This window comes from Wyeomyia smithii, chromosome 2 (genome assembly GCF_029784165.1).
Source record: "Wyeomyia smithii strain HCP4-BCI-WySm-NY-G18 chromosome 2, ASM2978416v1, whole genome shotgun sequence".
Lineage (NCBI taxonomy): Eukaryota > Metazoa > Arthropoda > Insecta > Diptera > Culicidae > Wyeomyia > Wyeomyia smithii.
The window spans coordinates 7,296,228-7,350,116 of NC_073695.1; the positions used below are offsets into that span (position 1 = coordinate 7,296,228).

Sequence of the window (53,889 nt, forward strand, 5' to 3'; positions counted from 1 at the left end):
ATCGCCGAAAACGCCTTCTAAAGGCCAGAAAACGCCAAAAAAGAAAATGATCCCAAATTGAGCTCAGAATCGCCGAAAACGCCTTCTAAAGGCCAGAAAACGCCAAAAAAGAAAATGATCCCAAATTGAGCTCAGAATCACCAAAAACGCCTTCTAAAGGCCAGAAAACGCCAAAAAACAAAATGATCCCAAATTGAGCTCAGAATCGCCAAAAACGCCTTCTAAAGGCCAGAAAAGGCCAAAAAAAAAGATCCCAAATTGAGCTCAGAATCGCCGAAAAGGCCTTCTAAAGGCCAGAAAACGCCAAAAAAGAAAATGATCCCAAATTGAGCTCAGAATCGCCAAAAACGCCTTCTAAAGGCCAGAAAACGCCAAAAAAGAAAATGATCCCAAATTGAGCTCAGAATCGCCGAAAACGCCTTCTAAAGGCCAGAAAACGCCAAAAAAGAAAATGATCCCAAATTGAGCTCAGAATCGCCGAAAACGCCTCCTAAAGGCCAGAAAACGCCAAAAAAGAAAATGATCCCGAATTGAGCTCAGAATCGCCAAAAACGCCTTCTAAAGGCCAGAAAACGCCAAAAAAGAAAATGATCCCAAATTGAGCTCAGAATCGCCGAAAACGCCTTCTAAAGGCCAGAAAACGCCAAAAAAGAAAATGATCCCAAATTGAGCTCAGAATCGCCGAAAACGCCTTCTAAAGGCCAGAAAACGCCAAAAAAGAAAATGATCCCAAATTGAGCTCAGAATCGCCGAAAACGCCTTCTAAAGGCCAGAAAACGCCAAAAAAGAAAATGATCCCAAATTGAGCTCAGAAACGCCAAAAACGCCTTCTAAAAGACAGAAAAGGCCAAAAAAGAAAATGATCCCAAATTGAGCTCAGAATCGCCAAAAACGCCTTCTAAAGGCCAGAAAACGCCAAAAAAGAAAATGATCCCAAATTGAGCTCAGAATCGCTAAAAACGCCTTCTAAAGGCCAGGAAACGCCAAAAAAGAAAATGATCCCAAATTGAGCTCAGAATCGCCAAAAACGCCTTCTAAAGGCCAGAAAACGCCAAAAAAGAAAATGATCCCAAATTGAGCTCAGAATCGCCAAAAACGCCTTCTAAAGGCCAGAAAACGCCAAAAAAGAAAATGATCCCAAATTGAGCTCAGAATCGCCGAAAACGCCTTCTAAAGGCCAGAAAACGCCAAAAAAGAAAATGATCCCAAATTGAGCTCAGAATCGCCGAAAACGCCTCCTAAAGGCCAGAATACGCCAAAAAAGAAAATGATCCCGAATTGAGCTCAGAATCGCCAAAAACGCCTTCTAAAGGCCAGAAAACGCCAAAAAAGAAAATGATCCCAAATTGAGCTCAGAATCGCCGAAAACGCCTTCTAAAGGCCAGAAAACGCCAAAAAAGAAAATGATCCCAAATTGAGCTCAGAATCGCCGAAAACGCCTTCTAAAGGCCAGAAAACGCCAAAAAAGAAAATGATCCCAAATTGAGCTCAGATTCGCCAAAAACGCCTTCTAAAGGCCAGAAAACGCCAAAAAAGAAAATGATCCCAAATTGAGCTCAGAATCGCTAAAAACGCCTTCTAAAGGCCAGAAAAGGCCAAAAAAGAAAATGATCCCAAATTGAGCTCAGAATCGCCAAAAACGCCTTCTAAAGGCCAGAAAACGCCAAAAAAGAAAATGATCCCAAATTGAGCTCAGAATCGCCGAAAACGCCTTCTAAAGGCCAGAAAACGCCAAAATAGGAAATGATCCTAAATTAAGCTCAGAATCGCCAAAAACGCCTTCTAAAGGCCAGAAAACGCCAAAAAAGAAAATGATCCCAAATTGAGCTCAGAATCGCCAAAAACGCCTTCTAAAGGCCAGAAAACGCCAAAAAAGAAAATGATCCCAAATTGAGCTCAGAATCGCCGAAAACGCCTTCTAAAGGCCAGAAAACGCCAAAAAAGAAAATGATCCCAAATTGAGCTCAGAATCGCCGAAAACGCCTTCTAAAGGCCAGAAAACGCCAAAAAAGAAAATGATCCCAAATTGAGCTCAGAATCGCCGAAAAGGCCTCCTAAAGGCCAGAAAACGCCAAAAAAGAAAATGATCCCAAATTGAGCTCAGAATCGCCAAAAACGCCTTCTAATGGCCAGAAAACGCCAAGAAAGAAAATGATCCCAAATTGAGCTCAGAATCGCCGAAAACGCCTTCTAAAGGCCAGAAAACGCCAAAAAAGAAAATGATCCCAAATTGAGCTCAGAATCGCCGAAAACGCCTCCTAAAGGCCAGAAAACGCCAAAAAAGAAAATGATCCCGAATTGAGCTCAGAATCGCCAAAAACGCCTTCTAAAGGCCAGAAAACGCCAAAAAAGAAAATGATCCCAAATTGAGCTCAGAATCGCCGAAAACGCCTTCTAAAGGCCAGAAAACGCCAAAAAACAAAATGATCCCAAATTGAGCTCAGAATCGCCAAAAACGCCTTCTAAAGGCCAGAAAAGGCCAAAAAAAAAGATCCCAAATTAAGCTCAGAATCGCCAAAAACGCCTTCTAAAGGCCAGAAAACGCCAAAAAAGAAAATGATCCCAAATTGAGCTCAGAATCGCCAAAAACGCCTTCTAAAGGCCAGAAAACGCCAAAAAAGAAAATGATCCCAAATTGAGCTCAGAATCGCCGAAAACGCCTTCTAAAGGCCAGAAAACGCCAAAAAAGAAAATGATCCCAAATTGAGCTCAGAATCGCCGAAAACGCCTTCTAAAGGCCAGAAAACGCCAAAAAAGAAAATGATCCCAAATTGAGCTCAGAATCACCAAAAACGCCTTCTAAAGGCCAGAAAACGCCAAAAAACAAAATGATCCCAAATTGAGCTCAGAATCGCCAAAAACGCCTTCTAAAGGCCAGAAAAGGCCAAAAAAAAAGATCCCAAATTGAGCTCAGAATCGCCGAAAAGGCCTTCTAAAGGCCAGAAAACGCCAAAAAAGAAAATGATCCCAAATTGAGCTCAGAATCGCCAAAAACGCCTTCTAAAGGCCAGAAAACGCCAAAAAAGAAAATGATCCCAAATTGAGCTCAGAATCGCCGAAAACGCCTTCTAAAGGCCAGAAAACGCCAAAAAAGAAAATGATCCCAAATTGAGCTCAGAATCGCCGAAAACGCCTCCTAAAGGCCAGAAAACGCCAAAAAAGAAAATGATCCCGAATTGAGCTCAGAATCGCCAAAAACGCCTTCTAAAGGCCAGAAAACGCCAAAAAAGAAAATGATCCCAAATTGAGCTCAGAATCGCCGAAAACGCCTTCTAAAGGCCAGAAAACGCCAAAAAAGAAAATGATCCCAAATTGAGCTCAGAATCGCCGAAAACGCCTTCTAAAGGCCAGAAAACGCCAAAAAAGAAAATGATCCCAAATTGAGCTCAGAATCGCCGAAAACGCCTTCTAAAGGCCAGAAAACGCCAAAAAAGAAAATGATCCCAAATTGAGCTCAGAAACGCCAAAAACGCCTTCTAAAAGACAGAAAAGGCCAAAAAAGAAAATGATCCCAAATTGAGCTCAGAATCGCCAAAAACGCCTTCTAAAGGCCAGAAAACGCCAAAAAAGAAAATGATCCCAAATTGAGCTCAGAATCGCTAAAAACGCCTTCTAAAGGCCAGGAAACGCCAAAAAAGAAAATGATCCCAAATTGAGCTCAGAATCGCCAAAAACGCCTTCTAAAGGCCAGAAAACGCCAAAAAAGAAAATGATCCCAAATTGAGCTCAGAATCGCCGAAAAGGCCTTCTAAAGGCCAGAAAAGGCCAAAAAAGAAAATGATCCCAAATTTAGCTCAGAATCGCTAAAAACGCCTTCTAAAGGCCAGAAAAGGCCAAAAAAGAAAATGATCCCAAATTGAGCTCAGAATCGCCGAAAAGGCCTTCTAAAGGCCAGAAAACGCCAAAAAAGAAAATGATACCAAATTGAGCTCAGAATCGCTAAAAACGCCTTCTAAAGGCCAGAAAAGGCCAAAAAAGAAAATGATCCCAAATTGAGCTCAGAAGGCCAGAAAACGCCAAAATAGAAAATGATCCCAAATTGAGCTCAGAATCGCCGAAAACGCCTTCTAAAGGCCAGAAAACGCCAATATAGAAAATGATCCCAAATTGAGCTCAGAATCGCCGAAAACGCCTTCTAAAGGCCAGAAAACGCCAAAATAGAAAATGATCCCAAATTGAGCTCAGAATCGCTAAAAACGCCTTCTAAAGGCCAGAAAAGGCCAAAAAAGAAAATGATCCCAAATTGAGCTCAGAATCGCCAAAAACGCCTTCTAAAGGCCAGAAAACGCCAAAAAAGAAAATGATCCCAAATTGAGCTCAGAATCGCCGAAAACGCCTTCTAAAGGCCAGAAAACGCCAAAATAGGAAATGATCCTAAATTGAGCTCAGAATCTCCAAAAACGCCTTCTAAAGGCCAGAAAACGCCAAAAAAGAAAATGATCCCAAATTGAGCTCAGAATCGCTAAAAACGCCTTCTAAAGGCCAGAAAAGGCCAAAAAAGAAAATGATCCCAAATTGAGCTCAGAATCGCCGAAAACGCCTTCTAAAGGCCAGAAAACGCCAAAAAAGAAAATGATCCCAAATTGAGCTCAGAATCGCCAAAAACGCCTTCTAAAAGACAGAAAAGGCCAAAAAAGAAAATGATCCCAAATTGAGCTCAGAATCGCCAAAAACGCCTTCTAAAGGCCAGAAAACGCCAAAAAAGAAAATGATCCCAAATTGAGCTCAGAATCGCTAAAAACGCCTTCTAAAGGCCAGAAAAGGCCAAAAAAGAAAATGATCCCAAATTGAGCTCAGAATCGCCCAAAACGCCTTCTAAAGGCCAGAAAACGCCAAAAAAGAAAATGATCCCAAATTGAGCTCAGAATCGCCAAAAACGCCTTCTAAAGGCCAGAAAACGCCAAAAAAGAAAATGATCCCAAATTGAGCTCAGAATCGCCGAAAAGGCCTTCTAAAGGCCAGAAAAGGCCAAAAAAGAAAATGATCCCAAATTGAGCTCAGAATCGCTAAAAACGCCTTCTAAAGGCCAGAAAAGGCCAAAAAAGAAAATGATCCCAAATTGAGCTCAGAATCGCCGAAAAGGCCTTCTAAAGGCCAGAAAACGCCAAAAAAGAAAATGATACCAAATTGAGCTCAGAATCGCTAAAAACGCCTTCTAAAGGCCAGAAAAGGCCAAAAAAGAAAATGATCCCAAATTGAGCTCAGAAGGCCAGAAAACGCCAAAATAGAAAATGATCCCAAATTGAGCTCAGAATCGCCGAAAACGCCTTCTAAAGGCCAGAAAACGCCAATATAGAAAATGATCCCAAATTGAGCTCAGAATCGCCGAAAACGCCTTCTAAAGGCCAGAAAACGCCAAAAAAGAAAATGATCCCAAATTGAGCTCAGAATCGCCGAAAACGCCTTCTAAAGGCCAGAAAACGCCAATATAGAAAATGATCCCAAATTGAGCTCAGAATCGCCAAAAACGCCTTCTAAAGGCCAGAAAACGCCAAAAAAGAAAATGATCCCAAATTGCGCTCAGAATCGCCGAAAAGGCCTTCTAAAGGCCAGAAAACGCCAAAAAAGAAAATGATCCCAAATTGAGCTCAGAATCGCCGAAAACGCCTTCTAAAGGCCAGAAAACGCCAATATAGAAAATGATCCCAAATTGAGCTCAGAATCGCCGAAAACGCCTTCTAAAGGCCAGAAAACGCCAAAATAGAAAATGATCCCAAATTGAGCTCAGAATCACCAAAAACGCCTTCTAAAGGCCAGAAAAGGCCAAAAAAGAAAATGATCCCAAATTGAGCTCAGAATCGCCGAAAACGCCTTCTAAAGGCCAGAAAACGCCAAAAAAGAAAATGATCCCAAATTGAGCTCAGAATCGCCAAAAACGCCTTCTAAAAGACAGAAAACGCCAAAAAAGAAAATGATCCCAAATTGAGCTCAGAATCGCCGAAAAGGCCTTCTAAAGGCCAGAAAAGGCCAAAAAAGAAAATGATCCCAAATTGAGCTCAGAATCGCTAAAAACGCCTTCTAAAGGCCAGAAAAGGCCAAAAAAGAAAATGATCCCAAATTGAGCTCAGAATCGCCGAAAAGGCCTTCTAAAGGCCAGAAAACGCCAAAAAAGAAAATGATCCCAAATTGAGCTCAGAATCGCTAAAAACGCCTTCTAAAGGCCAGAAAAGGCCAAAAAAGAAAATGATCCCAAATTGAGCTCAGAATCGCCGAAAACGCCTTCTAAAGGCCAGAAAACGCCAAAAAAGAAAATGATCCCAAATTGAGCTCAGAATCGCCAAAAACGCCTTCTAAAAGACAGAAAAGGCCAAAAAAGAAAATGATCCCCAATTGAGCTCAGAATCGCCAAAAACGCCTTCTAAAGGCCAGAAAACGCCAAAAAAGAAAATGATCCCAAATTGAGCTCAGAATCGCTAAAAACGCCTTCTAAAGGCCAGAAAAGGCCAAAAAAGAAAATGATCCCAAATTGAGCTCAGAATCGCCAAAAACGCCTTCTTAAGGCCAGAAAACGCCAAAAAAGAAAATGATCCCAAATTGAGCTCAGAATCGCCGAAAAGGCCTTCTAAAGGCCAGAAAACGCCAAAAAAGAAAATGATCCCAAATTGAGCTCAGAATCGCCAAAAACGCCTTCTAAAGGCCAGAAAACGCCAAAAAAGAAAATGATCCCAAATTGAGCTCAGAATCGCCGAAAAGGCCTTCTAAAGGCCAAAAAAGAAAATGATCCCAAATTGAGCTCAGAATCGCCGAAAACGCCTTCTAAAGGCCAGAAAACGCCAAAAAAGAAAATGATCCCAAATTGAGCTCAGAATCGCCAAAAACGCCTTCTAAAAGACAGAAAAGGCCAAAAAAGAAAATGATCCCAAATTGAGCTCAGAATCGCCAAAAACGCCTTCTAAAGGCCAGAAAACGCCAAAAAAGAAAATGATCCCAAATTGAGCTCAGAATCGCTAAAAACGCCTTCTAAAGGCCAGAAAAGGCCAAAAAAGAAAATGATCCCAAATTGAGCTCAGAATCGCCGAAAACGCCTTCTAAAGGCCAGAAAACGCCAAAGAAGAAAATGATCCCAAATTGAGCTCAGAATCGCCAAAAACGCCTTCTAAAAGACAGAAAAGGCCAAAAAAGAAAATGATCCCAAATTGAGCTCAGAATCGCCAAAAACGCCTTCTAAAGGCCAGAAAACGCCAAAAAAGAAAATGATCCCAAATTGAGCTCAGAATCGCTAAAAACGCCTTCTAAAGGCCAGAAAAGGCCAAAAAAGAAAATGATCCCAAATTGAGCTCAGAATCGCCCAAAACGCCTTCTAAAGGCCAGAAAACGCCAAAAAAGAAAATGATCCCAAATTGAGCTCAGAATCGCCGAAAACGCCTTCTAAAGGCCAGAAAACGCCAAAAAAGAAAATGATCCCAAATTGAGCTCAGAATCGCCAAAAACGCCTTCTAAAGGCCAGAAAACGCCAAAAAAGAAAATGATCCCAAATTGAGCTCAGAATCGCCGAAAAGGCCTTCTAAAGGCCAGAAAAGGCCAAAAAAGAAAATGATCCCAAATTGAGCTCAGAATCGCTAAAAACGCCTTCTAAAGGCCAGAAAAGGCCAAAAAAGAAAATGATCCCAAATTGAGCTCAGAATCGCCGAAAAGGCCTTCTAAAGGCCAGAAAACGCCAAAAAAGAAAATGATACCAAATTGAGCTCAGAATCGCTAAAAACGCCTTCTAAAGGCCAGAAAAGGCCAAAAAAGAAAATGATCCCAAATTGAGCTCAGAAGGCCAGAAAACGCCAAAATAGAAAATGATCCCAAATTGAGCTCAGAATCGCCGAAAACGCCTTCTAAAGGCCAGAAAACGCCAATATAGAAAATGATCCCAAATTGAGCTCAGAATCGCCGAAAACGCCTTCTAAAGGCCAGAAAACGCCAAAAAAGAAAATGATCCCAAATTGAGCTCAGAATCGCCGAAAAGGCCTTCTAAAGGCCAGAAAAGGCCAAAAAAGAAAATGATCCCAAATTGAGCTCAGAATCGCCAAAAACGCCTTCTAAAGGCCAGAAAAGGCCAAAATAGAAAATGATCCTAAATTGAGCTCAGAATCGCCAAAAACGCCTTCTAAAGGCCAGAAAACGCCAAAAAAGAAAATGATCCCAAATTGAGCTCAGAATCGCCGAAAACGCCTTCTAAAGGCCAGAAAACGCCAAAATAGAAAATGATCCCAAATTGAGCTCAGAACCGCTAAAAACGCCTTCTAAAGGCTAGAAAACGCCAAAAAAGAAAATGATCCCAAATTGAGCTCAGAATCGCCGAAAACGCCTTCTAAAGGCCAGAAAACGCCAAAAAAGGAAATGATCCCAAATTGAGCTCAGAATCGCCGAAAACGCCTTCTAAAGGCCAGAAAACGCCAAAAAAGAAAATGATCCCAAACTGAGCTCAGAATCGCCAAAAACGCTTTCTAAAGGCCAGAAAACGCCAAAAAAGAAAATGATCCCAAATTGAGCTCAGAATCGCCGAAAACGCCTTCTAAAGGCCAGAAAACGCCAAAAAAGAAAATGATCCCAAATTGAGGTCAGAACCGCTGAAAACGCCTTCTAAAGGCTAGAAAACGCCAAAAAAGAAAATGATCCCAAATTGAGCTCAGAATCGCCGAAAACGCCTTCTAAAGGCCAGAAAACGCCAAAAAAGAAAATGATCCCAAATTGAGCTCAGAATCGCCAAAAACGCCTTCTAAAGGCCAGAAAACGCCAAAAAAGAAAATGATCCCAAATTGAGCTCAGAATCGCCGAAAAGGCCAGAAAACGCTAAAAAAGAAAATGATCCCAAATTGAGCTCAGAATCACCAAAAACGCCTTCTAAAGGCCAGAAAAGGCCAAAAATAGATCCCAAATTTACCTCAGAATTGCCCAAAACGCCTTCTGAAGGCCAGAAAACGCCAAAAAAGAAAATGATCCCAAATTGAGCTCAGAATCGCCGAAAACGCCTTCTGAAGGCCAGAAAACGCCAAAAAACAAAATGATCCCAAATTGAGCTCAGAATCGCCAAAAACGCCTTCTAAAGGCCAGAAAACGCCAAAAAAGAAAATGATCCCAAATTGAGCTCAGAATCGCCAAAAACGCCTTCTAAAAGACAGAAAAGGCCAAAAAAGAAAATGATCCCAAATTGAGCTCAGAATCGCCGAAAACGCCTTCTAAAGGCCAGAAAACGCCAAAGAAGAAAATGATCCCAAATTGAGCTCAGAATCGCCGAAAAGGCCTTCTAAAGGCCAGAAAACTCCAAAAAAGAAAATGATCCCAAATTGAGCTCAGAATCGCCAAAAACGCCTTCTAAAGGCCAGAAAACGCCAAAATAGAAAATTATCTTAAATTGAGCTCAGAATCGCCAAAAACGCCTTCTAAAGGCCAGAAAACGCCAAAAAAGAAAATGATCCCAAATTGAGCTCAGAATCGCCGAAAACGCCTTCTAAAGGCCAGAAAACGCCAAAAAAGAAAATGATCCCAAATTGAGCTCAGAATCGCCGAAAACGCCTTCTAAAGGCCAGAAAACGCCAAAAAACAAAATGATCCCAAATTGAGCTCAGAATCGCCAAAAACGCCTTCTAAAGGCCAGAAAAGGCCAAAAAACAAAATGATCCCAAATTGAGCTCAGAATCGCCAAAAACGCCTTCTAAAGGCCAGAAAACGCCAAAAAAGAAAATGATCCCAAATTGAGCTCAGAATCGCCGAAAACGCCTTCTAAAGGCCAGAAAACGCCAAAATAGAAAATTATCCTAAATTGAGCTCAGAATCGCCAAAAACGCCTTCTAAAGGCCAGAAAAGGCCAAAAAACAAAATGATCCCAAATTGAGCTCAGAATCGCCAAAAACGCCTTCTAAAGCCCAGAAAACGCCAAAAAAGAAAATGATCCCAAATTGAGCTCAGAATCGCCGAAAAGGCCTTCTAAAGGCCAGAAAACGCCAAAAAAGAAAATGATCCCAAATTGAGCTCAGAATCGCCAAAAACGCCTTCTAAAGGCCAGAAAACGCCAAAAAAGAAAATGATCCCAAATTGAGCTCAGAATCGCTAAAAACGCCTTCTAAAGGCCAGAAAAGGCCAAAAAAGAAAATGATCCCAAATTGAGCTCAGAATCGCCGAAAAGGCCTTCTAAAGGCCAGAAAACGCCAAAAAAGAAAATGATCCCAAATTGAGCTCAGAATCGCCAAAAACGCCTTCTAAAGGCCAAAAAAGGCCAAAAAAAAATGATCCCAAATTGAGCTCAGAATTGCCGAGAACGCCTTCTAAAGGCCAGAAAACGCCAAAAAAGAAAATGATCCCAAATTGAGCTCAGAATCGCCAAAAACGCCTTCTAAAAAACAGAAAACGCCAAAAAAGAAAATGATCCCAAATTGAGCTCAGAATCGCCGAAAAGGCCTTCTAAAGGCCAGAAAAGGCCAAAAAAGAAAATGATCCCAAATTGAGCTCAGAATCGCCGAAAAGGCCTTCTAAAGGCCAGAAAAGGCCAAAAAAGAAAATGATCCCAAATTGAGCTCAGAATCGCCAAAAACGCCTTCTAAAGGCCAGAAAAGGCAAAAAAAAATGATCCCAAATGGAGCTCAGAATCGCCAAAAACGCCTTCTAAAGGCCAAAAAAGAAAATGATCCCAAATTGAGCTCAGAATCGCCGAAAACGCCTTCCAAAGGCCAGAAAACGCTAAAAAAGAAACCGATCTCAAATTGAGCTCAGAATCGCCGAAAACGCCTTCTAAAGGCCAGAAAACGCCAAAAAAGAAAATATTCCCAAATTGAGCTCAGAATCGCCAAAAACGCCTTCTAAAGGCCATAAAAGGCCAAAAAAGAAAATGATCCCAAAAGAAAAAGAAGAAAACAATGTACAGCCAAAATTCATCTGCTGCAACAACATCCACCGGTTCGAAACACAAACGCAAGCAGGCTTTGCCCCCCGGTTCGTCGGACCCAGAATCGAATCGGCTGCTGCAAAATAACAAGTTTGCACTGCTGCCGGTAGAAAATGATAACAGCGAGCCCATCGCTAAAAAAGAGCGAGTTCCCCCTTCGGGACATGCTAAAGCTACAAGCGGAGCTTGCCAATTTATCGTTGGAGCCTCTGTTCAAAAAATGTAGCAAAGGCACCAAATTCCTGTGCTCCAACATGGAGGAGTACAACAGAGTGAGCGATCTACTAGCCACGCATCAGGTGCCCTACTACACGCACGACAACCCAGCAACGAAGCCACTGAAAGTGATACTACGAGGTTTGCCAGCTTTGGCTGCATCAACAGTGAAAGACGAGCTTGAGCAAGTTGGCTTTAAAGTGGAAGCGGTTTTCCCGATGAATCGCCGATCCCAAACCGTCGAGGACGACCTCTACCGAGATGAGCTGTTCTTAGTACACTTCACTAAGAGAAGTACGACTCTCGGCGCACTGCGTAACATCAAACATCTGTTCCATACCATCATCCAGTGGGAACCATATCGTCCTCAACACCGTGACGTAACCCAGTGTTCCATCTGTTTGTGGTTCGGCCATGGTACACGAAACTGAAAAATGATTCCGCGTTACAAGTGTGCTGGAGCGCATCCCTCTTCGACCTGCCTTCAACCTGATGACTCCGAGCCTAAGTGCGCGAACTGTGACCAAAACCATCGTGCCACCAGCCGTAGCTGCCCGAAGCGTGCGGAATTTATTCGCATTCGTAAGGCAGCGTCAACAGCCAATCAGAACGGACGTCATCGAAAGCCTCTCCCGGCTCATACACCAGATCAGTTTCCACCGATCCGGACCAGACATGTGGTCCCCGTGTTGGTGCCGCTTCCGCTCCCGAATAGCAGCCAACCGAATCGTAGCACGCCTGCTGCGAAATTTTCCGCGCAGCCCCGTCTCGCCGCCGCTGCTACTCTCTCAAACCAAGGACCCACGCCGACTCCCGGATTGTCATCCGCTGGCGTTACTTCTGGGACGTTTGCTGGTTCTACTGAAGACGACCCTCCACTATCAACAGAGGAACTAGTCAAAATCATTTCCGCTGCATTCGAAATCCAGCGTAAATATAAAACCCGCAGCCAGCAGCTTGCTGCAATCGTCGCCCTAATACCCAACAATGGACCATAAGCCCTTTGTTATTGCGAATTGGAATGCTTGTTCTCTTAGGAACAAACACGGTGAGCTTCTCGATTTCCTTGGTGAGAAGGAGGTCGATATTGCCGTCTTTACGGAGACCCATCTGAAACCAGAAGTTAACGTCTTCCTTCCGGGCTTCCAGCTAGTACGACTAGACAGGATCAGTGACGGGGGTGGAGGAGTTACTATCGCTGTGAGGAACAACATCAAGCGTCGCCTGCTGCCGAGTTTCCAGCTTAAGACTATCGAAGCCATCGGGGTTGAAGTCGAAGCCTCGCTCGGCCTAATCATCATCATCGCAGCGTACTGTCCCAAGCAAACCACCACCCGAGACGGTACCGCTGCGCAACTACGAAACGATCTGGCCAAGCTGACTCGGCGGCGGGCGAAGTACATCATTGCTGGAGACCTGAACGCTCGGCACGAGGTGTGGGGCAACCGAAGACAAAACAGGAATGGCATCATCCTGGCGGAAGACCTTGAGACCGGGCACTACAACATCTTGGAAGGGCGGAGTGCCCTTCCAGAATCTCCCGGTCCGGGGTTCACTCTGTCCTGGACATATTCCTGTCCAACATGGCAATTTTCGAGGTTCCAGTGGTGTTCGAGGAGCTTTCGTCGGACCACTATCCGGTGGTGTTGACCTTAGGTGCCACTGCTGAGACGGTGGCCAATCAACCCAGGCGAGATTACCATCGCGCCGACTGGGACTGGCTTCAGCGTATCGTCGACGAGAACACCAACACCGACCACCCCTTGAACACTCCAGCGGAGATCGACCAGGCGTTGGACACCCTCCAGCGTGCGATTGCCGTCGCATGTGACTTGGCGGTCCCCGTACAGCAAACTCAGGTGAGTACCGCCCTCCATATCGACAGCACGACTAAACAAAAAGACCATGAGCAACCGACTGACCAAGGTTATCCAGGAACGCATTCAAAATCTGCGGAACCGCGAGTTTGGCCAAAAGCTCCGCCAGATTCCACCAAACTCAAAACCTTTTTGGTCTCTACCCAAAATTTTAAAAAAGAGACCAAAACCCATTCCTCCGCTTGTTCCGTCCGGGGAGAGTGAACTACTCATAACATCTGTTGAAAAGGCAAACGCGCTGGGGCAGCAGTTCGTGTCGTCACACAATCTTGGGCGAAACATCGTCAGCCCTTTCGAGCTGGCTGTTTCTGAGGGAGTTTCCATGGTCGACAATTCGAACAGTTTGGTCCCAGAGGAAGCACGAGTGATGGCGGATGAGCTCATCGGTCTAGCGAGGAGATCTAGGGATATGAAGGCCCCCGGCTTTGATAACACATTTAACCTCGAGCTCAAGCACTTGAGCCACGGCTCATTTGCTTTTGTAGCACGTGTTTTCAACCGGTGCTGGGAGCTTGGCTACTTCCCTTCAATGTGGAAGTTAGCTAAAGTCATCCCAGTACTGAAGCCGGGGAAAGATCCTTCTATCCCTAAGAGCTATCGTCCAATCAGCCTACTCTCTGCCCTCTCCAAGCTGTTTGAAAAGCCGATCCAGAGCCGCCTGCTTTCATTCACCGATGAGAATGGTGTCCTCCCTGAGGAACAGTTTGGTTTCCGCAAGGGCAGGTCCACCATCCATCAGCTCAATCGAGTTACGAACATCATCCAGCGGAACAAGTCGGTGTCCAAGACGACAGCAATGGCGCTTTTGGACATTGAAAAGGCTTTCGACAATGTGTGGCATGATGGCCTGGTGTACAAGCTACATCGACACAATTTTCCGATATATTTGATCAAGATCACAAAAGTTATCTCTCGGACAGAGCTTTTCGGGTTTCCTTGCACAATGTGTGCTCAGAGCAACTCAACATCGATGCAGGAGTGCCCCAAGGTAGTATCTTGGGACCGCTCCTGTATAACATTTACACCTCGGACATCCCACCTCTCCCGGGGGGTGGAGTGTTGTCCCAATTTAGTCAATTTAGTCAAAAAAAAAAAAAAAACTAGCCACATTCATTAGTTGGAAGGTGAGCTGGATAGACCGTCCGGGTTGCGTCTGTCTGATTTCTGCCGTACATCAGCCGGCACTTCCTCTAATGGAAAAGTTGGATCATTTTGTTCAGAAGAATATTACTGTCGGTAATAATACAGAGATGCGATTGCATTATATCCGATATGGAATTGAACAATTGTTCTTTTGAGGACAAATGAAACACTTAATTTGAAGAATTAATAGTTTGACCACGTGGTCTTTTTCTGACTTATAATTTATTGTTGCCACCAAGTCAAGAGCAAAAGCTTTTGCATTTTACAAATATAGAATGTACCGAATGTTTAATAATGAAAATTTAAAAAATTTAAGCGAATTTTTGGCACTAGACAAATCTCGCCAAACATGTGAAAAGGGCCCATGTGCCATATGTTAACAAGCCAAATTTTCTCGTTTTTTGATCAATACAAGCGAAATCTACTCTTACCAATAAGATTTATTGATAAAAAAATTTACTCTTAATCAAACAATCTTATTTGTACGAGTAGATTAAGCTTGTATTCATTGAAAAACGTGAAATTGTGGCTTGTTTACATATGGCACTTGGGCCCTTTTCACATGTTCAGCGAGAAATGAAAAGACCACGTGGTTAAAGTCGCAAGGGGGAGGGGGAGGGGGTTGGCCAAAAGACCACGAAAGACCACGGGGGGTACGGGAGGGATAAAAAGGGATCAAAATATGACCACGTGGTTTAGGAACGGCCCCCAAACAGTATCAATGATCAACTAGAATTGCTCGCTGTGTACCATTTCTAGTGCAAAAAATGAAAAAATACATGTGACCCACTCTACGATAGGTTATCTCCTGGAAATCAATGAGTGATGCGACCGAGAGGCATAAAGCAGACAAAAAACCTCTCTGCGCAGTGCACTTATCAATGTACACAATATTGTTATGTATCTACAATCTACATACAGAGCATGTACGCGTGGATGTGGATTTGGTTTGCAAGACCGATGTGTTAGTGTTGATTCCGTGCACTTCCGTCAGTGAACTTGAAGAGATGAGAACAAACACGGAGAGCGTTGAATTTTGACAACGTTGTACACTTTCCGCAAGTCGCATGCTGCTTCATCCAAGCATTGAATGCAGCTTCATTAGAGAAGGGGTAGGTGGGAAACTGAGTGAGGCCCTCGCCATGCAGTATGCGCCTAGGCGCGACAAGTGTCTTTTTTCACGGTGAGGAATAATATTAACAATGTAAACGATTACGCGCGTCCAAGCACATCCCGAACTGTTTTGACGCTATTCGCGTCTCGCCGTATTCTGCCGTATTCTGCAGAGCGCGCCAGAATGTGAACGGCCTAAGACCGGTGTTAGTATTGGCTACTGAAAATACTCTCGGTGGCATTTTTGATTGGCAAATGATTTTCTTTCCGTACTTTTTAAGAGGCAAATAAATAAACATGGAGCCAGATCTTGTTGAAGACCTTCTAGTCAAGCCATTCTTAAGAAGAACTGTAGAAGAAAAGCTCTTGGTCACAAAAATGCAAGTTCCTCGACCAAAGCTAGAAAATCTCAAGTCAACGTTTGTCAGAGGTGGAATGACAATTACACGAAAATTAACGTGAACGCTTATGATGCAACGTGGCTGTGCGGGTCACAGACACGTGGTAAACTATGTTGCTGGCCGTGTCTCTTGTTTCAAAATCTTAGTGATAAATGCGTGTGAATAAAGGATGGATATGGGAATTTGAACCATCTTTCCTCGGCCATGAAGGGGCATGCAGCGAATTACTTAAAATAAATCTGGTGTTTGAAGACGATATTTTTATGAATAAATTTGATTCTTTTTATGACAGTTAATGATAGATTTTTAGAAAATATGAATACTAAATTAGATAAATGTAATGCATGCGTTTTGTTATGTACATTTCTGGTGCTGTTCACTGGGGAAGGGGGAATTAGGTGTTTATATGGGACAACCTTTAGTGCACAGTCAATATCCAAATCCACGAGACGCCACTGTGGCTTTGCACACAACCCTCCTGTGATTTTTTTCTCTTCGTTAATCCCGTCGAGCAATTACTTTGCGAACTCCATGTAAGTTGACGCGTTTTGGTAATGGATATGGGCACCAAAACTCACAGGATTGGTTAAAAAGCTGCATTCTTTCTAGGGCAGCTATTTAGAGCTCTTCTCGACCAGTGTTATTCAGGCCACTTCAAAATACTGCCGTCCCCGTCCATGTTTTCGTGACACCAACATTCTACGTACACATCTCCTTAGTGTGCCGTGGCAGCGTAGACCTCTTTCCTTTCTCCTATGAATTTTATTTGTTACTTATTGGTGCTTATTACGGGAGTCACTTCACGGTGAAATATATTTCACTTTCACGTTCACTTTTTGAGACCTATTACCTATTCCACCTTAAGTGAGGTGACAAAAATTACCTCCGTGGAGTGAGATTGCCAGTGAAGTGAAATTGAGAATAGGACGAGTGAAATATGGGATTTTTTTTTTCCTCTGTGTGGACTCATCACTGCGACCAGAGACATTTTGATCTATTGTGATATTGCCCAGGTGTTATGAGAGTTTCCCAGCTCAAAAATTTCTAAGTCCCGGGGAGTCGATTGAGCTGAAATTTTGTATGGAGACATTTTTCGACAAAAGGAAATTTTTAAGCCCTACTGCTAAACGAAATTCGAAGGTCAATTTTTCCCTTACGTTCCATTGGCCGCAGCTCAGAAATTTGTAAGTCCGGGAGAGTCGATTTAAAAAAAAATTCGCCTCGTTACTGGAAAATAAATCCCATATATATTATCACTAGATCACAAACCAATCGATTTTTAAGCTTCTCTATCTTCGTGAAATCATTTCACCGTTCAAAATGGTCGTGAAATAATTCCACGCGAAACGTCGCTTATTCCGTTTTCACTTCACTCATTTGTTTTCTCACTTTACGTGAGTCCCGTAAAAGGACTTTACTCACTTCACCGTGAAGTGACTCCCGTAATAAGCACCATTTTAAAAGTCATTCGACATAAGTATGGTCTTAAATTCGTTGATCAAATGTTGTAGTTCCAGACAGTCAGAAAAGGCTTTGATTACCACGAATGTTTTCACATCATCTGCGTAAAGTAAGTGACCCCCAGGTGGTAGTAAAAGTTGAGGACCTAAATTGCTCCTTTGTGGGACGCCAGAGAGATGGGTTATTGACGATGCTCCTTAGGGAGTGGCGTATTATACCTGTTTACACTACCGCATACAGACGCAATTTCTCTGTCTCCGGCATGGTGATTCCGATCAATCACGGAGTAGCAGCTATTGATAGGTCATTAGACTAGTTCCAGAACATGTTCAATTTAAGATCTTTTATTACTATGTATTACTATTCTTAATCTTTTAGCATTAGGCTCAAATTATTCTAGACTACATTTGTTCCTATTACTTCAGTGATTACTAAATACACAATATATTGAGTTTGAGTTTTTTTCTATAAGAGCACTCAATTTCTTTTGCCTTTATAAAATAAAAATGTTTTTGCATTTTCTCTGTAACTCCCAATTGCAGCATAAAAAAACAAATCATTTTAAACATCTACCAAACGTTTTACCATATTTATTTACATTTAGTATGACAACATTTTAAAGCTCGATATTTTAACAACAACTAGTAAGTCTGTACTTTGTCAAGGTTCTAAAACCAAATTTCCCCTGTGAACAGTCCCTAATTAACCAAAGTTCGGTGAGTTCCCTGTGCCACTCATAGATACTTCGCCGTCAGCTCCTCCACCAGTTTGATGTACTCTTCCTTGGCCGTATCCTGTGGGGTTCCCTTCTTGTCGAGCCACGCCTGCCATTTGGCCTTGCCCTTCAGGTCCAGCATGCCGGGTTTATCGGTGGTGTTATCCCCAACGGTGGCCTGTTTGAACAGTGCGTACAGCACGAGTAGTTCCTGGTCCGAGGGGCGTTTCGTGAAGGTCTTAACCTTTTCGGCTGCTTCGTTGAATTTCTACAACAAAAAAAGCGGTGATTAATTCAGGGTGCGCTTATCGCGTTGCAACAGTGTTTGATCATGAGTTGACATAAAAACTTGAATTTTTAAAAGCACTTGAATTTTTAAAAGCACTGATTGAACATGAAACGGTGCAAGGGTTAATCATCGAAGCGATAAAAACAGAAATAAAAAAACTTAAAAATTTACCTGATCTAGTGACATATTTGTTGAAAGCTGGAGCTAGCGGTTATCTGGAATGAAACACAAAAACAAACTATTAACACGTATCGTAACTTTAATTTAGTGTTAGTAGTCACGTTTCTGAGCAGACAACACCTTATCGAATACCTAACCATGTGTTACTGCTCGCTCAAAGTTAGGCAATGTTCCATGTACCCTGACTGACCCATCGGATTTTGCCTTCAGTGAATACCATCATATTAATACATATTAATGGCGGTATTATTTTACCGCAAGTCACTCTCTCTCTCTAGTTAAAAAAAGCAAACGAAATCAACAGTGTAGGGGATCCTGTCTAATACCCGGTGTTTCGTAGTCAAGTTAGAGGATCATCGTTTCCCCTAGCAAAAAAACAACGTTGATGGGTTCACCACGTAATACCATAATGATGCTTTGTTCATAAACTTGTACGGTATGTGATATGCCGTAAATGTGTGTACTAGGTTGACAAGTACGAATCGCGCCCATCGTCGGAATAGATTAAACCTCGGTAAATGTGCAACTAGTGATAACCATCACTAAATATGTTCAGCTAACGATAGATCCGAGCGCGATTTGATAGGCTAGCCTCTAGCCGGCTCAATTATTATTCTAATCATTTCCAAAGCACAACCCATAAGTGAACGGGGAACAAAGTCTATCAAGGCTCTTATCAGGCAATAAATGGAAGAGCTCTTTTTCTGTTCGGGTAGCACCGGCGTCGTCGTCGCCGATGAAGTTGAACTTGAATAACAAAAAAACGGATTATCGTTAGTCAAGCGCGACGAGCAGCGCGCTCGTTCGGAAAAGTGCATGTTTGCATGTTCAAAACATTTGAATTAATGTGGTCCACTTTTAGCATGAAGCTTTCGCCAAGGTCCTCACACACTATGACTCACTTGCTATTCCTTTCCTGGGGGTACGACGGAAAACCACATCAAAACTCTGCCGCCCAAGTGCGAATCATGATTTGCAAAAAAATAAAGAGATAGAAATCACTGCGATCGTATCTACGCAAAAGGGGGCAAATTTTTCAAAATATTCGCACGGTAAGTGACGTCACGTAAGTATGTAGTCGAGTGGGTACGAAAATAGAAAGAATGAAACATTAATTTATGCAAATAGACAGTTGAGGAATGTATTGGTAGAGCTTTGAACTGTCCGGTTTTGAAATTTGAATATCAAAATTAAAATTATGTTTAACACTCGAGAATGCTGACGTCAATCGAAACAGCGGAGTGTTTTGGCAATTCCAAAAGAGATAACGTCAGCTAGGATGGCGACACGTGCTGGCAATGTTACGTAAATAGGATTAATTTGGCGGAGTTTGTGGACTCGTTGGTTCACCGGACATGATTAATAGATTGGCCTAGATCGGGTCTGGTGCTAAGCCTAGCCTAAGGCACGAATAATTTTTTAATTAACTATTCTTAAAAAAATTACACGGAACAATTTTTTCATGCTAGTTTTCTATCGGTGACTAGTAAAACGCATCTCAAAAGGCAACTTTAATCCCTAAGGGACACAGAAAAGAGAATTGCGTATAGTTGTTAAATTTTTCTTCCATATTTTTCTTCTGAATGATCGCAATTCAACATCTTCTGTTATGGAAAAGAAGACGAGTAGCTGTTTTTGTTTTAGTTCTAAACTTAGTTTGAGCTCGTAGTCGGCAGCGAGGATAAAAAATTTGCCTATAGTTTATAAGATACTACTTTATAAGAATGTTTTTCCCATACGGACTCTGCATTCTTAGAATAATTTAGCCAAACTTGATCAAAAACGTGTTCTAGCTTCGCATACTACTGTTTTTGTTCATAGTATCGACACTTGATAAACAGCAGCGCCGCGCATGAGCAGTGGCTTCAAAATCACAGTTGAGAAATGTAATATTTACTGAAATCATCAGCAATTATGTAATCGTTTCAAGAATGTCTGTTAAATTCAATTATAAACATTGGTTTATTTGACGCATAAACGCGTCATGACGTACAATATTTGAACCAAAATGTTGAGAGTATCTCCGCCCATTTTTGAGTTATTTAATTCTATTATTTCCGTTACGCAAAATACTAAAATTCGAATTCAATTTAAATAATGAAATTTTGGTGTTGCGGGTGCGGTTTGAAGACAAACTAATTTAATTTCGTGTTGTCCGTCGTGAGATTCAGAGTCAGCAGATAAACCATCTTTCTCAAGTGTTTTTTTTTTTTTTTGAATGAATTTTTCTTATGATTTTTAATTATTTTTGATAGATTTTTCATATATGAATTCGGCATTCGCATTAGGACATTACGCATTAAACGAACTACCCATTACGGTAGGGCAAACTGATCGATTTCCCAGAGCCAAGTATTTTCTGTTTCTTCAAGGGCCCCAAACAATCCTAATCCTACCGAAAGTCTTGGTGCATTGCATTTCAAATTTGTTTGAAGATTTATATGCGAAAACTTATTTTTTCACATTCCCCTCTCTAGATAGTTCAGTAATGCTGTAATAATGCACTTTATGTCCCTAAAGAAAGCTATAGCTGTTCAAAGTTGATTTGATGCTGAAAATCGTTTTCTCTCCCAACACTACCAGTGTACCGGCGTCAATAGGATTTCCATTAGAAGTAACCTGTCATATCGCGTTTATACACTCAGCTGGATTAAGCAAACACATTTAGGTCAATATTTTAGGCCCAGGTAGGATAAACAACATGTTGCAGAGGTTACTTCTGATGGAAATCTGACTGACGCCGGTACACTAATAGTGTTGGCAGCAGTGTTGTTAGTCTCACTCATAGACAGTATGCAACACCTCGAGTGAGGTTCTGGTTGCTACCGATATCACACACTGGAGTATACTCTCGTTCTTTTTCACTTTCTTTTTTGCTCGCATTCACTCCCGAAATCATATGCGCACACTCCCCAAGAAACCTTTTTTGGCTGAATAAGCGCTGTTATAACTAATCTTATTCAGCTGACGGCTGAACATAGGTCGAATAATGTATTTCTAAGCGTTTAATCAGCTTTTAATTAGTCGATTTTGGAGAACTAAATCAGCTACCTTTTTCATTCGGCTTCCTAAATAGCCCACGGGCGTAATAAGAAATAGCTCAAACATTTGAACAACATTTATACATGCTGATCGATTCTGTAGAAGCGATTATTCATTCTTTGTAAAGCTTGTAGAAAAACTCTTTTACAGCCAACAGTAGCTGGCTTATAGTCTTAATAGGTGCTTTTTCAGTTTTATTACAGCTATAATAAATATGATTCAAAATATATAATAGTCTTAATTAGACATTTTTTTTGCTTAGGCGATTCGAACAAATCTAAATTTTTCCAATTTTTGCACTTTTGTGTGTATTTTTCATCGTTTATTTTTCTATTATTGTTAGTGAAAATTACCTTTTTAGTATCCAATTAATTTACTGCCAGTCTCGAATCTCGAACTCATGCTCATGAGGTTCCTGGTAGAACGCGGTATCGCATTCGTCTATCTTGACATACATGCATACGTATCGATTTAACCCGTATATATATTTCCAGTTAATTTCATAAATAATTTTACATTGGCTGTACTTGTACTGAATTGTAGCTGAACAAGCGCTTCAGCATTTGTATCATATCCCTTGAACACGATAGAAAACGTTTTGTCAAAGTGACTGTCCTCTGTAATTGGTCGATTTAATACAAGGCACTGTTGAATTTTAATATTAGTGAGTACGGCTGGCCGTGCTGCAAAAACTATCATTATTTTCCGTTTGCACTGTTTGTTTCTGTTTACGAAGTGGATAAACTAGTAATGATTTCTACAATTGCTACAATTAGAGATACAAATGCTAAAGCGCTTGTTCAGCTACAGTTCAGTATATATACAGCCAATGTAAAACTGTTTATGAAATAAACTGGAAATATATGTACGGGTTAAATCGATACGTATTCATGTATGTTAAGATAGACGAATCGGCAACGTGTTCTACCAGATACGTCATGAGCATGAGTTCGAGATTCGAGAATTTTTTTTTTGAAATTGGAATTGGAGAATTGGATACTAAAAAGGTAATTTTCACTAACAATAATAGAAAATAAGCGATGAAAAATACACACAGAATACAAAAAAATCGAAAGATTTAGATGTGTTCGAATCGCCTTAACAATAAAAGAAATATCTAATTTAAACGAATATATATTTCAAATTATATTTATCGTAGCTGTAATAAAGCTTAAAAGCACTTTTTCAGAAAGACAGAATGTACAATTTTAGCCATGGAATTGTCTTATAGGCGCTTATTTAAACTAAAAGCCAGCTACTGTTGGCTGTAAAAGAATTTTTCTACAAGCTGTACAAAGAATGAATAATCGCTTCTACAGAATCGATCAGCATCTATAAATGTTGTTCAAATGGCTGAGTTATTTCTTATTAAGTCCGTGTTCGGCTATTTAGGAAGTTGAATGTAACAGGTAGCTGATTTAGCTTTACAAAACCGACTGATTGAAAGCTGATTAAACACTTAGAAATGCATTATGCGACCTATGTTAAGCCGTCAGCTACATAAGATTAGTTATAAAAGCGCTTATTTAGCCAAAAAATGTTTCTTCGGAAGTATCAAGAAGCGTTTATTCAACCAGTTCGTTTAGTGTTTAATTAATGTTGTCTAATAGCTATTTTTTAAATCGAAATAGCGCTTAACCAGCCAACAATTAAATAATGGCGTGGAGTATTTCACGCCATTTAACCACGCATCGATTTAACCCGTATATATATTTCCAGTTAATTTCATAAATGATTTTACATTGGCTGTACTTGTACTGAATTGTAGCTGAACAAGCGCTTCAGCATTTGTATCATATCCCTTGAACACGATAGAAAACGTTTTGTCAAAGTGACTGTCCTCTGTAATTGGTCGATTTAATACAAGGCACTGTTGAATTTTAATATTAGTGGGTACGGCTGGCCGTGCTGCAAAAACTATCATTATTTTCCGTTTGCACTGTTTGTTTCTGTTTACGAAGTGGATAAACTAGTAATGATTTCTACAATTGCTACAATTAGAGATACAAATGCTAAAGCGCTTGTTCAGCTACAATTCAGTATATATAAAGCCAATGTAAAACTGTTTATGAAATAAACTGGAAATATATGTACGGGTTAAATCGATACGTATTCATGTATGTTAAGATAGACGAATCGGCAACGTGTTCTACCAGATACGTCATGAGCATGAGTTCGAGATTCGAGAATTTTTTTTTGAAATTGGAATTGGAGAATTGGATACTAAAAAGGTAATTTTCACTAACAATAATAGAAAAATAAGCGATGAAAAATACACACAGAATACAAAAAAATCGAAAGATTTAGATGTGTTCGAATCGCCTTAACAATAAAAGAAATATCTAATTTAAACGAATATATATTTCAAATTATATTTATCGTAGCTGTAATAAAGCTGAAAAAGCACTTTTTCAGAAAGACAGAATGTACAATTTTAGCCATGGAATTGTCTTATAGGCGCTTATTTAAACTAAAAGCCAGCTACTGTTGGCTGTAAAAGAATTTTTCTACAAGCTGTACAAAGAATGAATAATCGCTTCTACAGAATCGATCAGCATCTATAAATGTTGTTCAAATGGCTGAGTTATTTCTTATTAAGTCCGAGTTCGGCTATTTAGGAAGTTGAATGTAAAATGTAGCTGATTTAGCTTTACAAAACCGACTGATTTAAGGCTGATTAAACACTTAGAAATGCATTATGCGACCTATGTTAAGCCGTCAGCTAAATAAGATTAGTTATAAAAGCGCTTATTTAGCCAAAAAATGTTTCTTGGGAAGTATCAAGAAGCGTTTATTCAACCAGTTCGTTTAGTGTTTAATTAATGTTGTCTAATAGCTATTTTTTAAATCGAAATAGCGCTTAACCAGCCAACAATTAAATAATGGCGTGGAGTATTTCACAAGTTTTTTCAAACCTGAATTTATTGCTTGTTCAGCTAATAAATCAACCTGAGCGTTGTGGCAATCCGTTTCACCTGTATGCAGACTTTATTCAGCTATTTTAAAATTATCAGCTGTTTTATTCAGCCCAATTGTTTGTTGGGTCATGTCTACTCCGCTACTCGCGCATACTCCCCTCCTCGCGAGCATTACCAGCCGAAGAAAATTGTTTCAAGATGCATTGCGATGATTGCGAATAGATAATAAATAATTCGAATTTATTTTGGCTGATTATTATTTTGGAATTTATTTCCGAGTTTATTTTGGCTGATTTTGCATTAGGCTCTGGTTATAGTGCACGCGAATAGCGGCGATTGATACATTGAAACACGGCAAGGCGAATCGCCTAGCGCTGCTCTTCGCGTCCACTATAAACAGAGCCTTAAGCTTGATTTATATTCTCAGATTTATATGTATTCAAAATCGCTAGACGTGTGTTTTTTAACGTAGGACTACGTCTATCTGGAAGTTAGGTACCTGAATTTGAAAATCTAGTAATTCAACCAGGGAAAACCAGGAAAAAGTGGTCAGGTTTTGAGCGCTTATTTTTTAGTCATTTATAATCAGGTTTTCGAGGTTTTGGCATCAATCTATCAGAAATTCTTTTACGGTTGAATTTATGTAACAAAAACAACCTATTGTTTGAGATACACTATTGAAAAATTGGTAAATAACCTCGGTTGTCTAAATCATACCGAGCAGCCAATCACTGCCTCTCTTCCCAAGCACAGTCGACACTAACGGATACAACCGATCTGACTTTTTTGTTATTGTTGTTGTCACTTTCCGTTTCCGATGCTTATTTACGTTCCTTATCGTTCCATATTCTTCTTAACTCCTCCTTCTTTCTAGCTAACTGACGAAGCCATGATATTAAAGGTACTATTCGAACATTTCACCCCATCAGTTCCATTACTAAGCCGTACCGGTGACATACGGACGCTAGGTGTTAGCAGCTGAAAGGAGACAAAAGACAAGAGTACCGGTCATCTCGTGCCGGTTTCACCCGTAATGCTGGTGGCTGTTAGTAGTACATGGCTAAGGTACTAAAATGGAAAAAGTACTGAAATGGCTGAAATTCTGGACGGACTAACCAGAAAACAAGAGTAATCGGCAACTGGCACCTTTTGGTGCCTCGAAGTGTTACAATAGAAGCGGCTAATTGAATTTGCTGCTGCTAGCGTAAAAAGCATTGCAAATGTGCATATTTTGGTTGGTGTTAATTTTACGACAGCGGCCGGCGCAGCTTTCAAGAAAATTTTTCGTTCCTTACCATTCCATTTTATTTTTAACTCCTCCTTCTTCCTAACTAACTGAAGAAGCCTTGATATAAAAGATACCATTCGAACATTTCACCCCATCAGTTTCATTACTAAACCGTACCGGTGACATACGGACGCTTGGTGTTAGCAGCTGAAAGGAGGAAAGACAAAATAATACCGGTCATCTCTGGCCGGTTTCACCCGTAATGCTGGTGACTGTTAGTAGTACATGGCCACTGCTTTTTTAATTCGAATACCTGCGAAGTGGGGATGCCAATATAAATAAGGTTTCATTCATATATTTTATTTATATTAATAATTAATTATCATTCAAAGCACTCTAGTGTCAGCAAATAAGAATGCACTGTTAGATAAAAAATATAGAAAAATACCGTAGTCCTACGTCATGCGGTCGTGTCTTTGATACCATCTTCCTACTATTTTTATCGCTGGTCGGTTCACGAAGCAAAATCGGGTAGATGCAGAAAGCATTTTCATTTTCGAGCACATTTTTTCAAGCACTCCTCCTAGTCGAGCTATGTTGCTCGAGTACTTCTACTCGCGAGCAGGATCTCGCGTAAAAGAGTTACAGTCACTGAGTAACAAGACAAGAGAGCCTTTGCGTGCCGGTGCATGTTGGCTACTGCTCCAGCGAGTGCGTCAAGAATAAAGAGTATCTCGGAAGCGTGTGGGCAGAAGACTTGAGAAGCATAGCATATGTCTCGTTCTCAAGCAGAAAGCAGGAGAAAGGCTTTTGTTTCTTGCTTGCTTTGCAACACTGGTAGACAGGAAGAATGATTTTCAGCATTTATTCCGATATACTGAACTTTGAACAGCTATAGCATTTTCAGGGACATTCTAGTTCTTTAGTGTGTTCGGCAAAGTTGGTAAGCATCAAAAAAGCTACTTTTTATTGTCATACAACGTATTATTTAAGCTATTTGGAGCCCCCTAGAATGGAAAATACAAAAAAGTAGGTTTTCTCATACAAATTTGGAATGCAATGCGCCAAGCGGAGACGAAACTAATCGATTTCCGATAAATTGAGGATTATTTTGGGTATCGAATAGAACAAAAAAAAAACTTGGTTCTGGTTTTATGCTCTCAAGTTTCGATATTTCCATACTACGGCACCTCACTCTACTACCCATGTAGCATCAATCATAGCAACCCATGAGCCAGCAGAAAAAATTGACAGCTTTATCAGTCGAACTCTAATGGCGAAAACATTGAAGCTACTCCGTTCAGAAGTATCTACAATATCTTGGCATTATTGGACAACAGACAGAGCATCGAAAGAAAGCTCGATTCCGGATGGACGATGATCCTGAGCGACAAGACCGAAGGAAAACCCACTACATCGTTGTGTGCAGCGATACAACCAACCAAACAGTGAAAATAGAAGTTCTTCAATAAGATGTTGCTGTGGTTAACAACCAGCGTGAAGGGGATGTCACTCCTCTTCCGCTCTGGACTGGGCGTGAACGGGGATTTCCTATACAGTGCTTTTTCGATTTTATCACGGTCGAAAAAAATTCACCGTGAATTTGTTGAAACCGTGAATTTAGTGAAATGATAAAAATTGGGTTTTTTGTGTTGGATTCAATTGAAATTCATGATATTTTGAGCAAAATAATGCACTTTCATAGTTCAATGGAATATAAGTTCAAGATACGAGCGAAAAAACAAATAAAAAAAAATTCATAATATTTATCTCCATAGCATTTTCGAGAACTTTCTCAAAGCAATTATACATGCGATATCAATATGATTTGTACTGCCCATTCTTTCGCATAGTAAGAAGAGTCTAATACTTGTTTATGCGAGATTGCGGAACCGCTAGATTTTATAATTTTTAAATTGACGTCCTATGAGCACTCATACGTAATTTTTATTTCAAAGTCAATTAAATACGTATTTCACGGTAATTTTTTCACAAAATTATGACACAATCATTTATAGCAGATATGACACTCGGTTGCCTTATCCATTGATCAAATAAATTGAGCTCATAAAACTATACACATGCAAGGACACAAGGCACAAGTAAAAATTATGTTTCCAAAACACTTTTAACAACTGGAATTACATTATTCTTGATTCAGATTTTTTTTTTAAGCCGCGATAAAAACGAAAATAAGCTTGAGAAAATCGAGCGTGAATTAGGCGAGTTGTGATAAAAACGACTGTTGATAAAATCTGTAGTACGAAGTGCCTACCGGAAGTTGCGTCGTTCCTCGAGAAATACCATAAAGGCGAAGACGCGGTATTCTGGCTGGATCTAGCGTCGGCCGACTACTCGAAGCGATTGTTGGAAAAGATGGAGCGGCTGAATATCAATGTGGTACCCAAGTCGGCGAACCAGCCCAGCAAACCTGAAGAGCAAGATCTATCCCAACAATTTTATCTTGAAAACTGAGAGGGAATTGATAAATAAATTGATTGGTGAATAACTGGACAGAGCATACCATTGGTACATCCCGTATCTGCAGGTATAAAATAGATCCATGTGAGGTATCACTGGTAATCTTTTAGACTCCTGTCCAGTAACTCCTAATTACACAGTGCAACAAAAATTGACTTTTTTGACGCAGGACTACGTCTAACCGCAGTCACAGGATGAAACGCGAAGCTTGGTGTGATACAGACTGTTAACGATTGGTTGCTGATAACAACGATTGGTAGAAACTTCGATTCTCCTATATGCCGATACAGCGATCGTGATGCGGTTCTATTCATATCGTCTTCTGATGGCCGGTAGCGCAGAGACCGAGAAATATCCATATCGGGCGCGAATTTGTGTAGAAAAGATCGCACCATCAACCTCGATGGATCCAGATCAATTCCTTTCCACTAACACTAATTCCTTCCTTTGATACTTGTGGATGATGCAGAGGATTCCTCGGTCTCTAGTAGCAACAAGTATTAAACTAACACTCCCGATATCCCTTCCTCTATTGATCTGCATTGGGCGTGGCCAGCTACGTTATTGACCAGTGAAAAGAAAAATCACCAGGAATTGTACACTGAAAATGGCTTGCTACTCCTAGGCACCATTTTGACGGTTCTTTGTGCAATTTCAGCTGATTCTGGTCAATCGCGGGCAACACACGGGCGATCAAATATGCTATGCTATGCTATGCTATGCAGGACTACGTCTAACCGCACACCCAACGCAAACGGGGAACATTTTATTACTTTAGGGCAATTTTTTATTACTTATTGTGTCTTATGACTGCGCATTATACACAAATAGTAACAAACAAAAAGTAATAAAAATTATGACGGCCACACGCTTGTATGTGTTTCTGGAGGAGAACATACAGCCAAGCACCCACCGCAATGCATGTGTTAGCAAGACTTCACTCGCTGCATTTGTATTGATGCAACGATCAGATTCATTTTTGCTTCCCTTCATCCACACATAATGGGAATCTCACCCATCAACCTCAAATGTCTAATTAGAAACACTTTCGTTTCGTCCCCCAGTGTTTACATGAAATGGAAATATGTAATACTGTCTGACCAGAGTTGCCGAAGTTGCGAATATTGTCTGGATAGGCACGAGTATTGTATTTTCAAACAGGTGCAAATGAGTTTCCATGAACCAATGAGTATGTGTTTTAGATATCTTGCAGGAAAGCGAATGTTTTTGTTTTTCTCTAACGCAGTTTACAGATCGTGATGTCATTTAAAGACGCATTTCAAGTCTTTGAAATCATCAACGTTTGCATACTCTATGACGGGGAAAATGCTGCTTGGCAGCTCTTGTCATATTTTTTCTCTACTCCGTATGCGAACTAATACACGCACACCGGATGAATTGGAGTTGCAAGAAACTTGTAACATGTGCAACATATGCGACGGTGTGTGATTTTTTTTTTTTTTGCTTGAGATGGAAAGTAAGCAGTTTTCGACAGAAAAAATCTTGCATGTGGTTGAAACGACCATTATTAGATAGTCGTACTCCCGTAACACGTGCTAAATTTATGTCAGTATGTGTTGTTACTTGACTGGGGAAGAATTTTATTGCCTTTAAAGTAATAGGTTTGTTACCCAAAAGGGAATTTTGCGCTATTGCTTCTAAAGTAATAAGGAAAAGTTTTGCGTGCAGTATATCGAGATACATTCTGAGGAAACTAAAAACCAAGGTGTAACGTCGGGATGAAAGATTTCAAACGGTAATACTGATGTAACCACATGATGGATCACAATGATCAATATGTCGTTAGATTGATAAAATAATGGACATTTTTTTTATTCTTCAGTTATCATTATCAATTCATTGTTAAACAGTGAAAATTTCATAAAAGTTTCAAAGTCGATTTTTCACGAACAATGTACCAATCACATGCGAGCACGCCTAGCACAGACTTCATGAGTGGACACCAAGGGCCTGCTATGATATCCTGTATAGCAGTGGCAAAAAAAATTTTGACAGAATCTCCCCGTCCCAATAGGTCAACTAATGTTTGTTTTCATGAGCCTAAACTAATTTGATGTCTTGAAGGTGAAGCTTTTTCGGAAAGTTCGTAACCACTTCCACTATCAGACAATCTTACGTTCTGCTGTAAGAATGTCATTAAAACTGATGTCTTGAAAGAGAACATGCTTGCACAGGCAACAGTTCTGCACCGAGCAATGTATGAACAGAGCGCTGGCGCTGGTCTGGTCACTCGTCGTCTTTGGGTGCTTAAGTACTCGATATTCTTTTGTGTGCAGCGAAGCCAAGTGAAGACTACATTGCCGCTGTCGACGCACAGCTAGGCGTGTTTGGTTAATGTGTAGGTATCATTTTGCGATCTGGAACACAATCAAATTACCGTTTGAATTGTCATCTTCTTCTTCTTGTTTCTAATAGTAACAAATATCAGAACTCCATATGATTGTTCAGTTACCGCGAAAGACGCTGCGCTGCCGGGGACAACAAAATTCTATATGTGTCGTTAAAAGCAGATAGCAGGGTAAATAAATTTGGTGCATTATACAAATAAAATGCGCTGTTTATTTTTAAGCTTTACACTCTGATTCATTCAGAATTATTTAAATAACTAAATATAGCGTATTTAAAAAAACAATAGAAAACTAAAGTGCTCCTCACAGATCTTTGAATAGATAGTTGAACGAGCTGTACTGATGATTATAGGTAATGCTAGTTAAATGAATTTAGTTCAATTTAACAATCCCGCGGTGGCGGTATATAGGAAAACCAAGTTCATTTCATCTTGTTATTAGAGTTCCCACATTTGTATGTTATTTGTCTTTTCCAATTAGTTTTTTTGACAATAGCAGCTTCAAAATATTACCTTACTTGTAACTGTACAGCGCCATGCAAACATTAATTGCTGAGGCTAAAGTTGCTTATCATTCGAGTCCGGTTTATTTTTAAAGATAAGAGACAATTGACTTTTGAAACTGATTAAATTTTTTTCTGATTCTGTTTACTGATAAAATGTTTAAATTGACCTGAATTGAATGTTAACATGTTCATAAAATTATATGTCAATGTTGAATTTTCTGTGAATATACATTTTCGACTGAAAAATGTAATTCTTTATCGTTATTTTTTCCACGAACTTGTAACTGCAGGAAAACTTTTTTGTGACATCTTTGCCGCTTTGTGGTCGGTGAGTGAGCTGTCTTTCACAAGACAAATAAATATAGAAAGAAGTTGAATTTCTACTAAATCGTACTCAATTTAGATCTGTATAGAAGGTAACCTTTTCGCGTATTGAAGAAAATTGACTGTATCAGAATGAAAGCTATTCATAAATGTTAAAGAGAATGTTTTTTTCTTCTAAACTAGAGTGCTACAAATAAATAATCGAAATACAGACCCCGTACGATTTTGGCAACACGCCAGAATTTTTGCTGTTGCCAAAATCGAACCATACCAAAAATTAACGGTTCTCTTTTCATGACTATTTTTCTACTATTTAGGTGGCCTATGACGACCTTAACAGTTGATATGGCCACCAATGAACTAGTTTTAGTTCCAAGTCGTTTCAGGTATCGCTTGATGAATTTAGGCTGACGACCTAGATACTTAATATTACCACCCTAAAAATTAGAGGCATAGTACTGCTTTGATCATGATCAGGAACAGGAACCATATTACCGATTCCGGTCATTCGCTTCGGCAACATAAAGAACCAAAATACTTTTCTTCTGGAGGATGTTGAGCTTAAATTGGTGGAAAAAATCCAGAAAACTAAAAAATGTAATTAATGTGTGCCAAAATCGAACCGTGTCAGAAGTAAAACGAGTTCAAATCGAACAGAGCCACAAAAGGACATACAAAACTATTGAAGTCCTACGTCAACTATGCGGTCGTATCCTGGATACCACCCTCCTACTTTTCTGCCTTGGCTTCTATATATATTTTTTTTGTGTATTTTCATGCAAAACTAAATTTCCCCTAGTTTGAAAATATTTCATTTTAAGGGGCAACAATGGCGCCATTTTGAATTTTTGAGAAACTTGAATTTTTTTAGGTTTTTTCGACGCCATTTTGTTTTAAGACCAAATATCGAATTTCTGAGAGTTTGTTCACATATTAGCATCTTTTCACCCATCTTTTGAAAAAAAAAAAACAGATCTTAAATCGGACAAAAACTGAGCTCAAAACGGTGATTTTACTAAACCGAGTTTGGCATAGTTTTAGTATATTTCACAAAGCAAAATAATATCGATTGTTTTTGAGCATTAATGGTAATTCACTAATATCTTAAAGTGGTAGTCAAATTATATCTTATTTTGAGTATAAAAGTCTCAGGAATCGAATGGTAGGTGTCTGATCTACGTAAAATGTCAGCCGATAAACCTATTTTTGTATTATAGGGGAATTGGGGCAAAATCGACATTTTGCTGACATTTTACGTAGATTAGACACCTACCATTCGATTTCTGAGAGTTTTTCACTCAAAATAAGATATTATTTGACTTCCGGCATGAGTACAGTAGGCATGAGAGACATGTCTCTCATGCCTACTGTTCAACATTGCGCTAGAAGGTGTTATGCGAAGAGCGGCGTTCAACATGCGGGGCACGATTTTCAACCGATCCAACCATTTTATCTGCTTTGCGGATGACATAGACACTGTCGGCAGAACATTTGAGACGGTGACAGAGCAGTACACCAGACTAAACGAGAAGCAGAGAGGGTTGGGCTGAATATTAATATGTTCAAAACGAAGGCGATGAGCTCGATGTAGTAGGCGAAATTGTATATCTTTGATCACTGGTAACTTATTCAGACTACGACACCAGCCGTGAGATCCGGAGAGGTATTATCTACGGAAGTTGTGCCTTCTATGGGCTTCACTAGCATCTGCGGTCTAGCCCTTGCACAACATGTATCCTGTCCAAAAGGCTTATAAGATCGGTTGTTCTCTACGGGCACGAGACGTGGGCACTGTACGAAAAAGACTTGCGAGTACTCGGAGTTCTTGAACGACGAGTGCTAAGAACGATCTTTGGCGGCGTGCAGGAGGACGGTATGTAGAGGAGGAGAATAAGTTACGAGCTGGACCAACTCACTGGCGAACCCAGCATTTCGAAGGTAGTCAAAGCTGGACGGATACGATGGGCAGGACACGAATACCGGTCAGCTACCCTGCAAACTGGCATCGCTGAAAATCTGGTTAGTACACGGCAAAGAGAAGCGCAGCGAGGTGGTTGGATCAAGTGGAGCAAGACCTGGTTAGTATTGGATGCCCGCAGGATAGGCGAAAAACGCAGCCAGAAACCGGCTACATATATCTTAATGATATTATGCCAAATAAAGTGAAGTAAGTAATAAACAAAACGAAGAACGCTTATCATGGCGAATGTTCCGGTTAACTGCCGGAAGACCGCTCGTAAAGGTGTAGATTTTTTTACAAGTAAGCTAATATAATTACCTTCCATGGGATTTTTATTCAACTCAATTATCTGTCTTAGTTTTTTCTATCACCATCTGAAAAAGCCCATTTTGTCAATGCAAACATTATAAAAAGGATCAAGGGGTTACTGCAAGAGTTTTGTGTGAATAAATTTTCTTCCCGAAACCGGTAATTTTTTATTGACGATGATTTTCTGAGTCACGAAGAAGTAAAATTGGTAGCTCCGATGAATGGGTGCGGCAATGCAATAATCACGCCAGACTTTGTATCCAAAAAGCTTTGGTAAATACGATGTGATAATGCATTCAGAGAGTATAAATTGCAAACAATCTTTCTTGGTGATTATTAAGGAAGAAGATTAACGTTGTGGTCAATTACAAGATAAGCAAGAGTCCAGATAGCGAAAGTACAGGTTGAAAATCAATCGCCTGTGACCAACCAAGCGCAGTTGCTATGCGAACTTATCGATTCTCAAGAGCTGAACGGTTTTCTATAGACTAAGTAGGACGTACTCAAATAGTACCGTAAACTGGGGTGACTTTGATCACCGGGGTGACTTTGATCACTATACCTCTTTTCTGAAAATGTGGTAAAAAAGCGCTCGTAGTGCTTGGGATTTGTCGTAATCTTCACTGATTGTGTGGATATATGCTCGCATTGCTACTATTCATGCATTTCCTGCTATTTAAAGAGTGTTTTTCATGCTAAAATATTATTTGAAAATAAAGTGTATTTTTGGCGATTTTTGTTGCATACAAACAGATTAGTTTTTAAGATGAACAAATATTATAACAATACATTTTATTGTTATTTTTGCAAGTTTTTCCTCGAAGGCAATGTTGAGTCCCAATTTTCTCCACAGCGTATTACATATTTCTTCTTAACAAAAACCCAAGACGTGAAGTAACATGCAAATTTGGACAATTTCATAAGTCATATTCCTCGTGGACTAGTTTTTGACGATTTTAGACCACCTTCTCTCTCAGTGAATAATCATTCATATATATTCTAAAATTTTTTTATGAATCTTGGACATTCGCCATTATAAACTGTTCACGTAGAATGTAAATGGCCCCCACATTGCTTTCCATATTTATAAACTCGTTTATGTCGTTTAAGGCTGTTAAATTTAGTGAAAGTAGCAAAGTGTTACTCCAAATTCATCAAAACAATGAAGTGATCAAAGTCGCCCCGGAATGATTATTGGTGTAAAATTTTTAGAGCATATTTAAAAACAGCAAAATTGTTGCTAAACTTTTGAAGTAGTGACTGAATCTTTTTCAATGCATGCCAGTACTTATTTTAAAAATATCAAAGAATATTGTTTTCAGTATATTCTGAAAATATTTGAGATACAATCAAAAAAGTGATCAAAGTCACCCCAGTTTACGGTAACCATTTTATTGAGTAATATATTTTATCTTGTTTATTAACACAAATCAAACCGGATTCAATATTGATCTACAGTGATACACCGTATCAGCACTGGGAATCTGTTTGTACACCAACCCTTGGTGGAGGAATATTGAATTCCAAACAGTTGATGACTCTTTGAAACTGTTAAACAAACTTCATTTCACTGTTACTAGAGGAGTGCAAGATAAATGACACTGATATGTGATGAATTTTCATTCAAACTGTCTTTCTCGCACTTGTTAAGGTCATAGCAGTAAATTAACACTGCAATCAAAGCTAATTTTTTTCTACGGCAGTTGTAATCAAATTAATGATCAAAACATTTTGATAGATAAACATGATTAACGTCTCATCAAAAAAATTAGAAAATCATAAACGGCTAGGTACGCCAGCCGGCACGACTCTCACGAAGCGAAACGCGTTTCCCATGCCCAGGCGGCACTCACTAAAAGTGAAACATTTAAAGCGCCAGCAGCAGCGACCCGCGAAAAGCAGCGGACCGCGTAACACACTATTTGCACTGATTAAATCAACCGCGCGGAAAACGTAAGTGCTATCCTAATAATGTTTCAATCCCTAAGCTAGCGTGATTTATAACCGTAGATACAATGAAACATAACAACTCACTCTAAATATATTCTATAGACGCTTGAGCAGCGGAACACACCTGCACTGGTTGGTGAACTGAACTGAACTGGCGGTCACTGAAGTTTCGACGAACTGATTAGGCAGAGTGCGCTGCTGCACGCGTCATACATGCTCCGTCCTCCTGTAGATATCATCGGTTCGTTCAGTAGCGTTGTTATCAGTGAAGCGTTGCCTTGTTCTTTCACTTTGTTGTTCGTCCGATAATATAAATGCTTCGTTTGCTTCGTTAAGTGAGAGAGGCACTTACGGACTAATGTTAAGTAACAGGGGTTATTTATAAAGGAGAAAAAGAAATCGGACCACTGTACCGCGCGCATAGGTCGAAATTGATACCAAGTGACCTCCAGAACGCTGATGAGTTGTGTGGTGTGTTCTAGCGTTAGTTTCTGTTTTAACAAGAATGCTTCGAATGGGGTGTTGCAGCTGTTGCGCTTGTTATCTCTGTTTTTTAAGAAAAAATCACAAGAAGGTTGTATGCAAAGCCACGACCGCAAGGTTGAAGTAGAATACTTTTACAAGAAAGATAACCTGGCTGCTTGCGTGTCAGTCATTTTTTCTAGTAAATAAACGTTGACCGTTCATTGGCAGTATTGTAATTTCTTTTTGTCTGATATTTTGAATGAAGTTCATCGGATATTTTGAAATTTTGTGCAAATGAGAAGTTGAAGTGCTGCCGAATTGTAATATGCACATTTAATACGACATCATTAAACGGAAACGGAACAAAGGCTATGGTTATGCAGAACGCGAATGCCGGCGCGATGCGATTCGCCTTACCGTGGTGAAATGTACAGCTCATTTTAAGGCGAAGTAGAGCTATACATTTCAACAGATTTCGTCTTGCCGAATCGCATCGCGCCGTTATTTGCGTTCTGCATGACCGTAGCCAAACACTAAGCGACGCAAACACGTAATAATAGTCAGAGTATGCATGTAGATGAAGATAATTAACTTTGGATTATAGCGCAAAACGAGAAAATATTACCTCTTCAAATAATCATTTGTGTTCTTCAAATTTCAGTTATTCAATTTAATATTCGATGAAATGTTTGTTTATTATCTGATGAAGCTCTTATATAGGCCAAATGATGCATTCCCAATTTACTAGGTCCATAACTCTGTCGACCGTGCTTGGGAAAGCGCGGTATAACGACCAATCAGAGGTCGAATTTTGTGTTTTGACAAGGCTTTAGAGTTTTCAATAGTACAATAGTTCGAATGATAAAATTGCAATTTCATGCATTTGGTAGGAATCTTAGAAGATTTTCTAATCGATTGCTGCAAAAACGAAGGAAATCCATCGAAAACTAACCGATTTATTAGCATTTGAAATTTTTCTCACTTTTTTCAGTTTTAGATTTTCATTTTACATCCCTATGTAGCCGAACTTCCTGAGAGAAGTATTCTAATTCAAAATTAAATCTTCATTAATTCATTTGTTGTCCTTATAAGAACAATTGTTCAATTTATCATTGAAAGTGAGGACTAAGGCGCACGGTCAACACAATGAGAAAGGTGTTTTCACTTTGAAAACTAGACACGGCTTTACTGGAGGAAGTGTTGGCAAACGCATCTACCGCTAATACCACCGCTATCATACGAAAGCGCGTCGTTTCATGTGGGGAATATCAACAACGAAAAATGACGCGCGTCTAAGCATAACCCGAACTGTTTCGCCGTGCTGCTCCCATTTACCTTTACATCGGCCTCAGGAAAGTACCGGCTGCATCTGCATCTACCGCTGAGGCTGTCACTATACTGCTATTGGTACCAAAAGCTATTAACTCTTCAAATAAGTGTGTTATTTGTTCTCAAAAGAACAATTGTTCAATTCAAAATCGGATTTACGCAATCGCATCTCTGTAATATTACCGACAATAATATTCTTCTGAACAAACTGATACAACTTTCCCATTAGGCCTCTGCCATAATAGATGCGAAAAGTGACGCGAACCGATTCGCTCAGCTGTAGGTTAATGTACAGCCATCAGTAGAGCTGTACATCAACCTAGGGCCGAGCGAATCGGTTCGCGCCGCTTTTCGCGTCTACTATGGCAGAGGCCTTAGAGAAAGTTGCTGGCTGATGTATTCACTTCATGCAAGCCTGCTGCTGATGCTTCCCGCTACCACACTGAAACAGCATTTTAGTGAAGGGAGTGTCGTTGCATCAGCTGAACCTGCTACTATCGATGCTGATATACCCGCTGCAACAGCTACGCTATGCATAGCCATGCCACAGTTGAGGCCGCTATACGCTGGCCCAACTGCTGAGCACCTGCAACGCTATCCGTAGCCATGCCACAGTTGTGGCCGCCATTGGTATCCGCTGTACCTGCATCTGCTGGCCCTGCTGCTATCGATGGTGAGATCCGCTGAAACTGCTACGCATATTCACAGTTGTGGCCGCTATCCGCTATCGATGGTACCCACTGCTCGCTCCCGCTGCTGCTAAGGGAGGACTGCTGTCGTCGCTGTTCAGAACTACTATGAGCGGCTTCGACTAAAACAGGCTCTTATATAGGGATGAAAATAGGAATGAATTATTTTACGTACGTGGTGGAATGATATTACTTGAAAAATATGTGTGACTTCATTCTGTTTCAGAGCGATCATTTGATAAGCTCCACCTCTTTTTTCAGTTTCTAAAAGTTTTTCCTCAGTTTCGTAGCACGGCTGCACAAAAATGATTTCTTGTCGAACCGGACCGATAGCACTCTCATTGAAGCAACAAAATAACATGTTTTGTGTCGTGTTGCGCAGCTTCGTTGAAGAAAATGTTCCCGTCCCCGTGTCGCATGTAAGCAGATTATTGCGTTCAGTAGACAGTAGATAGTGTATCCAGCGAATAAACACTGATGGTGCTCTCACACACGCAACGGTTTTAGCCCGTATCTAATTGCGGTTTGTAACATCAAGCGATTTCGTTTGCTCGCTGTTGCGTGTTGCATCATGTTGCAACTTGGCAGCTGGGAGACGACGAAATTTTGTTTATGCTGATTGATTGAATCGCCTTCATATTAGCTCTGCATGATCGAACTAACTGCTTTTGTAAATGCGTTCTAACAGGGCAGTTTATTATTCAATGTCGGTTATGCTGATCGCAGCCTTTGCGCTGCCCCTACAGTGGAGGGTTCACTAAATAAAGTGAAAATTAGACAACTACAACAGAATTTGATTGCATCCCGCGCAGAATGTCTGCTTGTGTTGATGCCAGAAAATTATTAACCTTCAATTATTTGTTTATTTGCCTTGAAAAAAGCATGTTGCGGTTCAAAATCGGTTCTCAATTACAACCTTTGAGCTGCCCTAACATTGGGGGAACTAAGATACACGGACAACATGCACTGTGGAAGCTATTTCACATTCAGTAAATTAGACGAGTGCGACAAATTTAAATTGTTAGGATGCAACACAGAATGCTTGCTTGCGTTGACAAAAAATATTTCAATGACTTGTTTATTTGCCTTCAAAAAGGCATTTTGATTTCCAAAATTGGATTTCCTGATGGCAATCTTCATGCTGCCCCAACACGGGGGGAATAATGGCTGTCTGGCGACACACGCTGAGAAAAACCGCACTGCTCCTGAGACGTGGTGACCGATCACAGAGCTAGTGCTACTGCTAAGGAAGAACGACTGCTGTTGTCGCTGTCTTGAACTATTATGAGCGGCTCCGGCTGAAACAGGCTCTTATATAGGCCAAATAGCATGTTTTCAATTGCAAGGTATATGATCCTGTCGACCGTGCTTGGGAAGCAAGCATATAACGACCAATCAGAGGTCGAATTTTTCGTTTTGACAAGGCTTGACTATTTTCAATAGTACAATAGTGTGAATAATAAAATTACAATTATCTTATTTTGGGAAGAATCTTAGAAGATTTTCCAATCTATTGCTGCAAGAACGAAGGAAATCCATCGAATACTAACCGATTTATTAGCATTTGAAATTGGACATATTTTTCACTTTTTTCGGTTTTAGATTTTCATTTCAGATCCCTTTGTAGCCGAACTTCCTGAGAGAAGTATTCTACTCCAAAATCACAGGAGGGTTGTGTGCAAAGGCACGACCGCCAGGTTGAAGTAGAATACTCTTACACAGCTCTAGTTACGGCAGTACGTTAACCTACGGCCGGGCGAATCGGTTCGCGCCGCTTTTTGCGTTGAGCCTGGCAGAGGCCTAATGCGCACGGCCAACACAATAGAAAGGTGTTTTTACATTGAAAATTAGACACGGCTTTACTGGAGTAAGTGTTGGCAAATGCATCTACCGCTAACACCGCCGCTATCGTACGAAAGCGCGTCGTTTCATGTGGGGGATAATATCAACAACGAAAAATGACGCGCGTCTAAGCACACCCGAACTGTTTCACCGTGCCGCTTTCATTTACTTTTTTATAACATCCGCCTCATGAAAGTACCGGCTGCACCTACCGCTGAGGCTGTCACCATACTGCTACTGGTACCCAAAACTATTAATTCTTCAAATTAAGTGTTTCATTTGTCCTCAAAAGAACAATTGTTCAATTCCATATCGGATATAATGCAATCGCATCTCTGTATTATAACCGACAGTAATATTCTTCTGAACAAAATTATCCAACTTTTCCATTAGAGGAAGTGCCGGCTGATGTACGGCAGAAATCAGACAGACGCAACCCGGACGGTCTATCCAGCTCACCTTCCAACTAATGAATGTGGCTAGTTTTTTTTTTTTTTTGACTAAATTGACTAAATTGGGACAACACTCCACCCCCCGGGAGAGGTGGGATGTCCGAGGTGTAAATGTTATGCAGGAGCGGTCCCAAGATACTACCTTGGGGCACTCCTGCATCGATGTTGAGTTGCTCTGAGCACACATTGTGCAAGGAAACCCGAAAAGCTCTGTCCGAGAGATAACTTTTGATGATCTTGATCAAATATATCGGAAAATTGTGTCGATGTAGCTTGTACACCAGGCCATCATGCTACACATTGTCGAAAGCCATTTCAATGTCCAAAAGCGCCATTGCTGTCGTCTTAGACACCGACTTGTTCCGCTGGATGATGTTCGTAACTCGATTGAGCTGATGGATGGTGGACCTGCCCTTGCGGAAACCAAACTGTTCCTCAGGGAGGACACCATTCTCATCGGTGAATGAAAGCAGGCGGCTCTGGATCGGCTTTTCAAACAGCTTGGAGAGGGCAGAGAGTAGGCTGATTGGACGATAGCTCTTAGGGATAGAAGGATCTTTCCCCGGCTTCAGTACTGGGATGACTTTAGCTAACTTCCACATTGAAGGGAAGTAGCCAAGCTCCCAGCACCGGTTGAAAACACGTGCTACAAAAGCAAATGAGCCGTGGCTCAAGTGCTTGAGCTCGAGGTTAAATGTGTTATCAAAGCCGGGGGCCTTCATATTCCTAGATCTCCTCGCTAGACCGATGAGCTCATCCGCCGTCACTCGTGCTTCCTCTGGGACCAAACTGTTCGAATTGTCGACCATGGAAACTCCCTCAGAAACAGCCAGCTCGAAGGGGCTGACGATGTTTCGCCCCAGATTGTGTGACGACACGAACTGCTGCCCCAGCGCGTTTGCCTTTTCAACAGATGTTATGAGTAGTTCACTCTCTCCGGACGGAACAAGCGGAGGAATGGGTTTTGGTCTCTTTTTCAAAATTTTGGTTAGAGACCAAAAAGGTTTTGAGTTTGGTGGAATCTGGCGAAGCGTTTGGCCAAACTCGCGGTTCCGCAGATCTTGAATGCGTTCCTGGATAACCTTGGTCAGTCGGTTGCTCATGGTCTTTTTGGATCGGTCACCAGTTCGTTGGTACTGGCGCCGATAGATGTTGCGCAACCTTATGATGTGTTTAGTCGTGCTGTCGATATGGAGGGCGGTACTCACCTGAGTTTGCTGTACGGGGACCGCCGAGTCACATGCGACGGCAATCGCACGCTGGAGGGTGTCCAACGCCTGGTCGATCTCCGCTGGAGTGTTCAAGGGGTGGTCGGTGTTGGTGTTCTCGTCGACGATACGCTGAAGCCGGTCCCAGTCGGCGCGATGGTAATCTCGCCTGGGTTGATTGGCCACCGTCTCAGCAGTGGCACCTAAGGTCAACACCACCGGATGGTGGTCCGACGAAAGCTCCTCGAACACCACTGGAACCTCGAAGATTGCCGTGTTGGACAGGAATATGTCCAGGACATAGTGAACCCCGGACCGGGAGATTCTGGAAGGGCACTCCGGTGCCAAGATGTTGTAGTGCCCGGTCTCAAGGTCTTCCGCCAGGATGATGCCATTCTTGTTTTGTCTTCGGTTGTCCCACACCTCGTGTCGAGCGTTCAGGTCTCCAGCAATGATGTACTTCGCCCGCCGCCGAGTCAGCTTGGCCAGATCGTTTCGTAGTTGCGCAGCGGTACCGTCTCGGGTGGTGGTTTGCTTGGGACAGTACGCTGCGATGATGATGATTAGGCCAAGCGAGGTTTCGACTTCAACCCCGATGGCTTCGATAGTCTTAAGCTGGAGACTCGGCAGCAGGCGACGCTTGATGTTGTTCCTCACAGCGATAGCAGCTCCTACACCCCCGTCACTGATCCTGTCTAGTCGTACTAGCTGGAAGCCCGGAAGGAAGACGTTAACTTCTGGTTTCAGATGGGTCTCCGTAAAGACGGCAATATCGACCTCCTTCTCGCCAAGGAAATCGAGAAGCTCAACGTGTTTGTTCCTAAGAGAACAAGCATTCCAATTCGCAATAACAAAGGGCTTATGGTCCATTGTTGGATATTAGGGCGACGATTGCAGCAAGCTGCTGGCTGCGGGTTTTATATTTACGCTGGATTTCGAATGCAGCGGAAATGATTTGACTAGTTCCTCTGTTGATAGTGGAGGGTCGTCTTCAGTAGAACCAGCAAACGTCCCAGAAGTAACGCCAGCGTATGACAATCCAGGAGTGGGGGTGGGTCCTTGGTTTGAGAGAGCAGCAGCGGCGGCGAGACGGCAGGCGTAGCAGGCGTGCTACGATTCGGTTGGCTGCTATTCGGGAGCGGAAGCGGCTCCAACACGGGGACCACATGTCTGGTCCGGATCGGTGGAAACTGATCTGGTGTATGAGCCGGGAGAGGCTTTCGATGACGTCCGTTCTGATTGGCTGTTGACGCTGCCTTACGAATGCGAATAAATTCCGCACGCTTCGGGCAGCTACGGCTGGTGGCACGATGGTTTTGGTCACAGTTCGCGCATTTAGGCTCGGAGTCATCAGGTTGAAGGCAGGTCGAAGAGGGATGCGCTCCAGCACACTTGTCACAACGCGGAATCATTTTGCAGTTTCGTGTACCATGGCCGAACCACAAACAGATGGAACACTGGGTTACGTCACGGTGTTCCCACTGGATGATGGTATGGAACAGATGTTTGATGTTACGCAGTGCGCCGAGAGTCGTACATCTCTTAGTGAAGTGTACTAAGAACAGCTCATTTCGGTAGGGGTCGTCCTTGACGGTTTGGGATCGGCGATTCATCGGGAAAACCGCTTCCACTTTAAAGCCAACCTGCTCAAGCTCGGCTTTCACTGTTGATGCAGCCAAAGCTGGCAAACCTCGTAGTATCACTTTCAGTGGCTTCGTTGCTGGGTTGTCGTGCGTGTAGTAGGGCACCTGGTGCGTGGCTAGTAGATCGCTCACTCTGTTGTACTCCTCCATGTTGGAGCACAGGATTTTGGTGCCTTTGCTACATTTTTGTACAGAGGCTCCAACGATAAATTGGCAAGCTCCGCTTGTAGCTTTAGCATGTCCCGAAGGGGGGTAAATAGCGGGGGGACTCGTTCTTTTTTAGCGATGGGCTCGCTGTTACCATTCTCTACTGGCAGCAGTGCAAACTTGTTATTTTGCAGCAGCCGATTCGATTCTGGGTCCGACGAACCGGGGGGCAAAGCCTGCTTGCGTTTGTGTTTCGAACCGGTGGATGTTGTTGCAGCAGATGAATTTTGGCTGTACATTGTCTTCTTCTTCTTCTTCACTTAGTGAAAACCATCGGTCGACTGCTCCGCGCAGTCACTGTCGGTTATATCGTCTAATGTAACAGGATAGAGCGGCTTGTTGCCAGCCATGGAAGTACCCTTGGCGAGATCCAGAAGATACTCCAAGGTACTCGACGGGAAATCCAACGCGAAAAGAAACTTGCAAAATAGAATACGGGGAACGTACAAAGCAGCGCAAAAATATAACGACTATACTGCCGTTCCAAGCATAGTTGTCCCAGCGTGCATAAGATTTGTGTAGAACATGGGACTACTATGATTGGAACGGCAGTATACTGCTGTGGCTAGTTTTCTCAGAAACACTTTTTTATAGCCGCCGAAGGGTGCTACGAAATAGGCCACGCCTTTCAGTTCAGTTGCTCCATGCCCTAATGTCCTTCAGACAAATTATTCCACAATTCGCATATGATTTTTGTATCCAGCGAATAAACACTGATGGTGCTCTCATACACGCAACGGTTTAAACCCGTTTCTTATTGCGGTTTGTAACATCAAGCGATTTCGTTTGCTCGCTGTTGCGTGTTGCATCATGTTGCAACTTTGCAGCTGGGAGATGACGAAATTCTGTTAATGCTGATTGATTGAATCGACTTCATATTAACTCTACTTAGTCGAACTATCTGCTTATGTGAATGCGTTCTAACACGGCAGTTTATTATTTAAAATCGGTTATGCTGATCGCAGCCTTTGCGCTGCCTATCGTGGGGGATTTACTACATAAAGTAAAAATTAGACAACTACAACAGAATTTGATTGCATCCCGCACAGAATGTCCGCTTTTGTTGATGCCGGAAAATTATTATTCTTCAATTATTTGTTTATTTGCCTTGAAAAAGGCATTTTGCGGATCAAAATCGGTTGCTGATCGCAACCTTTGAGCTGCCTCGACAGTGGGGGAATTAAGATACACGGACAACATGCACTGTGGAAGCTATTTCACATTCAGTAAATTAGACGAGTGCGACAGATTTAAATTGCTAGGATCCAACACAGAATGCTTGCTTGCGTTGTCAAAAATTATTAACTTTCAATGACTTGTTTATTTGCCTTGAAAAAGGCATTTTGATTTTCAAAATTGGATTTCCTGATGGCAATCTTCATGCTGCCCCAACACGGGGGGAATAATGGCAGTCTGACGAAACACGCTGAGAAGAACCGCGCTGCACCTGAGACGTGGTGACCAACCACAGGGCTAGCGCTGCTGCTAAGGAAGGACGACTGCTGTTGTCGCTGTCTAGAACTATTATGAGCGGCTTCGGCTGAAGCAGGCTCTTATATAGGCCAAATAGCATGTTTTCAATTGCAAGGTATATGATTCTGCCAACCGTGCTTGGGAAGCAATCATATAACGACCAATCAGAGGTTGAATTTATCGTTTTGACAACTATGTTTTGACTATTTTCAATAGTACAATAGTGCGAATATTAAAATTACAATTATCTTATTTTGGGAAGAATCTTAGAAGATTTTCCAATCTATTGCTGCAAGAACGAAGGAAATCCATCGAATGCTAACCGATTTATTAGCATTTGAAATTGGACATATTTTTCACTTTTTTTGGTTTTAGATTTTCATTTCACATCCCTATGTAGCCGAACTTCCTGAGAGAAGTATTCTACTTCAAAAAGTGTTTTTGGTACCGCATTGATAGCGGAAGTAATGAAAAAATACCGCACAAAGCAACAACATAAATAAAAGTAGGTACTTTAGTTACACTTTAGTAGGGCAAAAATATTTTGGTTATTAGTTGATAAAAAAGAGACATCAGATAACGGGCATAGAGTGAAGTAGTGGCACAGAAGAGTTATAAAGCATAAGCTATTAAGTAATAGAACTAAGTAAAGCTTGCATTCTGAATGAATGCAAGAGTAATAGAATGGCTTAAGTTATTAACAAAATTAATATTGCCGTATGAAGAACGGTCGAATGGAATCATAAAAGAAGTTATCGGATTACATTTTAATCAGAGTTTCAAATTTTCGCATTAAAGCTTTGCAACTTCTGTGTTTTAATTACATGTAATAGAATAATATTATGACGTATGTGCGCTTCCTTCAACTGCAAATCATTACCCCATTCTGTACTGATATCGAATGGAATCATAGGCTATAATTTGTCATTAGAATACAATGTGACTTTCTTTGTTATGAATTACGTTCTTTCCCACAGTTTGTCGATTTTACGTTTTCTCGCAATGAATTATTCAAAGTTCTATAAATAATTTATCCAGTCTCGCTGCAAATTTCCCTGTGCAAATGTTAGGTCCTACTTTAATGTTTAGTCTAACAGTAGTGTGCCGCAGCGAAAATGCACACAGTTGTGGTTTTGAAGTAGAATACTTCTCTCAGGAAGTTCGGCTACATAGGGATGTGAAATGAAAATCTAAAACCGAAAAAAGTGAAAAATATGTCCAATTTCAAATGCTAAGAAATCGGTTAGTATTCGATGGATTTCCTTCGTTCTTGCAGCAATAGATTGGAAAATCTTTTAAGATTCTTCCCAAAATAGGATAATTGTAATTTTATTATTCACACTATTGTACTATTGAAAATAGTCAAGCCTTGTCAAAACGGAAAATTCGACCTCTGATTGGTCGTTATATGCTTGCTTCCCAAGCACGGTCGACAGGATCATATACCTTGCAATTGAAAACATGCTATTTGGCATATATAAGAGCCTGTTTCAGCCGGAGCCGCTCATAATAGTTCAAGACAGCGACAACAGCAGTCGTTCTTCCTTAGCAGTAGCACTAGCTCTGTGGTTGGTCACCACGTCTCAGGAGCAGTGTGGTTTTTCTCAGCGTGTGTCGCCAGACAGCCATTACTCCCCCCGTGTTGGGGCAGCATGAAGATTGCCATCAGGAAATCCAATTTTGGAAATCAAAATGCCTTTTTGAAGGCAGATAAACAAGTCATTGAAAGTTAACATTTTTTGTCAACGCAAGCAAGCATTCTGTGTTGCATCCTAACAATTTAAATTTGTCGCACTCGTCTAATTTACTGAATGTGAAATAGCTTCCACAGTGCATGTTGTCCGTGTATCTTAGTTCCCCCAATGTTAGGGCAGCTCAAAGGTTGTAATTAGCAACCGATTTTGAACAGCAAAATGTTTTTTTTAAGGCAAATAAAAAAATAATTGAAGGTTAATAGTTTTCTGGCATCAACACAAGCAGACATTCTGTGCGGGATGCAATCAAATTCTGTTGTAGTTGTCTAATTTTCACTTTATTTAGTGAACCCCCCACTGTAGGGGCAGCGCAAAGGCTGCGATCAGCATAACCGACATTGAATAATAAACTGCCCTGTTAGTACGCATTCACAAAAGCAGTTAGTTCGACTATGCAGAGCTAATATGAAGTCGATTCAATTAATCAGCATAAACAGAATTTCGTCGTCTCCCAGCTGCCAAGTTGCAACATGATGCAACACGCAACAGCGAGCAAACGAAATCGCTTGATGTTACAAACCGCAATAAAATACGGGTTAAAACCGTTGCGTGTGTGAGAGCACAATCGGTGTTTATTCGCTGGATACACTATCTACTGTCTACTGAACGCAATAATCTGCTTACATGCGACACGGGGACGGGAACATTTTCTTCAACGAAGCTGCGCAACACGACACAAAACATGTTATTTTGTTGCTTCAATGAGAGTGCTATCGGTCCGGTTCGACAAGAAATCATTTTTGTGCATCCGTGCTACGAAACTGAGGAAAAACTTTAGAAACTGAAAAAAGAGGTGGAGCTTATCAAATGATCGCTCTGAAACAGAATGACGTCACACATATTTTTCAAGTTATATCATTCCACCACGTACGCAAAATAATTCATTTCTATTTTCATCCCTATATAAGAGACTGTTTTAGTCAAAGCCGCTCATAGTAGTTCTGAACAGCGACGACAGCAGTCCTCCCTTAGATAGCGGATAGCGGCCACAACTGTGGCATGGCTGCGAATAAGCGTAGCAGTTTCAGCGGATGTCACCATCGATAGCAGCAGGGCCAGCAGATGCAGGTACAGCGGATATCAATGGCGGCCACAACTGTGGCATGGCTACGGATAGCGTTGCAGTTGCTCAGCAGTTGGGCCAGCGTATAGCGGCCACAACTGTGGCATGGCTATGCATAGCGTAACTGTTGCAGCGGGTATATCAGCATCGATAGTAGCAGGGTCAGCTGATGCAACGACACTCCCTTCACTAAAATGCTGTTTCAGTGTGGTAGCGGGAAGCATCAGCAGCAGGCTTGCATGAAGTGAATACATCAGCCAGGAACTTTCTCGAAGGCCTCTGCCATAGTAGACGCGAAAAGCGGCGCGAACCGATTCGCTCGGCCGTAGGTTGATGTACAGCTCTACTGATGGCTGTACATTAACCTACAGCTGAGCGAATCGGTTCGCGTCACTTTTCGCATCTATTATGGCAGAGGCCTAATGGGAAAGTTGTATCAGTTTGTTCAGAAGAATATTATTGTCGGTAATATTACAGAGATGCGATTGCGTAAATCCGATTTTGAATTGAACAATTGTTCTTTTGAGAACAAATAACACACTTATTTGAAGAGTTAATAGCTTTTGGTACCAATAGCAGTATAGTGACAGCCTCAGCGGTAGATGCAGATGCAGCCGGTACTTCCCTGAGGCCGATGTAAAGGTAAATGGGAGCAGCACGGCGAAACAGTTCGGGTTATGCTGAGACGCGCGTCATTTTTCGTTGTTGATATTCCCCACATGAAACGACGCGCTTTCGTATGATAGCGGTGGTATTAGCGGTAGATGCATTTGCCAACACTTCCTCCAGTAAAGCCGTGTCTAGTTTTCAATGTGAAAACACCTTTCTCATTGTGTTGACCGTGCGCCTTAGTCCTCACTATGATGATGATATAATATATGATAATGATAAATTGAACAATTGTCCTTATAAGGACAACAAATGAATTAATGAAGATTTAATTTTGAATTAGAATACTTCTTTCAGGAAGCTCGGCTACATAGGGATGTAAAATGAAAATCTAAAACTGAAAAAAGTGAGAAAAATTTCAAATGCTAAAAAATCGGTTAGTTTTCGATGGATTTCCTTCGTTTTTGCAGCAATCGATTAGAAAATCTTCTAAGATTCCTACCAAATGCATGAAATTGCAATATTATCATTCGAACTATTGTACTATTGAAAACTCTAAAGCCTTGTCAAAACACAAAACTCGACCTCTGATTGGTCGTTATACCGCGCTTTCCCAAGCACGGTCGGCAGAGTTATGGACCTAGTAAATTGGGAATGCATCATTTGGCCTATATAAGAGCTTCATCAGATAATAAACAGACATTTCATCGGATATTAAATTGAACAACTGAAATTTGAAGAACACAAATGATTATTTGAAGAGTTAATATTTTCTCGTCTTGCGCTATAATCCAAAGTTAATTATCTTCATCTACATGCATACTCTGACTATTATTACGTGTTTGCGTCGCTTAGTGTTTGGCTACGGTCATGCAGAACGCAAATAACGGCGCGATGCGATTCGGCAAGACGAAATCTGTTGAAATGTATAGCTCTACTTCGCCTTAAAATGAGCTGTACATTTCACCACGGTAAGGCGAATCGCATCGCGCCGGCATTCGCGTTCTGCATAACCGTAGCCTTTGTTCCGTTCCCGTTTAATGATGTCGTATTAAATGTGCATATTACAATTCGGCAGCACTTCAACTTCTCATTTGCACAAAATTTCAAAATATCCAATGAACTTCATTCAAAATATCAGACAAAAAGAAATTACAATACTGCCAATGAACGGTCAACGTTTATTTACTAGAAAAAATGACTAACACGCAAGCAGCCAGGTTATCTTTCTTGTAAAAGTATTCTACTTCAACCTTGCGGTCGTGGCTTTGCATACAACCTTCTTGTGATTTTTTTTACGTTATATGCTGCATGCTTTATGTAAAATATTTGAAGCTTGCAATATAATACATATTATATTGACTCCATACAAAGGCTGGCCAAGCAAAACAAGTGTCGATAAATGCGACGGAAAGTTGGTATTTACATAATTTTGGGGCGCTGAACACGAATTTGACATCCATTTTTTGTTTGGGGTCGTCCATAAAGCACGAAATCCAATTTTTAATATTTTTTGGCACTTTTTTCCCTCTTTTATAGAATTATATGATCTTTGATCACAAGTAGTGCCACCGGGTGTCCTCCCCATTGAAAAAATACGTAATTTATGGACGACCCCTCGAACTAAACAAATTTGCCCTAAATATTTATACATATTTTTTAATAAACTAAAACAACATAAGTAATATAAACTAATTACAAATTTAACAAATCATCATCAGCATCATCATCTTCCGCTGTGATCTTTGAAGTTCATTATACTTATCCGCAGGAAAAATGTCTTTCGCTGCAATTTTCATTTCTTCTAGTAGTTTTCGATGTTTCATTGTTTCATATATATTTTATCTTCCTAATCCGGTTTCTATGGTTGCAAGAGGATATTTAAATACATGTATAATACCATAAATTGACAACTTACTAGACATTGAAATAGGTGGTGTCGCTGAAGTTGAAGGCTCCATAATAAAATTCAACGAATTTATGAATTTGCAAACCAAGACACTGGAATGACACAACGTTCTAAATGAATACGAAAAGATGCGGAAGGCGACGACTGTTCTTTGTTTTTTTCTCATAATGCAAAATGTGTGCTTTGCTTTTGTATGCCAACGAGTGCGAAGCGAAAGCAATCTTCAAAAGGGATATTGTTAGCCGGCGTTTGATGGTATGAATTTGCTGCTAGTATTTACAACTTCAATCAGTTTAGCGAATTTCATGATTATAAATTGAAAAGGGCTGAATGTTTTTAATATTGTTTTAAATTTGCAGAAAGTAATGAAGTTTGACATAATTAAAATTTCATAAAGATTTGTTTACCATTTTCTTATTTAACACTTATTTTATAACTTTTAATTGATAAACTTTGTAATTTTTGCCCAAATATTTATTTTATTCTTACGAAATGAGTTCGATATCATAAATTCCCATTAATGGGGTATCATGGTTATGATTAAAATTAATCCTGGATGAAATTTCAACTTCAAAAAAAATGAAAAAAAAAACTGCTATCGCTTTCTTCACTAAAGTGACAATTTGCAGTATGCATTTAAAAGCTTACGTTTTTACCTAAATTTTGAATGTAGTCACAACCGTGGCAAACTGCGTCAACTAAACTTTTAAGCTACTTTTCTAAAAAAAATCACGTTTTTTTTAATTGTTTTCTATTGTCAGGCCTATTATGACCAAATTTTACAATATCTAATGAAGAGGGTTTGTTTAGCACAATATTTACAACAAATTTTTTTTTTGACATCAAAGAAATCCAACCTATCATTGAAGCTACAGAGCATTTCAAAGTAATGTACTTATTTCCAAAAAAATGACAAAAAACGTCAGTTCGCCAAGCTTTGAAAATCATAAAAAATTCAGATTCCATGATATTGCGCCCAAATTTTGGACTTAGACTCTTGAATGTTATAGCAATAGAGGAAAAATATTATGAATCAGCTAACGAAAAAAAAACTTTTTGGCTGATGGCCAGCGATTCCCCACTGTGCATCTGATTGACTCCTGTTGCGTGATATAAGATATCGTGGGTTGTTCCGTGCTTTTGTTTGATTTAGTTGGCACGGAGACTGAGAAAAGTTAGCTTATGTACTGCACCCAGGTGTTTCGACAAAAAAAAAGTACTTTCTAAATAGTTTGAAGCGAAAAATCGCTTTTATGGTTGACATATGTAATAAACTGAAAACATTTTATCAAAACGTTGCAGAGTTTTTTGTGGTGTGTTCTGTATGTTTCATTATCAACTTATTATAATTTAAATTGACATGTTATATATATATATATATATATATATATATATATATATATATATATATATATATATATATATATATATATATATATATATATATATATCACTAATGGAAACGTCAGATATAATGACAGATTAACTATTATTTTGAATGTCATATTAAGCAGCAACACTTTTGAGTGCATGACTTTTACAACCTTTAGATTATTCACTGTTTCCAGATTTAGCTAATCAGATCTGTTGCATAGGGTTCTAATTGGCTGCGAAAGTTAACAACAGTGTCACTGGCAATCAAAATTGCTGAAACATCCACTCGTTTTTTTCTGACTATCCCGAAAAAAACAAAAGGTTATAACATTGCCTATTTTACAGGTTCCGGCAATAATAATATTTTATAACAAATTCGTTCAAATTCACTTTAAAACATTACACTTTTTGAAAATATACTAGTCAAGATAAACTTGTTCGCCCTTGAGTTTAACCACTCGCCGCAGACGATCGAGGGACGCATTTCACCAGGCTTACAGGTGCTTTTAGCCTCCCCAGCTGGTCTCGAGGTACGATGGTGGCCTAACAAGCCAGTCGTCGTAGGTTCGCGTCTCGGCTCGGTAGAGACTGTTAGTGTCAGTAGGATCGTAGCGCTAGCCCCGCAATTGTCCTGTACACTCAACAGTTGGCTGCGAAGTCTGTGTATAGTAAACAGAAGGTCAAGTTCCGAATCGGAATGTAGCACCAAGGCTTTGCTTTTACAGGTGCTTTTGTGGTATTTCATCCCAGGCTGCCGCCAAATGTCACTTCAAGCCTTCGATAACTTCAAGTTTTTAGAGCAGATTTCGACTTCCAACAGTCTTCAGACAGCAAAGTTCATAGGGTTCAGGTCCGGTAAGTTCGCCGGCCATTCCGAGCTTAGAATGGACTCTGGATAATGCCCCGCAAAACACAGTTTAGGTTTTCTTCGCTTTGTGAGCCGACAATTATTAGAGTAACATTCATCCACAATGACAGCTAATACACAATGTAAAAAAGCAGTGAGGGATCGTTCGATAAAGTTTCGTGTGCAACGTTATAATGAGTGTTGAGGTGATGTAGCAGTTCTATTGCCGGACCCTGTACTATATGAAGAGTGTCACGAGAAATCGTAGAAAACGTAGAAAAATACTCAGTTTCCGGAACAACGAAAAAAAATTCACTCCGGTTAATTGAAAGTTCCGGATAATCGAATCACAAAAAATGATTCCAATTTGCAATCAACGAACCCAAAACAATTGTTTCTTTTTATTATTTTACTTGAATGATTTATTTCCGGAGATGAAATCTTTAGAAGCAAAAAAAAATCATTAGACATGGACTGATTTCACTTTATCGGACATGTCCCAAACATGCCAGAAGGAACAAAAATGGTTACAAATATCCCGGAAGGGATAGAAAAGGTACAATTTCAAAATAAAAATTAGAAAAAAACACAAAAAATTACGGATAATCTAGTCCAAACATCTGGATAATCGAGTCTGACCTGTATTATGAAAATTACCTAATACACTGGAAATAATCCAAATGTAGTCTATCTCTCTGGCAAAGAACAAATACCAGGTCAAAAAATTTTATTAATGAAACAATCCAAACAAACAATTAATGGTATTTTTAATGTTTTCGGAGTGTATGGAACAATGTCTGGGAAACACAGCGAGTGAAACTTGTCTTCCCATTTCAGCGTTTCTAAATAAATTTTTACGTCTTTTTGTTGATATGTTGCGACAATACAATCACAGTAGGTGTCGATGTTAAGCACATATCGTAGTAGCCTTAAGTAACTGTTAGTTAAATAAAATTTTCATTATTGTTCCAACTGCCAACCGGGGTAGTTTGTTCTACTCTAACCAGTTAACAAGAGGTTATAGGCACAGACCAGTAAAACCAAGTTTCAAGCTTTATTCAAACGAACATGGCCATTCCAACGTCAAGTTCCTTGCTAGGCGGAGGAGATGCTGCACCGATTCGGATGTTCAGTTCGTCAAGTCTGCCGTCAATACAACTTCTGCTAGGCCGCGAAAACTGACCTACGTGGAAGTTTGCGGTCCATACGTTCTTGGAACTGGAAGATTTTTGGGAAGCAGTCAAACCGAAGTCGAATGAAGACGGAACACTGGCGGTCGTGGATGCGTTGATGGACCGGAAAGCCAAAGCGAAAATAATTCTTTTATTGGATCCGGTGAATTACGTACATGTGAGGGAAGCTACTTCTGCGAAGGATGCGTGGTCAAAGTTAGAAGCAGCGTTCGAGGACTCTGGTTTAACCCGGAAAGTCGGCCTGTTGAGAAAGCTTATAACAACGTCTCTAACCACCAGTGACTCCATGGAAACGTTCGTCAACAGTATCGTAGAAACGGCACACCAGCTACGAGGAATTGGTTTTGCAATCAGTGACGAGTGGATTGGAACTCTCCTATTGGCCGGATTGCCTGAAGAATACCGACCAATGATTATGGCGCTTGAGAATTCCTGAGTAGCAATTACCGGAGACATCATAAAAACTAAACTGCTGCAGGAA

General features: G+C 40.7%; 1 protein-coding gene across 3 annotated transcripts; it reads right to left on the reverse strand.

Moving 5' to 3' along the window:
- Positions 1 to 17,409: 17,409 nt before the first annotated feature.
- On the reverse strand, positions 17,410 to 35,583 carry LOC129724708 (acyl-CoA-binding protein homolog). 3 transcript variants are annotated; one of them, XM_055679832.1, is made up of 3 exons: positions 35,476 to 35,583; positions 18,257 to 18,300; positions 17,410 to 18,064 (listed from the first exon to the last, which is right to left on the reverse strand). In XM_055679832.1, exons 2-3 carry the CDS (start codon positions 18,269 to 18,271, stop codon positions 17,816 to 17,818), a joined length of 264 nt encoding a protein of 87 aa, XP_055535807.1. In that variant the 5' UTR covers positions 18,272 to 18,300; positions 35,476 to 35,583; the 3' UTR covers positions 17,410 to 17,815. The 3 variants fall into 3 exon arrangements, with proteins under 3 accessions (XP_055535807.1, XP_055535806.1, XP_055535808.1); XM_055679831.1 differs by having other exon boundaries at positions 35,436 to 35,547; XM_055679833.1 differs by lacking the exon at positions 35,476 to 35,583 and adding an exon at positions 18,367 to 18,612.
- Positions 35,584 to 53,889: the final 18,306 nt, after the last annotated feature.